This window comes from Crocodylus siamensis, chromosome 6, assembly GCF_052110815.1.
Source record: "Crocodylus siamensis isolate JL-2025a chromosome 6, ASM5211081v1, whole genome shotgun sequence".
NCBI lineage: Eukaryota > Metazoa > Chordata > Crocodylia > Crocodylidae > Crocodylus > Crocodylus siamensis.
Window position 1 is genome coordinate 90,574,407 of NC_143400.1, and position 72,089 is coordinate 90,646,495.

Genomic DNA, 72,089 nt, shown 5'->3' on the forward strand with positions numbered 1-72,089 from the left:
CAGCGGGGGGAAAGCGGCCCAGGCGGCGCTGCCTTTTGCGGGGACGCTGGGACCGCAGGCAGGGCTGACCACCAGGTCGGCGGAGCTGCTCACAACGGGGCCGGCGGCGCGGGGCTGCGCAGGGGCGGCGCCCCCCGCGCAAAGCGCCCCGAGGAGCCCGCCGGAGGCTGCCCGGCTCGGGCAGTGCCCCCGGCGAGCGGGATTTCCGCTCGTGCTGGCGAGCTCCTGGGGCGAGCCCCGGCTCGGCGTCTCGTCCAAACGCGGCGTCTCACCGGGGCTAGCTCGGACCCAGACCCCGGCGGGTCGGCACCGGAGCCCCCGCTGCCCCGCGCCACTCCCGGTCCGGGGGCAGGGCGATCCGGAGGAGCTTTGCGGAGCTGTGACAGGTCCTGCGCCGGCCAGCCCGAGCCTCCCTTCTCCTCCCAGGGGCGGCGACCTGCCTCTGCGCGGGGTTGCTCCCGCTGGCGGGGTCTTGCGGCCCGTCGGGGATTCAGCCCCGCATTCACAGACACCTGTTGGGCCCGGGACTCCCCAGCAAGGCCGGGGGGAGGAAGAGCAGCAACGGAGGTTTTGCCACCTGGCGACCTGGCAGTGGGCGGGGGGGGCAGGGGATGGCGACTGACCCTCCGCAGGCCTCCCCAAACGCGCCGCGAGCCCGCTGCCCCGGCGCCGCGCCCAGCCTCCAGCCTCCGCGCGGAGGGAGCGGGGAAGATTTCAGATCGATAACCAAATTATAACCTAGGAACTTTATGCTTGTCATGCTAATTTAATGACTTTTATAGTAAGTGTAGACTTTCTGTCTTTGGAAATTAGCTCTTCAAATCGCTTTGTGTAATGACAGACACTAGACATCAGAGACAAATGTACAAGCAATAGCAGGATAATAATCTGGCAAACACACGGTGCCGTTTCATAGGAAAATGGAGACCCAAGCGGAGGGGTAGGTAGCTCCCCGCCCGGGGACACTGCTCTGCAGCCCTGCGTCCGGGCTGAGCTGGAAATAGAAAACCCTGTTGGTTTTTTTAAAAAAAAGAAAAACCCACAAGAAACCCCCTTGGTTGAATCTACCCGAGAACAGGGTGTTTTCTAAAAAAAAAAAAAAATCTAAATAAAGCAGAGGTGTTATTTCAGCAAGGCAGCTGACGGATGCTTTCTGGTGTGACTGACACTAGACAGCGCTGCAAATGCGGCCGTGCTCGGAGCCGGCCGGCTCTGGCCAGCGCGGCGCGGCACGCGGCCGGCCCCGCGCGCCTGTGCGGAGCGACCGCCCGGCTCCGCGGCCCGCGGGCGGCCCGGGCGCCGGCGCGGGAGACGCTCCACAACAAAGGGGCAAAGCCCGCTGGAGGCGGGCGGCAGGGGGAGGGCGGGAGCGGTCGCTCCGCGCCGGTGCTCGTAAATAAGGTGAGTTCACACGACGATCGAGTGACGGCCGAACAAGGGGCCCATTTTAATCAGGCGGTTATCTCCCCGCGCCGGAGATCAGAGCTGCATGGCTGCTGGCCTGGTCACTGTGTGCCCCCTGCGGGAAAGGACAGCTGCCCGGAGCCCGCCGCCCGGCCGGGATCCCACCCCCGCGCCGCGCACCTGCCTGCGCGCCGGGGGAGACGCCGGCGGCGCGCAGGCGGGGCTCCCGGGCCGACCCCCGCCCCGGGTTGTAATGTTGCAAACGCGGCAATTCCCGGTGCCAGATCAGCCCGCCGCAGCCCCGCGCCGCCCCGCCCCGTCCCGCCGGCGGAGCTCGCCGCATCGCGGATCTGCGCCCGCCGCGCGCTCCGGCCCGCGAGACGGGGCTGTGCGTGGGCATTGCCCGGGCCTGTGGCTAGCCCCCAGGCTGCCACCGCCGAGCCTGTGCGGGCAGGGCCTTCGCGGGAATACCCCCGGGCTGCCCCGGCACGCGGGCGGTCGCTGCGGCGTGGCCGCGCTGGCCCGAGGGCTGGGACCCCGCGCTGCAGCCGCGGCCCCAGGCTGGGTGCGGGCGGCCTCGACGTGCGGCTGGCGGCGACTGCGGGTCGGGGCCGTGCGGAGCGGGGCGCTCGGGGGGGATGCCTCCCGGGGCCCGGGCCGGAGCGCTCACAGCCGGCCCTTACCGGCTTGGAGACCTCGGAGGCTGCCAGTGGGTGGCTGGAGAAGTCAGGACCTGGCGGGCGCTTGAGCGTCCGGTGGCTGGCGGCGAGGACAGGTGGCCTGGCTCGGGGGCCTGGAGGGAAAGGGCCTGGGTGCAGAGACGTAGGGTCCGGCCTCGGCCTGGGAGCGCCGGCTGCAGCTGGACGCGCGGGCTCCCCTACCCCCAGGGGGTCTGCCCCCTGCCAGCACGTGGGGCAGCTCACTGGCACCTTCCTGGGCCCTGCTGGTCCGCCCCAAGCAGAGGCCTGCCATGGCGCTGCACACCCCTATCCCAGCCTAGGTGTGCCACTGCACTGCACACCTGTCCAGCCAGAGAGATACCACTGCAGTGCACTGCACACCTACATCCCAGCTGAGGTATATCACTGCACTGCACATCTGTGTCCAAGCAAAGGTATATCACCATACTGTGTATATCCAAGCCTAGGCATACCACTGCATTGCACACCGGTATCCAAGACAAGGTATGCCACTGTGCTGTACGTATCCAAGCAGAGGTATACCACTGCACTGCACTCTGGTATCCAAGACGGGGTACACCATTGTGCTGTATATATCTAAGCCAAGGTAGATCACTGCACTGCACCTATGCAAGCCAAGGACACTGCATCGCAGTATCCACACGGAGGTCTACCATTGCGCTGTCCGCCCGGATCCAAGCTGGGGTGTACCGCTGCACTGCACGTCTCAAGCCAGGGGCTACCGCTGCACTGTATGCAAGTATCCAAGCCGAGGTCTCACCCTGCACTGCCCGCGCCCGCGGAGGTACCGACCCTTGAGGACGCAGGCAGGATCCTGGCCATGTGCTGCACAGACTTGCACTGGATTTGATCTCATTCCCCAGCCTGCTGCGAAGCCAGAGCAACCGGAGGCTTATTTGCCTCAGTAAATAACCTCCCTCCTCCAGTTTCTCAGAGCAATGATCTCAGCCCCCAATGATCCAGGTTGTGTTTGTCCATCTCCCGGCAGGGACTTGCCATGGGAGAGTCATCCCTTTGGGGTGCCACCCTCCCAGCACAGGGGTTTCAGTAGCCCATGAGGCCAAATGCTGCGGACGGCCCGAAATACCCGTGCCATGTCAGGAAGGGCCAGTGCAGCTGCCCACTGGGGCTCAGAGACTGGCTGATTTCCAGGGACTCAGAGGTGACAGGGTCTGAAGAAGAAAGCCTGCACAAAGGGCTCCCCAAGCTGCAGAGATGGGTGTTTGGTGCAACACAGTTAGCAGACCTAGAATGCAAAGTATAGGAAATTGCATGCGAGGGAGCAGGGGAAGCCTTCCCCAGCTGGCAAGGTGGTGAGCACAAAGCCAGGGAGCAGAGGTTCTTGGATGGGAAAAAGCCCCCTGGCTTTCCATCCTGTAAAGAAAAGATTTCCCTTATTCTCCCCGACTCAAAGTGATCTCCAGTGAGGTCAGGGGGAGATCGGGGTGGGGGGCCAAGGGGATGCCGGGTGCTGGCCCAGATCCCCCTGAGAACTGCAAGGTGCCCTGTAGCGAAAAACTTAGTGAGTCAGGAGATCCTGGCCTCGCTTACAGCTCTCTGTACCTCCAGTCATCTCTGAGCTAAACCGGAGAGGACCTCATTTCCTGCTCAGCGCTCTGCCAACCACAACGTCTTTTAATAAGGCTGCCAGGGGTGCCTGGCTGCAGGAAGGACAGTCAGTGTTTATCACCAGGGAATGAGTTGGCATCATAGTTCCAGTCTGAGCCACCCGCCGGGCTAGGTCAGAGCATGACTTCATAAACCATGCTATCTAATTGAGAGACACATGTTTATATGGACAGTGCTAGTCCGAAGAATGCAATAAATAAAATGTACCAAACACTAGTGTCCTTTCTTCTCTCCGGCCAGTTAATCAGTTGCTCCGTTGTTTCAGCTTGCAGGCACGTCGCAAAAAATAAGGCCCAAACCCAAATGAAACCGCTCCGCACCAAAAACTACAGTCCATACATTGCGTCACTCCCCCGGTCATTTCTATAACAAATCCTCTCAGGCAAGAAATCCTGACGGGGTTTGTTTTCTTAATTATGAATTACAAAAATTACCCCGCGCTAGAAAAATTGTTAAATGTGTTTTTATGGTATTCTAGGTGTGACTATTTTCAAGCAGTTGAATTAGGTTCGGAAAGAAAAGGGGATACGTTGAAAGCCAGCTTTTTAAAATTCTTGCCTTAATTTTTATGTCACCTGCCTATCTGCTGCTGCTTTTTTTTCTTTTTTAATCCAATGCAGATGAAAAATGGAATTGGGACAAAAGATATTCTAGTTTATTGTATAACTCGTGCTTTTCAGACACAAATCTCCTTCCTTTTTCACCCCTAGAGTCCAAAGGATATCCCGGCGTTGGAGAAACCTCTTCAGCTTTACACCCAGTGCCTTATCACCATCAGAAGTGGAAGAAGAACCTTAAATGAATGCATAACAGCGGTTAAGCAACAATTTGAATATTCATATTTTACTCTTCAAACAACGGCAACAAATATACTTCAAAACCATGTGCGAGACAAAACAACATTAAACTTGCAATCATTAAACCTCTGTTTAACCCTACTCCAGAAACGAGTCGTTCATAACAAACTAGGAATTTTGATTGACAGCTTGGCACTAGAAGCCTTTAAGTAGGATTTTTTTCTCCCCCTCTCCGATATGTGTGCCATTTTTTACTCCCTTGTGTACCTGATTCTGTGTCCGGTATTGAAGTTTAAAACACATTTACGTGTAAGCTTCATGGATAATGTGATACTGTTGAGACAACTGAATAACATCACTGTTTTTGCTTGTTCAGTGTTTTATAAATAATGAACACACTTTATTCTTCTGCTGCCCCGGCATACCCTAGTTAAACCATTCCCCCCCCTCCCATATTTTGCTAACGGGTAAATGTTATTTGTGACATGATTAGTGTGAAAGGTGCTTTAAAGACATACCAGTAACAAAGTCTGACCAGAACGCTTACCTTTCCCTAAGTAAAATTCATTATAAATTAAACAGATTACATGTTTTCTACATAAAAAGCATTGTCTAATATTTTCGAAACCTACTGATCCAAGCAAATCTAGCTACCTCCACTCTCCCCCCCCCCCCCCAGTTTGTACAGCAGGAATTAATATTGGTATTTTCTGGACAGATACAGAAAAAAAACCCAACAAATGTCATTCTTCCCAACAAAAACCCTTGATGCATCACTTTTGACCACTGACAGATGCTTAAAAAAATGCCATTTACTCAACATGTCTTGTATGCCATTCTTGTATACCAGATCAAACTTTTTTTTTTTTTTTTTTTTTTTAGCTTGACTGCCTTCTTGACGGTAGGGTTTGAATAAAATAGTTAATGCTGGAGTGGCCCAAGTAAGAAGCAAACAATTAAAACATTTACATGTTTGATTCTTGATAGGCATCTCTGCAAGGTAGGTTTTAACATTTTTTTTTCTTCTTAATTTTTTTTTTTCAGTAAGAAGGATAAGCTTGGAGTGCCCAGTCACCGTGGTAACTGCCAGAAAAATTCTCCTGAAGTTTGAAGAGGTCAGCAAACAGGGTCAACAACTCTGGCCTCTTTCCGAGATGGGCCTGGCAGGCCCCATCCTGCAGTTGGAGTGCTAGGCTGGGCCTAGCCCTGGGAGGTGGGCTATTCCAGCTCTGATATAAATTTTTTGAGTCAGTTCATGGCCTGGACTCTCCAGGTGGCCTCCAAAATCGATTGTGACCTCCTGACCTTGTCTAACGGAGGCATAGCATCCAACCTAAGTAAGGATTTAGCCAGGACTGACAGCTTTCCACTGAGTGTTATTGGGGACAGTACAAACAGTTTTGGAAGCAAAGAGGTAGGTATGAGGAATAGAGGTCATTAAAAGCATATTAAAAAACAATTTAAAAAAATCCTTGTTGGAGGGAAGTTTTTATTAGCACTAATCACTTCTATAAACCTCTTCAGCGAGGGGTATTTCTCCCTCCCTGGTGCTACTTGCATGAATTCTTCTGCATGTTAACACATTGAAACGAGCTTTTTTTTAATGTTTCAGACCTCAGGTAATATTTCCTCTGCATCTGGATATCCAGCATGTAACTAAGACGGGCTGGTAACCAAATAGATGCTTTCTCTGCAGCCTGGATATCTTCTTAGCATGCCAAAAACAGCAAGTTGTTTACTGAAGGAAGTGACTTATTTCATAGGCGCAGCATTCTTTAAATTCAAAATCATCTTAATAGACGTAATTTTTTATTTAAACAAGGAAATTAAGTAACATGCAAAACGAGTGTGGAATGAAGGTATACTGGTTTCACAGGCTGAGTCCACTGCTGATTTGTAAAACAAATAACAGAACTGCAAATTTGGTTACATATGGTAGAGGATCGTTCTAACCATTCTCGGATTGTATCTACGCAGAAGAAGTAGATTTTGTAGGATCATATTGACAAAGAAGAAATAATTTTTGTAGAGAGTTTAAGCAGCACCGAATATTGCAGAGAGAGGGGGTTGTCTTACTGATGCAGAGGTTTGACAGATCGCAAAGAATAGATTTTTGGGCTTCTCAGGAAGCAGATTTTTGCCCTGGGTTTTATTCTTTTTTATTACCATTCCTGCAAAAGCCCAGTTTTGCCCCCTTACTCATGCGGACAATCCTTCTCCACCTGAGTCAACGTGAAGAAGCAAAGTGCAGGTACCACAAGACTTAAAGCATATTTTGGACCTTTTATTTGTGACCTGAAAGCTGGTGCGAGGGAAGTAAATTATGTTAGTTCTCGATCCTGTTCTTAGGGGGGCAAAAAATTGAATGTACCTCAGCAGGAATGTTTTCCTCAATAGTTCTTGTTATGCTTAGTAACTAAGGGCCAGGCTCTGGGGCCAGGCTCTGAGACAGCCTCTGGAGGCACTGGGACTTCTCAAAGAATGAGATGCTGCATAGGCGTAAAAGTGTTGCAGAGGACGGCTCAAAAGGCTCAGTTCTGAAACCTTACTTGCAAAACACAGTGCTGCCTTCTTCAAGTGCTCCTCCTGACTGCAGCAGGCCAGACTCTGCAGCTTTTGCTTATCCCGAGCAGCACCTCGCTTTGCCAAAAGTCCTAAAGAAACACGTGTATTCTTGTGGACTCAAGTCTGCTTAAGAACGACTGCATCTGGCCTAAAGAGGTTGCCTCGTCAAAGGCAAGTGTTAATTTGAGCAAGGGTGGCAGAATTGGAGCTCCAGTCAGTTTGGGTCTGAATCTGCATGTGCTGAAGTTGATGGGGAGACAGACCGTGCATTTACTATTAAATACTCACCACTTCTTTTTTTTTTTATTATTAATAGGGCTTTGGTAAAATGTATTCACATGGAAAGGTCCATTGACTTCAGTGGGACTCCTTGTGTGGGTAAGACTGACAAGATCTACCTTGGAGATCTCAGTGAGGACTAGTCCCCTACCCCGGTTTAGAGAAAAGGCACTGAAATATAAGAATGAGTAATCAGAAAAGTCTATTATAGTTCTGTTATAAAAGTCTATTCTATTTCTCTTACAGTTTACCATACCTTTACCTCTTTTGTGGCCTGACTCTGTGTTTTCCCCGCCCCTCCCAAAAGGCACAGGGGCTGGACAATGAGAAATGTAAATATTGCATTGGAACATACAGGGCAAAATCCTTCCAACATTTGCACCAGCCTTATCATTAGAAATAGGAGAAAATCACTGGAACAGGGAATAAAGTGGATCTCCGGTTCCTTGCAATGTTACCTCAATTTACAACAGCCTGCAGATTTGGACATGTCTTTTTTATAAAAAAAATGCTTGGCTCTTCCTTCTCTTCTGGCTGCTGCTCTGTCAGATGGGTGCAACATTCACCGATGTAAATCACATGAGGTGCCAGGCTGGGAACAATCAGGTGGGGATATGACCACCGTGAGGTGGGCGACTCCTTGCAGCCATATCCGAGTAGCAGCAAAGCAGGGAATTTTAACCTCCTTTGGGCCATTCCCTTCACTGAGGTGTGTGCTGTAAGGAGTAGTTGGACCCATTAAAATACTTTAATAAACATTTCATGACAACAAGAAATGGAATTGGACCCACTCACTGGCTGAATGCAGTGTTATAGGATGAGCAACCAAAATCACCAAAGGCTACCAACTGTCTTATGGATTATTGGAGAGCTGAATATCCTCTGAGAATCACTAGAGGCAGGTCTCCTGGAGCCTGGAGGATGTGCTCAGGGACGGGTGCCACGTTTCCTTCTCTGCCCTTCCCCAAGCTCCCTTGCTATGAGGTTGGCATGTAGAGGAAGACCATGGTTCTGCCTATGCCAGCTCTTCCCCATCCAATTTTGGTTGATTTGTATCAGGGGAGAGCACTGGTACTGCCCTGTGCAGCACAGGCTGGCACTTCTGCAGCCAACAGTAGCTATGGGAGGGTCTTCATCTCTCTCTGTCCTCACCTGCTGTGTTGCCAGCTATAGGCCTGCTGTTGTTTAGTCCCTAGCAAGGAAATCCAGAAGTTCCAAGAGCACGGCCACATTTTGCATCTGTTTCTGTCAGTGATTTCATGACTGATCCCTGTTGTCAAATGTCTACCACCCAGTAACCAGGACTTACAACCTGTCTGAGCTGATGTTGCCCCTGAAACCCTAATTTCTGAATTTTTTGACCCTTTGTGATTTAGCTGTGCCTCTTGGTGCTGCATTACTTTAGTTCACGGCACTAAACACTGTAAAGGGCACGTTACTGCCTGCAATTAGTTGGATGTTTCAGCTTGGCTGTAGATCACATTAGTCACCTTCACTCTTGAGGGAAGTCGAGCTGTTACTTAGGCACGCTTGCAGAGGTAAAGGTTCTGCGTGCTGTTCTTCTGCAACACTTCATCCCCTTCATGCAGCAAATCTTTACAAAATCCATTATAATATAACACAAATCATGGCATGAACAGGAAGGTATGGAAGTGTGGGTTGTCTTAAACGGATCAAAGTTGTAGTTAACTTTAGGTGAACGGTAGCTCAATTCCAGGATTTTTTTTTTTATTGCGATTAAGACAGACAATCATTGTTTTCCCTGTTGATTTATCTCCAAGTCAGCCCTCTTCAGAACCCCTTTTCTGGCAATCTCAGCCATGTGTAGGTTTGGCAGGCACTTACAGCTATATTCCACCTTCCCGGCATCGATAACTCCTTTGTGTTGTAACAACAACTTTCACACCATGCCATTGGCTGGGACACTGCAGTGCCTCTTCTTCTAATCTGGAACCATTTTTTTTTTGGTTCCACCCCAGAAATAATGATGGTTTTAAAAAATAATGTTCTGTAGGGGTTAGATCACAAGTTAGTGCACTTGGAGACATTTTGCCACTTATTCCCAGTTTTGCCCACGGCCAACAGCTAATTACTTCATGCCTCAGTTTCCCTGTCTTAGCCACTAGAAGTACAGATGCCACTCTTTAGACAGTGCCTTGATATGATTGAAGGTAAAGTGCTATGCAAATAATGAGCTATCACCATCATGTTGTTAAAAATAACTGTCTAAATAAGTCACCACAGAGCTCCCACCTGCTTTGCTGTAGCTGCCACAGACACATTGTTTAAGCCTTTTAGGGTTAGGCACCACTTCACACACGAGAGATAGTATCACTTGGGCTTTTTGTTACCCTTGTCTTCATATCATACCCGGCAGTGCAGATATTCTCCCCTCCCCCATCACACCAGCTTTGTTCAAACAACACTACAAAGGGATTGATGATGCATGTTCTCAAGTGTCCAGTAACCTTTGTGTATGCTAGGCAGTGTGCTAGTTTTATAATGGTCGCTAGCAAGCCAATCCTCCTCCAAATTGTACGATTTATTTTCCTAGTGATCTAGAGTTACTTGTTGGTTTGCAGCTTCCTTTGCTGTTTAGTTGCTCCTGCACACTCTTGTCGTTTCTAGTTATGTAACCAAGCGCGTTTTTGTGAATATGGGAATTTAACAGCTGTCATTGTCAACAGAGGTTGTGTATGTAGGTTTTTTTTTTCTGGCAAGCTGGCATTACTCATCAGTCTCATGGTAGTTTTGTTTGAAAAATGCTTGTGTTAGAAAAAGTGGATTTATCAGCTCAGCACTGTATGGTGCTAGCATGCAGCACAACAAAAGACAAGTGCTCATTTCAGTTGTGCTTGCAGCATTTCATGGGGCCCCCAAATAGGCTGAACAAGGCTTCTCTGGCAACTAAAACCAAGTACAGTTGAAAACTGTTAAAGTGGCAGTGGCACTGCCTGGAAAATTGAGTCTGTTTCTCCTCCATTTGCTGTTGCTTTATCTTGTTAAAAAGAGTGATTATTGTTTAAGACATTAACTGGACAAGGGGAAAAAGAGGCATCGCTGAAAATTGCGTGCTCTTACACATGATTTGTCTCTGGATGCACACACGATAAAACTTTCCCTTGGAAAGTAGCTCTTTCCTAAGGGATGATGCTAGCTGTTCTTTACAGCGGTGTTGTTTCAAATGAGTTATGCTAGATGCTTTTGGGAAATCCTGTTCTTCTTTGTAAATTTAAAAGTTTTAAGCAGAATCATTTGTTGTAGCTGCATTTTCTTTTGTTAAGTGGCAATTCAGAACTATGATACAGTGTTTAGGCGTCTCAGTGAACTGCAGTGATTCAACTGAAAGTGTTATGCCGGAGGAAGCTACAGTCTCTCATGTTACAGATCTCTTAGATTATTAATAATGAATATTAAACATCACATTTCTTTTGCATTTTTCCTGATGTTCACTCACTTTTTTGCATGTCTCTCTTTTAGGATACACTGAACAGACCAGTGAGTTTCACTTTTGTTCATAGTAAATTTGTAGTCCATTTCATTTGCAGCCTTAATAGCACAAAGGTTTGTGTTATACGCCCTGCAAAAAAAAAGGATTTATTTAAAGAAAAGTGTTTTTATTGAATTTAAAGAGTAATTAGTTGCGATCAATTTTAAGTTTATAAGAACCTTCAGTTTTGCAAAGTGCAAGTTCAGGAGTAGGTTTGATCTTCCATTGTGTATTTAAAAGCCTGTGAGCTTTATGAGACAGGACAATCAATCTACTATCCTGGCTACACTTGAGAGATGCAGTAGAAGTCAGTAGTGCAATAGTAAGGCTCTTCCAGAGGCTTATAAACCAGCTAGAAGAAATGATTATTAACAAAAATGATGTCTAATTTGCAGTCTCCAAAACACGAACATTCATCTTGGCCCTCAGGTAAATGGACATGTGTATACACACATTAAGAATGAATGCCAGGTAAATGCATACCGATAGGGATTTTTATAAGTTATTCATTTTGGGTGCCTAATGGCTATACATGTGCAGGGAGGTTTCTCCAATGTGCTGTAATTACAGCTTATCGGAGCAGACTCGATTAATCGAGTCTGTTGAATACGGTGCTCCGGCAGACTCCAGCGTCGCGTGTATCAGCATCCCTGCGCTGAAAAATGGTGGTGGGGGCACTTTAGCTAAAGCTTGTCTGATAAGCTTTAGTTAGTTCCCCTGCTGCCATTTTTCAGCGTGGGGATGCTGATACACTTGATGCTTCGGGCACTTTAATTAGAACTGCTCTCAGAGCTACTCTGGTTATAACGCCCCCCCCACCACACACACACACACGCACGCACGCACGCACAGACTCGTGAAGCACAGCTATAAACGCCCTTTGTGTCCAGACCTATTTGTTTATTATATTATCAGTGTGCATTTACACACACAGGACTGAGTTATGGCTGCTCTTGCGTCCATGAGGTGGGGACAGGCAGACAATTCCCATCCCTTAGCATCTGAGGAAGTAGGCAGTTGCCTATGAAAGCGTATTCCTTTCCAAATGAGTTATTCTTTAAGGGTGCATACAGAAGTTGCTTTATTTCACCATTTAAAGCACGTTATTGCCATGACTTAACAGAAGTGCACAGCTTTACAGCACTTTAAAAATGGGTACAGCGCTTTGTATTAACCCTTGTTAAATGAGGTATTAAATCTGAAGTGCTGTATTTTACAGCACTTTAGCAACCTACAGCACTTCAAATAATTTCTGTATACTGGTCAAATTTCTGACCAGTGTAAAAGCCCCAGGAGGTTGCAGAGCGCCCCCTGCCGCCTAGCCTGGAAAGTTCAGGGAGGCTCAGAACCCTTCCCCTCCCCACCAAACACTGCACTTCTGTCATGTTTGAGAGTGCTGTAGCTTTTTAGTGCTATAAAAAGTCCTCTAAATTACAGCACTATAAAACATGCATGGAAGACTTCTGTACACACCCTGCCTTGCCTTCTGCCTGGCATCCTCTTGAAAGGAGAAATGGCTCATGGAGGTGGCTGTTGTCACCTGCTGCAACTGCTGTATATCCCAAACAGGACCAGAAAGGTTTGGCTCTGCCCCTTTCACGTGTGTGAGCACCAGCAGGACAATGCAAGGACAGTGCAGTACCATATCTTTTCAACAGGTTTGGGCTGCTGTTTTCCCAACATGCCATACTTGCTTACGTCGCCTGTCCTTAGCCCCCTGAAGCACCCATGGTCTTTAATTTGTGTTAAACACCTGGACAGTCAATGTTATTTGAGACTGTAGTGACTTATGAGCTGACAGGGGGCCCTTGGTCAGCTATCAGCTTAAGGCCATTAGCATGACAAAGACGCACTGTGAAGATTTCTACAGCACTGTTGTCTTGTAAAAATATGTTGCAAAAATGGTGGTTTGAGATTCGCTCTCCCATGGCTAGAAATAGATTGGCTAAATGTTGTGGGCGCAGACAGAAATGACATTTGGGGCATGATCAGCCCCTTGAAAGCACTCAAAAGCCATGCCCAAACAGAAGACTCTTACTGTATGGGGGTTCAAATAAGACACTCCAAAGTGGAGCACTTTCATTAATTTCTGTCTGCTCCAGTTGCAGTACAGCCCAGCCCTAGGTGCTGTCTCTGGATGGGAGGAGGAAAAGGCAGGGGAGGGAGGTCTGTTCTGGGGTTTTCTCAGCTCCACTGGAGTGGGGGGCAGAGGGATTGGAGCCCCCAGCAGGGCTGAGAAACCCCCAGAACAGATCTTCCTCCCCTGCCTTCTTCCCCCTCCTGTCCAGAGACAGCAGCAGAGCTGTGGGGGGGTGGAGCTAGGGGAAGAGGCTGCACAGCCACAGCCTCTTTCCCTGGATCAGCTCCAACTTGGAGCTGATCTTCCACCCTCCTGATCCAACAGCTAACTTCTGTTGGGTTGGGCGGTTTGGTCTAACTCATGGTGCTTTCTTTGAATTGCCATGAGTTAGACCTGGGAGCTTCAATTTTATCTGTGCCCTGTATTGCTTGTCTAGGATCTGAACACCAGCCTGGGAGCCAGATCTCCCAAGGTAACATTGCCTCTTTCTGCCCCTTCTGGAACTAGGGATAATATTCTTATCAACTCTTGCCTCACAGGGTTGTGGTGGTGATTAGTTAATATTTGCAGTTAATACTTGTAGTTAATTATTCTTGTAGTATCCCCTACTCCCATGCCAAAGCTCCCAGGCTGGATTATAATGCAATATAAGATACTGGAAACACATACGAGATCATCCTGTAAGAGCGTAATTAATTACAGCAGTCAAGAAAGGCTGAAAAACAGGAGTAAAAAGTAGGGGGATGGCTAGCTAATTGTGGAAAGTTACTAAAATCCATGGAGAAGCATTTGTTTGGGGCTTTCTACAGCAATGCTGTGATCCCTGACTGACTTGACTCATGGTGGGAAGCTGAAATTGTAGCTCCTCTATACAAATTTCCTGAAGCTGCGGGCTGGTGGTGGGATCTTCAACACAGTCAGGGTCTAGTTTATCAAAGCAACAGTTTAAAATCATCTCCCATCTCTACAGGCAGCCATCACAGGTCCAGTATGCTCACTAATGTGATGCAGATGACTCAAAGCAAGGAGGAAACATTCATCAGAGAAGCCCTACTAAAAATTACGCCAACTGTGCTTCATGAGGAGCTGGATGTGTTGGTACCGAAGGAGCCACTTTAAAAAACGGACAGTCCTACATAAGTGTGAATTGCTCTTATTACATCCCCTGCACACAGGAAGATTTGGGTCTACAAATGTCCTTTCCTTAACATGTCTGCCGGGATAATCCAGCTGGGCCTGACCGCTGGGTGCGGATGTGAGTCCCCTGGGTTCTCCTGGGAGGGAGCAGGCTGTCCCGCTGCTCCTTGTAGCTCTGCTGGTCAGACAAGTCAGTAGCATTTAATGCTGGCCCCAAAGCAAACTGTTTGCTTGCCTTCCCATACAGTTGTGAGCTGTTTCTCCTGTGAGTAATGTCAAGTTGGGGGAGGAGGAGCTTCACTGGCTAGAGGAAGCCGCTTTGGAGGCTTAGCTACTTTTTCTCCTTCAGTTTTTTTTTAAACCTTACAAATGTGAACATACCCCGTCAGGATGTGACTGTCCTCCTCTCTTCCCAGTCCCTTGGGGCCAGCTGCAAGAAGCTATCGTGTGTCACTGTCACATCAGCTTATCACACCCACAGTGACGGACTCCCAAGTTGTGTGAAGCGTATAGCAACACAGAGGTTTCTCTTTCTATTGTGGGTTGCAATGAAAATGAAACCCAGGTTTTGCAAAGTCAAAGGGGCTGTGTCTTCCAACCACTTGTTGCCAGGCATGGTGCTTATTACCATGGCACAGGGGTGGAGGAAAGGCAGACTCTTAAACATACCTCATTCCCTGGCTTTGAAGACCTGGGTCTTTGGGGCTCTCCAGCTTGGAGGTTGCAGGGACCAGCTTGGGTCTCATCACAGGCTAAACAAGCCTTATGTTTTACCCCGTGATGAGGCTGCCACCGGGGTGTACAGTTGCAAGGGAGCAGGCACTGCCACGTTGCCCCTGTGCCCTGATGGAGGAGCCAGCTCTGTGCAGGCTCTCCTTTTGAGGGGTAGCTGGGCATGGTTTATGCGTGATCTGTGTAAGAGGCCTTGACACAGCTGCGAATAAGCTCCTAAGTCTGATTGCTAGTGTTTTCAGGATCAGGCCCGCAGGTCCAACTCCAGAAACCCTTAGCATGTGTGACCCCATGCGTATGATCTGCCAGCTCCCAAAGCAGTAGCAGTCCAGGTCTCCCCAGCTCATTTCTGGGTACTGGCAAACCTCTTTAAACCTCCCTCCGGTGTGCGTCCTCCCCCCAGCCTCCTAGTCTTGTTCCCGAGTAGTTACGATAGCATCAAAGCAACTTCCCGAATTCTTATCAGAACAAGTTGAACACATTGCAAAGTTTAATTCTTCACAACAGCCCCCTCTCCCTGGGAACACCATCTCATAAATTAGGTTGGAGCAGGAGTTTTCAGCATTAGGTATTCCTTCTGCCACCCAGTCAGCCCTATAAAGTTGCACTTGTGGCCTTAATCCCACTTGGATGCGTGCCCTGCTGCCTCCACTTTCCGTCACTCGGACACTTTAGTATTCTTGAACAAGTGAACAATCTTTGTTTCTGTACCTTATTAGGCCAAAGACCATAGCAGCTAGCGATGGCATCAGCAGGCCCTGCAGGCAGGATTCTCTGCAAAGCCAGCCAACCTTCAACAAACCCCTTTTTATCCTCCTGTTTCTAGGAAGAATTATGATGGTGGTGCCCTGCTGTTGATCAGTCAATTCTGTGGTAGGCCTAGAGATAAGTCCTGTAAGTGTGGTGTACTGTAAAACAGCGGCTCCCATTCATTAGTAGCTTGTGTGTAATAAACCACCGAAGGGGGGGGGGAGGGGAAGAGCAGCTGCAGTGTGCAGGAACAAACAACACAACTCATTCTTGGGAGCCAAAACTTTCTAACTTGCTGCTGGGCAGCTCAGCACACTGAAATTCTTTCTGATAATATACTGGTGCCCTCAGTGTCTATCACGGCGGTTCCCCAGCTCTGCTTTCGCGCGGGTCCGAGGTCTGGGCTAGTTTCACTTTGAACATGTACACGCGCTCTGAATAGTAAAGAAAAGCAGGCACTCAGCCGCGTCTGCAGGCTCCAGGGGGAGAGCGCGGTGGGGTCTGAAACAAGCCGTCCAGCTGTGGAGTGGCCGTTGCACGTATCTAGTCAATCAGCGTGCAAACAAAGTGTCACATGGGCCAGGAGACAACGAGGGCTACATGGGAAGGATGTATTATGCAGGCACTTTGGCGTAATAAGTTCAAAATGCTGTGGGTGGACTCAAGAGCAGGTGGAGGATTTAGAAGTCTTTCCCCCCAAAGAGGAGAAGGGGGAAAAACCCCCCCAAAACCTTGAAGCAGAAAATGAAATTAGCAGATATTTGGATTTTTCCTCCCATTTTCCAATCAGCTCTAAGCAAGCGTGGTAGTCGCTGTTCTGCCTACAAGCTGCATGTGGGCTTCCCCGTTCAAACGTGGATCTGTTCTGTGGACATGGTAGTGTTGCACGTATTAGGAACGGGACTGTTAGCGGTGCAAACCGTATTTATAAAAATGTGGGTAACTGAGAAACTGAACCCTGGATTGTCACTGTTGACCCTGATAGATTTGCTTCTGTTCGTGCAGGTGTTTGATGGAAAATTTCAGGTCCGACACCACCATTATTATTATTTACTTGTAGCGCACAGCTCCAGTCTGCACTGTATCCTTTTGTGCTAAATGCTGTCGTGAAAAGAATGCAATTCATTTAAGGCAAAAGCCATCCCCAACCAACTAGTCACCACGGGACTGTTGTACCTTTGCAGGTAGTTACTGTGACGTGCCTCTAGTGGATCTGCTGGGTATGACAATATACAGACAGTCTCTGGCGTCTGTAGACCCTAAGGTCACGGGCGCGTGGGCACAGATGTTTGGTGCACCTGGGGGCAGCGAGCAGCAGGACACCTTGTGCACTGCTCCTTGTCCCCAGGGAACACCTGTGCCATGTGCCCTCTGGAGCATGGCAAGTTACCCTGGGTGGGGTAGTGGAGGTGGGAGCCAGCACTGGGAGGGCCTCAGCAGCCTTACCTGGGGTCCTGGGGACCTCCTGGCAGAGATCCTGCCGCTCGGAGCCTGGCTGGCAGCTGGAGTATGGCTCTGGCCAGCACTGACCTTGCGTGCACCACTCCACTTTTTTTTGGTGCAGGTTTTTTTGACCCAGGGGTCAACCCCCTCCCCCCGTCCACGCTGCACCCTTGCAGCACGGAGAACTGCTGAATGTGTAGTGTGTGGCACCCTCTGCGGTGCCACGGACTGCACGGCTGCTCTCGTCTGGACAGGGCCCAAGTGTCTTTTTTCACACAGCTCCTGTGCAAATTTCAGAGATTTCAAGCAGAAAGTAAAATTAACCTGAGTTTCTACTATTAGTGGCAAGAGCCTCAGCTTCCAGGCTCTTGGCTGCGCCCGAGTTCCTGACCAGCTTTATTTTCTCCTTCTGCCTGCACCTCTGCCTGCCGTTCCCAGGGCCTCTGGCTGCAGCCCCGCCAGAGAGGTATTGATGGGAAGCTGACGGCCCCTTTCCTCGCAAGAGCTATAAACACACGCGCACATGCAAGTACCGTGCATCTGCACCGGGTGAAACGGACTGTGCGTGTCACTGGGATGAACGGCGGCAGAGGACAGAAAGCTAGAGAGCAGCACATTCCAAAAGTGCTCTTCATATATTTCATACGCGATAACGGTGCATTTTGGACACTAATTAATAACAACAAAGCACGCTGGTGACTGAATTGATCCCCTGGCTAGACCTGTACTCGTTGACTACAGGCTGTAATTACTCATTTGGGACAACAATGGCAGTTATAAGTTACAGAACCTTTCAGACCACTATTTTGATTGAATAGATATGGCACCAATGGGAGTGACTGTGCTCTCCATGTTGGAGCCCTGGCACAAATCATTAAACGAGCTGGACGAAGTTATGAAGCTGTTCCCTTTACACTTAGAACTGCAAAATTAACCCCTGGCCGGAGGACTGATATAAGGTCAATTAAATAAAATAGACAAGACCTCCCTGGGTGGAAAAGTGAAATAATAAATGTCTTAAAAGTAACGGGCGGGTTCTCATGCAAATGAATTGTTATTTTAGTAAGTTTAAAGTGCTGTGTTCCAACGAGCATTTGACCGAAGGCAACTTTATGAACCTGATTCTCTTCTTACGGGTGAACTCTTGGCTCCTGCTGGACACAATGGATTTTTCAGTTCTGTGGCTGACCCCCCCCCCCCCGCCCCCCCAAAAAAAAGTCAGGAAAAAAATTGCTTGAGCTAAACCCACATAATTTTCGGGGTTTTTTGCAAAACAAAAAAGGAAAGCAATTTCATTTTAGATCACTCGCAATGCTTTACTCGAGCTAAAATGAAATGCTTTATTACATATTGGGTTATTTTATCTGACCACTCCTTTATTGTTTGTTTGTTTTACTTCAGGCCGTTTTTTCAAAGAGAAATGCCATTTTGAAATGAACTCGGAACTTTTCATTAAAAATGCCAATATGTTGTTTAGAAAATATCAGCACAAAATATTCTGACATTTTGTAGTTATCCTCATTTTTTTTTTTGCCTAAACTCAACCTGAATTTGCAAATAATTGTAGCCCTATCCCAAAGCTTCATTTATTTCAGTAAAAGGGCTTCATTTAGTTCTCTCTTGATTTACATAATTATAAATGAGAGGGGAATCCGGCCCTAAAGATACTTTTAACTCTTTGCTGGGCATTACAAATGACGTTGGTTCATAAAGAATGACTGCTGAAGACTGATTGACTGCAGCGAACTCTTTTGCATAACCTTTTGAAAAAAGAAACTCTCATCCGATACACGAGAACAAAACGATGCGTATAGTTACAATTATCACGTTACAAAAATGTGCAGCTACATTATTGGTGGTTATAGTTCCTTTTTGTTGAGGCGCTATGGGATAGTCTTTGGAAAATGTTATGAATAGTAAATTGCATTCTCTTCCCCATGCAGAAAGTCATTTGAGAATAAAAACAGCGCGATTGTGCGTGTGCGCACGCATGGAGTTGGCATCTTCGTTTTCAACGGGGCGTTTTAATGATGGATGGTTTAGCATTAACATAAACTTTGAGCACGTAATGAGGATTTTTTTCCTTTTTTTTTAGCATGGCCTATTGCTTATTTTGAGAATGCCCCTTTCACATCTTAAGCGAGCACAAGGCATTGTGGGACCAGCCCTCTCCTTATTCGCTGTCAGCACCCCACCGGCCTTCACGACAGGGATGGGATATTGTAAATTCCAGGAGCTATTTTCTCACTGCCGACTTCAGGCCCAGCTGACCCTAGTGGGAGAGGGGGTTGCACCGGGGATCGGGCTCTTTGTGTCGGGAGGGCGCGGAGGCACTAGGGTGGAAGGCATTCCAACGGCTCTGAAATTCCTGCAGGTGTTTAAAATGCAAAGGGCCCTTTCACAGCTTCACATCTGCATCCGTCATGTGCATTTGGGCATGTGACCGTAGTGTTTGTTTGTTTGTCCGGCTGACTGACATGGAGTGACCAGAGCCGCTGATAGAAGGCCTCCAACAAAACAGCTCCGCTCACCAGAGTTCCCTGGAATCTGACCAATCTGCACCGCCTGTGACATTTCTCTGGCCTTTGCAAAATGGGGCATAATGATAATAAGATGGCTTATAAATGTGCATTTAATTTGCCTTCCAACTTGACAGCCGCTTTTTAAAGGAAAACATTGACGTTGTGTCAAGGGCCCGTTTGACTCGCTCAAATAAATGCCGCCGCTGTGCAAAACTGGGACTTCATCCTGCAAGTTTTTTGCTCTCTTGAGACAGTGAGGGTAGGATTCCCCACAGGGATAAAGGCGAGCGGGATCAGGTCCTGTGTTTATAACCCTGCTCATTTTCTCTCTGGTGTTTCAAGCCCCTTCCAGAGCTTGGACTGTTTTAAATAGTAAAACCACAAGAAAAGGAAAGACTAAGGAACTCTACACTTGTTACTCGGTGGCTCACAGACTAATCATTGAAAGGAATGAAGAAGGGTACAAAAGCTAATTCAATCCACGTTTGCCTCCTGCGCATGTTTAAATCTATTCAACTCAGAAGCACGCAACTTTTCCAGATTTGTTTAGTCATAAAAATCAAATCCTCTTGCGGTAGAATCAAGGGTTTACAGAAAAATACAGCAGATCGGTGATGTTTCTAGAGCATTTTTAGGTGTAAATCAGTGTTTTATTTTTCAGGAGCCACAGTGCAAAGGGCTAATGTGGAGATCCTTTCAAAATGACTGTGGCATTTTGTAATCGCTGATGCGGCATTTCTGATCAAATCAGATTAAAACGATGTTTTGGGGCTCGTCTTTGTGTATTGTCATGAAAATGATAGATTTGCATTTGCTTGTTTGGGACCTGTCTTGTTCTCACTGTGAGTTTTTCTCGATTAATTAAGAAAAGCAGGTTCAGGACTTTTGATTTAATCTGTTGATCATGTTAAACCACTCTGTCCGCTCACTGCTAGCCCCAGCTCTCTTTGCACCACAGAGCCTGGCCTCGGAGGTGTCCTTGTCATTTTTCCAGGAGGTGTTTGGCTGTATGTTATACAAACCCTTAGCCAGAGAGTCTGACCCAAAACCTTTTATTGAATCGTGTCCAGGTCAATCTGTTTGCTTAGAGGACACATGTAAATGACCCCCTCCCCCCCAAAAAATGGTTGAAACGGAGTGAAAACTTTACTCCTGCTACTGAAATTCAGTACAATTACAGGCAGAGATTTAGAGAGTAACATTTTTTTGGGGGGCAAGAATTTTTTCCAAGTCCAACTTTTCACACCAGCAGAAAGAAGCTTACATTCGTCTTTGTGAACTGAGCAGGTATCCATGCAGCTTTGCGCACACAGCTGTATCTTATGTGCATATCTTCATTTCTGCCTGTACAAGATAGGTGCATATGAAATTACGGGAAAAAAAATTAAAGGCAACACTGAGAACCTTTCGAAAGTGTCTTCCCTTTGCCCGAAAGCCTGGAGCAGCACACAGAGAGGCATATCCTTAACTGGTATAAAAATCAATAGTGCAATGAAAATGTACATTCGCTGAAGATCAGCTGCCAGTGTCGTCTCTACCTCGGCCCTAGCCCTCTGCAAACACCGTTTGCGTTAAACCAGTTTCTAAGATGTTCTGCCTGGCTACTGTGAATGGAGCCAAACTGAATTAGAACCAGAGATGGTGGGAAAACATTTCCCATTTGACGGGAAATTCTGATATTGTAAAATTTGCTTTAACTCTGAATCAGAATTAAAAGCCAAAGTTTGGTTATTTCCTGCAGAATTTGAAGACAAATGCTTTGGGAACAATGAAATATTTTTGTTTCAATAATGCCACTCTCTCACTCTCTCTCTATATATAATACTCCCCCCCCAGATAACATCAAGTGAATATAAAAAAAAATGAAGTGTGTTGGGGGGGGGTCTAAGCAATGTTTTGACATTAATTAAATGAGAATGTCGCAACAATTCGTTTTGGAAAAATCCTGTTGCAAATGATTGCAATTGACACTGGCCTGCAAAAACATTTTGCTTGCAATGAAACTGCTTTTTTGATGAAAAACTGCTCCGCAGAAGAATTTTAGCCAGTGCTAGGTACAATTATTATTATTTTTTAAAAAATTGTTCAGCTTACATTTAAATTTAACCTCTGAATTCTCGTCTTGGGTGTTCTTAAAGGGATACAGACAACTTTTTCTTTTCTTTTTTTTAGTGACGTTCGATTATCTCCCGCTATGAATAACCTCTAAGCTCACAATAACTGAAAAGATGAAGGAAGAGTTATCTTTATTTGTCACGTTGCTTCCCTTGTGCATTTGGTATCAGGTTGGGCAAAGTCAGTTTTATTGTTACCTTTCTGCACCCTGTCAACTTCCTCTTTCAGTTTGCACCGTTTTCCACCCAGAAACATGGGAATAGAAAGACATTGCGGGGAGTGAGTGGCAGGAGGTGGGGGATAAAAAGCAATGCTGAAAAACAGCAATTCTAAGCTGCAAAAATTGGGAGGGTATTCGGAAAGCGGGAAGGGAAAGTGTGGTAGGTTTTTAGCTCTGTTTGTAAACCTGAGTGCATTTCAGATTGCTGGTGTCCTTTCAAAACCCTTCTAAAGCCATCCCCACCTGGCAGCAAAAGTGTGTGATAAACTGGTTTAGCAGAAACTGTCTTAAACACAGCTGCAAGATCAGTGTAGGCAGGTCCTCGGAGGTTTTTCCCTTAAATTGTTATAAGTAGAAATCAAGATTGCTCTCCCTGGTTTGGTAACTGTCAATCAGTCCTCAGTTACCGAGGAGAAATGTATTCACAATGTTATATATTTGCTTGGCTCCTTTTTTCAAGCCATTGACATGAGAAGCATTTGTAACGGGGGGCGGGGGGGGGGGTGGGGAGGGGGATGTGCTTTCCTTCTGTGCTTGTTCAAAGACTCATCTAATGGGATCCTGGTCCCTGACTTGGATTTCTAGGTGTTACTACAGTGCAAACATATAACAGATCTTGGGCAACAGTTGTGCACAAGGAGACTTGCTGTGTACCAACAGGCAGTCTCATTAGCATGGCCTGAGCCTGCCCTACAGCAAGGGTTACTTAGGCCCTGATCTTGCAAAGACTTGCACTCCCCTTAACTTACTGCAGCGTGGTTATGTCTAGTGTGAAAAGCTAGGCCGGCACGGGTAAGTCCTGGCAGGTCAGGCCCTCGGGTCACAGCCTCCTTTAGAGGTGTGCTCTTCTGTTAGTTCGGCAGTAACCTGAACAGGGAAGGGAAGGCTGAAACACCTGCCCGCTGCTTATGCCGGATCCTGATTAGCGCTGAGCTGTGTGATTAAACACCGGCAGCATCAGCCGTTGCAGCTTGCTTGTTTGTTTGCTGATCTCCCCCGGGGCTCCCGAGCGGCACAGATCACCGAATGCCTTTTCCCATGCTCTTCGCCCCAAGTCCCAACAAGAGCACACGTGCTTGGCCCCACCGGCACGCTGGAGGTGCCCCTTGGCAGGGCCGGAGGCTCCCTAGGGACCTGTAGGCAACACAGGTACGTTGTAGCAGCGCTTTGCAGTCCCGACAGTACAACTGTCTGAGATGCTGCGGCACAGGCAGCAGGGAAAAGCGCCTGTTGGAAAGGAAGAGGAAGAGTCAGTGGGCCCAAAAACTATCCAGACCCTTTTTGCTTCGGATAGGGGCCCGCACCTTTTTTTCATCCCTTTCCAGTCAGCCTCTCAGCAGACTTGACCCTCCTGTCCTGCACTAAAACACAAAGAAACAGCACAACGCGTCCCTCTGCCTACAGTAGGCGTCCAACAGGTTGATGCTCCGAGCCTCTGCAGTGCCCTTTGTTCCCGTTCCCGTTCCCGATACGAGCTAAGGGTGCTCGGCATCTCGTAGGCCCGACCGGCGGCCTTGAGCGTGGCAGGGCTCCAACGCCTGCCTGGAGCCACCGCTTGCTCTTTCCGAGCTGTTTAACCTTATGGACACCTCTGAGTTTGTTTCAGGGAACAGCTGCCCTGGGGACTTGAAAACTGTCGGGCGAGAAAAGGGTTAAAAGGATGAGTAAAGGCTATTTCCAATCCCAGTGAGTCCTCCCGGCGCAATTCAACCTGTACGGCAGAAATCCTAAATTGCAGTGCCCTGCACCCCACCGAAACTCTTCAGTCTGCTGTAAGTAAGCCTCAGCATGGGCAAGATTGGGGGTGAATGGTCAGAGGAGGGGCTCAAGCCTTGGGCCTTTGTAGCGGAGGGGAGAAACATTGGGATCCTGCAGAGCAGGAACACAGAAACCCTCAAGGCAGAGAGAAATAGACCCAGACAAAAGCCCATTACATGGTTGCAAATCACCCCACTGCTGTTAGTTTATTTACTGTGGCCGCAGGAGGATTGTTTTCTCTTGCAACATTTTAAAGTTTATTTTATTTTATTTTTTTGCTCCCTAACGGTGGTCACTTCTACCAGAGGGCCACAGGCAGGAAGCCCTCCCCACCAGTGGGAAATGAACCCTCGCTGTCTGCGTGCCATGGGGACACAAACCAAACCACCATGTGGCACCCACAGACCATGCCAGATGCTCTCTTGTTAAAAATTAAACCTGGACTGCTACTCACTTGCTGGCCCCTATGCATAGATTAGTTGTGGGCCCTGGTGAGGAGCCCCATCTAAGTGTGGAGAGGGAGACAGCCCATCCCCAGCTGCAGCTAAACTGCGTGCTGAAAATGGGGTCAGACCCTCAGCTTGGATAAATCAGTGCAGCTCCACTGATTATACCAGTTACAGCTGTGGCCAGAGAGCTTGAAAACTCTCCTCCCAAGGCTCCAGCATGTTACTGTTGATCATCTTCAGGGATTTACCTATAATCCCAAGAGTGTTTTTGAAAAGGAAAAAAAAAAAAGCTTCCCTCCCCCCCACCCCAGCATCAAAACTCTGCCTAATTATAGAGAAATTCTACCATCTCACCCTCCTTTGCAATGGGCATTTGCATTTTGGGAAGTGCTTTCTTGCTGGGTGGGTTAAAATCCTTCCTTCCAAGTACAAACCCAAGAGCCAAACTGTGTGTGCGTGATTTGTATGCCCCCCTTCTCGGGCCTTTCTCTGTTGAAAGGCAGGGAGGACCAGTTTTGGCCAGCGTTAGCTGGAGCTTCTTTCATATTCAGCTCTTGTATTTGCACAACGGGCCTTGGCGATCAGTCGCGGGGAGTGCGAAGATGTCAACAGTCCAAGTCTGGAAAGGAGAAGGAAGCTGCCCCCATCCTCTCTGTGAATAAATGGGGGTCCCCCACTTTTTTTTGGAAACTTTTTTTTTTTTTTTTTTTTGCAATCTGGCCAGTAGCAAACTAGCCCTGGAGGGGGAGGGTGATGGTGGGGGGAAGGGAGAGCCTGTCACTTCATAATAGCAAGGGGCCATGAGCTGAGTTATCTGTCTGAATTAAACACCAGGCACCAAGGAAGCCGAAGAGGGAATATGTAATAAGGGTGCAGCCTGGAAAGGTGAGTTCTCCCTCCTAAAACAGGTTTACAGAGGTATTTACAAGGTGTTTGAGCAGGTAATTAGCACCCAAACCAAGCTGCAGGAAATAGTTCTGGTCATCTCAGACAGGGAATACATAATGAGCTGGAGGGCTTGATTTTCAATGGATGATTTGCTCAGAACAATGGCCCCAAACAGAACGGGAGCGCAGGACTTAGGGATGGTAACTTTAGAGCCAATCGGCTCCTTCCCCATTGGTTTGAAACTGTGTTGTTTCTGAAGCTGATAACATTTGAAATGTTTTGTGAGACAGAGAGAAAAAAAAAAAAAAAGTTTTCCTAGGGGGTAACCCCCCTAAATTGGTTAGGGAAGCTGCTTCTGTGGTAGCCAAAGCCCAGATTGTGAACTCACCTGTTGCCAGCCAAGGAGAAATGTTTGGTGTTTTATTTCAATCTGGAATCCGGAGGAGATCTTGTATTTTAGCTAACCTCAGTCTTTTAAGTGTTGCACTCGACAGATCTCTCAGAACTAATCTTCTTTTTCTTGTGCCCCATTGTACTACATTTTTAATCTTTTGGAATGATGTTCTAATGGGGAATTAAAAATAGAGTGGGAAAATCAGAGGACAAAACTGAAACCTGGCTCTTAAGAATCTCAGATCTTTTTTTTTTTAAAGTCCTTTTTCCAAACATTTATGCCACTGAGACGAACTTTATTCTGTGAGTAAATCCTTTTAAAATGCATTACGCAGTGGAATCGGAACTTGAGGTAGAGGTGATTATCTCTTAATAGACCAACTAGATTTTTGCAAAAATAAATAAATTCTTGAATTGCAAGCATTTGGGCACGAGCACCTTTCTTGTGTAGTGGACAAATCTATGGCTATAAGACAACGTGCCGTGGTCCTGATCCTAAAGCTGGATCTACAAGTCTGTGCCCCTGCAGAGCTCTGGGACGTGTGCTCCCATGCTGAGTCCAGGACCAGGCCCAGAACTAGCAATCAATGGTAAGAGCTTGTCTCAAGTCACTAGTGCAACCCCCCTAATGCACACATTGTAGCCCTGGTACATTAGGGGCTTTCAGACATATGGGCATCTTTGGAAAAAGCAGGGAAGTATTACCAGAGGAAGCCATTTGCAGTGCCAAAGAAATTTTCAGTCTACCAGCACCTTTATTTAATTAATAAACCCATTGACTGCTCATAGTCCTAAGTATTAATGCATGCATAAAGGTTAGTAATGCCCATGCCCTGGCCAGGGTGTCCTCTGCCTTGGGATAGAAGTACTACAGTATCTGGAAGTAGCTAGTATTTTAGGTCAAGCCACACATGTAGCTCTAAACGTCCCCACTTCAGTTCTTGGTGTGATAGTGCAGGTGGTTATCACAGTGCTTGTGCATTTTATCATGGTGCTTGTGCATTTTCTAACCAATAAAGGCTTCTAGCTAAAGAAGCTGAGCAGTTCTCTCTGCTGCAGATCTGCTATCAGCAGAGCACCCTTTCTACCCGTAATGGTCTTTAGTTAGCCACAGCTGTGCTGATCCATGCCTAGCAGCTCAACAGAAGCTTCCACAACAGCCGTACGTTTCTTCTCCAGGTAAGGTGCTTTTCTATCATTGGGGTCTAGAGGTCTTTCCTTATGACTTGAACTGCTCTGCTGAAGCATTGCTGTTATATGTTTAAGAGGGCCGGTCTTCAAACAGAGGAAAAATAAGAAACATAAATCCCTTTCTACCTTAGGAGCAGGTTGGTGAGACAGCAAGGCTTACTAGATAGTGGTGAGCCTGCCCCTGTGTAACTGAACTGATGTTTCTTTGAGCTAATTGCATGGGGAGGAATATGCCTTTTCTAGATGGACTTAACATCCCCCCCTCCCCCATGTTGAAACTGTGCCTATTTAGTTAACATAATAAATTAATTTTAAAACTAATTTGAACTCAAATCAATTAATTCACCTACCCATGGAGGGCTGCAAAAATGAATTCCATCCTCAAAGAATGAGTGTTTTAGAGAATATGGTTATTGATACGTTGTGAATAAATACGACATGCAACAAAACCCTTTCCTCCTACTTGGCTCTGACATGTCTAATGATGATCTGACTTACTGTAGAAATACATCGAGGGGGTTTAGGAACAAGGTCTTCAACCATGAGTGCAGGGGTAATTTAGATATTTGTAGTCCAGTAGCACCAGGACAGTTCCTATTACAGAGAGGAACTTGGTTGTTTTTGGTTTTGTAAGAGACAGCCCCAGTGTTGCCAGTCCCAAGCCATGAAAACTGGGGAAGCTGTCTTAAAAACGGTGAGAGAGGGGTTTTTTTGGGGGGGGGTTAAGTTTTTTTTTTAAATTTTTTCTTTTTAAATAAAGGAATAGCACTTGGGTTATTTGCCTCCTGATCTGAGCCTTCACAAATCAAATTTCCAGATGAGCATGACAGTTAGTAACATGTATATTAAATGGAAGCTGCAAAGATCACGTTCTCATGTACCTGCAGAAGCAGGGTTTAAATGTAAAAAAAAAAAAAAAAAAAAAGGCCCAAAGTTGTGAGATTGTAGAGTGAATTGTGAGCTTGAATTCTCAATTGAAAATATGAATGACATGTGCCATACCTGACTTTGACATGCCTGTGGTCAGTGGCAGTCCTGAGAGAAGTATCCAGCCCACCGTCGCCTGGTCCACGTGTTTTTTTTTTCTTACGTCTCAGGAATATGTAACTCAGAATATCATCAGCTGAGGTGGACTTGAGCCGAGACCCTAGAAAGTATGGGACTACAAACAGACATGTTTTCTGTCTCTCAGAAGGCCGGTTTTTTGGATGTCTCCTCAAACTCTGCTTTCCGGGCCCATGCTGGGGCAGTGGTTCATATGGCATGCCATCTTCTGAGTCGCCCACATTACTTCCTAGGCTATCCTGGGTTTCCCAAAGTATCCCACTGGAGCAATGACAGCACCCGTTGTGCACTGATAGACGTGAAGATCACTGCATCCACCTTCTCTGTAAAACCGAACTGCAGGAGTGATGGACTTTAATATTTGGGTAATTTAAAAGTACAGACACCTGCATCCACCTAATCCGCAGTGATGTCTGTGGCAATATAAGACCCTTGAGGTCTTAGGTTGGAAGAGTTGAGGACCAAATTTTCTTCACACATTAACCTGTCAGGCCACTGTTGCCCCCTAGGGTCTTGTAAAGCCAGGAATGTATTTATATCTCAAAGAGTTCAACATTGCTTGTATCTCTGCTCCAACAACAGCCCAAGAGAAACGGAAGAAAAAACACAAAAGGTAAGTTCCATGTATTGCTGGCGTTTTATCTGGGCATAGCATAACCTTATTAATCTGGGTAATGCTGTTGATAAAGACACTATAAGGAAACATGCTGATTTACTGTGCAAAGAGTGCAAGAATTAAAGGAGGAAAACAACATTTAACTCGCACAAAGGTTTTAAATCTATTTCTGAGCTCTGACAGATTCAGGTTCCCAGATTTCTTTCTGCGGAGTGCACTTTCACTTTGGACATACCTTTAAAGACTTTAAACAGCTTGAGACTTGCAGTTTGCCACAGGAGCTTAGAGCAAATTCGTGTTTCCAGGTTTTAAGCCATGAGCCGGAGTACAAGAGCCCTGCTCAAGAAGTCACAGGTGGTGAGAAAAGGTGTAGCAAGGTCATTTTGAGCCATATACATTAAGGTTGTACCTTTTATAGTTGATTCTAAATTTAATTGAAAGCCAAGGGCAAGGGAGCTAGGATAGGAGCAATGCACTGATTTATTTTGAAGCATGTAAGAAGTCGTGTAGTTGAATGCTAGATGAGCTGCAGTTTTAATAAAATGGCATTGGGTGAGCCAGCAGGAAGAATGAGGGTTGGATTAGAGGAAGGATCACAGTATTGGAGAGTGTGTGTGTGTATGAGAGAGAGAGAGAGAGAACATGAACAGCATTTGTCAAAATTGGATTGCTGTTCTTGCAATGGTAGTAACAAATAAGTGCGTGTCAAATGAGAGATCTGGATCAAAACCTGCTTATTCAGCCAAGACCTTCAGCGCAGGTTTTGCATGGATTCTTATGCTGTTCAAGAAGCACTGCGTGAATCCAAATAAAAACTAACCAAATGCTGAAGCTGGTCTTGAGAAGGTGACAGTGTTGTTGTGCAGCAATTGTGAGATATAACTCTTATGTGCCACTTTTCATCAGGAGATCTCAAAACACCTTAACAGATGAGTCCATACTGTCAGCACCTCCCTACCGTTGGAGAAGCTGAGGTCTGAAGGGGGCTGGCCCCAAATCACCCGAAAGACCAATCCAGGTCTTCTGAGTCCCAGTCGGTAGACCAGGACATGCTGCTTTAGCACTGTCTGAAGTGCTGTGGCCACCCGTACACCACTGCTCCTGACTAAATTAATTATGACTTTTTGCTCTTAGTGATTCGACAGAAGGTTCCTTTAGTTTTGCAAAGTGTTTCACATACCACATGGACAACAGTGACGTACTATGGGTAACAACATGAAAGGGGCCAGGCTTGCAAAACTAACCCAGTTCTTAATTAAAAGAACAATTTATAGAGATGCTATGACTGCAGCTTCTGTTTTGTCATGTGAATAGACTGGCTTCCTGGTGTTTCCGTTAGTTCTTCACTCCTGCTATTGGTGATCCTCTATCCAAGTCCCATGTAGGTGGCTACTCAAGGAGGGCTGTCTTCCAGTTACATTTGTCATTAGCTGGAGATTTTTTCCTATAATTGCATCTTTCCCTCTCTGCCTTGCTCTTTGTTCAGTTGAGAAGGGATGATGATATTCTTGGTGATATAATGATCTGTTGTTGTGGGATTAATACTTGTGTCACAAAAGGGACTGTTTGATACAATCTGTCTAGACGAGGAAGGGCAAATGTTATGATCCCTTGTACATGAATTTCTAGCAACCAATAACTTTTAATCACAGTTGACTTAGGGCTTGTTCCAATCTCTATGGCAGTCAAAAGGAGTGTCACTGCTTCTAAGGGCTCGAGATGACACCCACTGAAGTCAGTGGAAAGACTAGGTAGACATTGTATTATGCCCCAAGAGAGAGAACTTAAAATAAATGGGTGCCTATTTAACCCTTGTTGGCTCTAGCTGTTGACCATATATATATGGCATTCACAATTTCTTAATATGAACAATGTCAATACTCTTCTGCCATTATTCCAGTACCACTTTTTTTCTTTTCACTTTTTGCAAATGAGAACATAATTAAGTAGAACATAGGGAACGTCCTGTATTCTGTAGAGCAATTCAGATTCCTGTATTTTGCTCGCTACGCTATTGTGCATTGACTAGGCTCCTGGTTTTGATCTGAGGTGTTGCGAGACCCTTTCAAGGGTGACGTGGTGTGGGTGCCATGGCCAGGTAATAGTCTTTTGCACAGCCAGTCCAGGAAGGACTGTGGCACTATCATGAATGCTCCCTCCTGAGTCAGGCCTTTCTGCTAAGCCTAAATCAGGACAGAGCTCCAGCTCTTGCTTAAACCCTTGTCAGTCTGGGTGCTCTGAGCTCCTCCTGGAGACAGGTGTGTGGTACAGTTCCACCTGCCCCACATACCTTGGTTTCTCAGAGATGCTGTTCAGGGTCAGACTGGGAAAGCAGGTGCTTCTGCCTGCCTTTGGCTTATCAGATAGCCCTTATGACTATGAGGCAGAAGACTGCATAAAAACTGCAGCCTTTCCTGGTCTGGCTGTGCACGAAGCCTATGGGGCATTTTTACTTGGCAGAACGCTGGTTAAGAACCACTGAGATAAGCTGCAAGGTATTCATTTGAAAGCTTGCCTCTCCCTTATTTGTAGTTATTCATGTATAAACATGGAAAAAAACTGTTTTTCCTGAGGTTGAACCTGGCTCTTAGTGTTCAGTTATGGCATGATGGGATTTTGTTGTTTTCTTTATTTTTTATTTAAGGGAATAATCTGGAATAAAGCATCTTGATCTTGTCTGTAGCACTTCAGAGACTTGGATATTATTTAATATTCCCACTTGGCAAAGTCACCAGTCTAATATTAGTCATCCAGTTGCATGGTGTATTATTAGGTCAGCCTTTTCTGGAGACTGGCATGAGTATTACCTATTGTTCTGCTAAGCTCAGAGAACTAGATCTTGGGGTTAAGCCATCTAATTTAATAACAAATATTTCAGGGAGATATGTGGGTAGCATAAAGAGAGAGACCAAATACATATTTCTTGAAGCACACAAAGAGCTGCCCACTCAACCCAGTCTAGAGCTTTCTTTGCATGTGTAGAAACTATCAATACCTGTTCTTTTAACTAAGTCAAGACTAGACAACCTAAGGTTATCTGATGAATATCTACTGGAAATAAACCCATCTTAGGTCATGATCTTGCAAATACTTGTATGGTGCTTAACTTTAAGCATTTGAATAGTCCTATTGACTACCTAAAGAGGCCCAAGAAAGTGAAACGCCTAACTCCTGTGAAAGTTGAATGGGATCTAGATGTTTATTTCTCTTTAGTCTTTTCTCAGATCCCAAGCTGTGTTCTCATGGTGCTGGCCAAAAAAAAATCTTGGGGCCATATCCTAATATTTTATGAGCCATTGGTTGGAGTTGTTGGAGCTATTACAGTTCATATCAAATGAGAATCTAGCTCTTAATATCTATATTGTGGTGCACATGGGACACCATTTTGACCTGTGCATGGTGGCATGTCATGCAGTATCAGGAATTTTTTGTTTCCTGCCTTCTCCCCACCCTTCCTAACTCTTCTCTGCTGAAGCAGAGAGCCCAGCTGTAAAGCATGCAAGGATGCTGGGGGACTGATTTAACCTGAACCAGGAAGGGGTCTGGGACAGAAATTTCATAAAGCGGTTTGACCCAAATCAGTTGAGTCTGATATTACATTCAACCAGGTTTATCTTAAACCAGTTTCGGCCATTTTTAAACCGGTTTATGTGTACTGGGCTTCTGTTTTGTTACAGGTTTAAGCCAGTTTCTGCTGACTTAAATTGGTTTATGTGTAACTTCTGTCCCTAACCTAAAAGTGAGACGTGAACAGGGAGGAAGAAGGAGGGAGGAGTTTTGCTTAATAGGAGAGGACTTAGCCTATTAAATCATGTGATACCAAAAGATTTTATCTTGAACTGTGCATGTGGGTGTGATACACCAAAGCTCCATTTGAGATCACAAGAGATCTCATTTCATATGCCATTCAGTTTTCCATTTTATTTCTCCCACAGTTAGCACCACTTTGATTCATTTATGTAATCTATAAATTAAGTAATTTTTTCTTTGAATGCTGCATTAATTGGAAAGACTACCAAATGTGACTGTTTAGGATTGCCTTCCATAGTTTACCTGGGAATATTTCTGTCAATATGTAACTATTTTTTTCTGTAATAGGGTCTTTGTTTGAGTTGCCTTTCCATGGGTTTTATGATGTGACATCTTGTGATACCCTGCCCTATGCTCACATATATTTCGGAATTTCTTTCTTCCAATCCATCAGATGGGCTGTACTTATAAGCATCTTCTTAAACCTCTTAGCTCAGAAAGGAAGACCCAAATAACTTTAAATCTGCAAAACAATGTTAGGAAATGTACTCACTTAAATTTAATCCATTGCTCTTTGCTGGTAACACATCTAGCTGAAAGGGTCAGAGAATCATCGTGAGAGAGAAAAACAATTAATTTGGTATCAAAAGGTAATAGGATAAGACCTCACCAACCCCCTTCTATTGTTCTGCAGCATTAACTTCTGCAGGTCAGATGCCACTGGTTGCTGACCTCAAGCTAAACAGGGTCAGCATGGGCTGATTACAAAAGAAATGTTTGCCCTGATCCAAGTATGTCTTAAAAAAAAATCTAAAAAGGCATCTGTGTTGTTTCTGGGGAAGAACACACAGAGCGTAAACACTTTACACTTAGCTTTTTAAGGATTTTGCTCACTGCTTTATGATTTTAGCCCATTTCTGAATGATTTTGGCATACTTTACTTTCCTAGACCTCATGGCTGTTGTGACTCCTTAGCCCTGCTGATTGTTGGCTTTCTCACCCTGAAAACATGAAATTCTGCTCCTGAAGCAAATGGATGAAAAGTACCCATGCTCACCGCATGTTTCATTCCCCACCGGTAATAGTCTTGTAGAGTGTTGTCAAGATGGTTGCTGATGTGGTTAGAACAGCAGGTGGGGGGGAAATGGGCACGCTAGTGAATTATGAAATGAATTGTATTCTGCTCTTTGAAAAGAGACATCTATTTGCTATTCCAACACCTTGCTGAAGCTTTTTTACAGAGTTGGGCTAAAATTTGGCCTGTGCTGCACTTATTTCTTCTGGACTGTCTGTACAACATGACCATTAGGTGGGTGGGTTGAGCTGCCAGAAATGCTCTGTGCACAAGGGAATCGCTGGATAATGAAAGACCAGTCTTCTTTCAGTCCCTGGCTAATTTTGGGTGACCACAGCAGTTCCAGTCCTTTGGTGCTATGCACAGCTGGCACAACTTGGAGCACCCCTGAGACTGCTGAACTAGACAAACATGAATTAACAAAACCCAGTCCTCCTTCAGTTTAAATGACATGATATAAATCAGCATAGGTTCATTGAACCATGGGGCCATCCATTTGGCTCTCCATTGTTGCATCCTGCACTGAAACCCTTTAATGTGAGGCAAAGTCCACTCACCACCAAACCAGCAGTACATTGGTCTCATTTTTGTGCATCATGTCAGACTGTCCTTTCACTGTTTGCTTAAGATCCAACTTCTGGCTCTGGAGTGCTGACAATTTTAATAAATGGAAAGCTGTAAATATTCCAGCTGACAGATGTGGACTGTAATATTGCTGTATTGTAAAAACATTTGCAACTAAAGCTCCAGGCTAGAGACAGTTAGCTAATTGAAAAACTCCTACTTTCCTATGCCACTTACCTGGTTAAAGTTTAATAACATTTTCCCCCTAAAGACATTCATTTGCTGTATGTTTTAGACCTTTCAGAAAGTGCGTGAGCTCTCCTCACCTATTCTTCTAGGCCTGATTCTGCAAAGGTCTGAGCGCACTCAACTTCCATTGACACCAGGGGGAACTGATGGTGCTTAGGATCTCACAGGATCCAACTTATAATTGCAAGCTTTTTATGCAAGCACTGAAGATCATTAATCATGCAGCCATTTCTCTGTAAAGGGAGTTGGTGAAAACAGTCTTTTAAAAATTGCCAGCGAATCTATGCTGTTTAGCAGAGTCTCTGGAAGAAAACAATCCATTGAAGTAGTAGTCATGTATGGCTTCATAAAATACTTAAGTGCAACAATGCTCTAGGCACTGGATCATTTTGATTAAACGCATTAATTATAAACTTGTGCTGTATTCTTGACTACAGCCAGACATTGTGTTTCATGTTAACTAACAGCCCTTTGTACAGACGCACAATGCTTCAGCATTTGAACACACACAGGTCATGAAGATAATAGTTATAATCTTCCTGTTCACTGTGCCAGACACTTGAAAGGGCTCACCTGCTTCTGTGAAGGTACCCAGGTGCACAGGCAGGTATTCCCCCATCAGCAAAGGGCAAAGCACCCACACCCATACCTGTACCCACACACACACACTTGACTTGGGGGTTAGAAAATAAGTGAAAGAAAGAAAAAATGTATCGAACAGAAAACGTTGGATAAACTCAGGGGAAAAAAAGTGCCTTGTCTGATTGTGCAGAGAAGAGATTGGCCTGTAGAAACCCAATTGCACGGTCAACTGCAAAAGTATGGAAGCCTGTCAGCTTGCGATTTCTGGTTTAACAAATGTTAGCTAAAGGAAAATTATGCACTAAAATAAGTGCTAAACATCCATCAGCCTGAGTAATTAGTCAACAGTAGGAATCTTTTGAGAAATGCATGTTGTTTGCCATCAGATTAAGGAAAAGTTTGCTTCTATAGTCCTCCAGAAAGCTTAAATCTGCATGTGATGGGATCGGTTCAGCTCTGCTTGCTATAGCAATATAGTCATGAGCACACACAAGTCAACATTGGGATAACGTAAAAACCCAGGAAAAAATGGAAATGTTTTGTTAGGCAGAAGGCACGGTAGATATTCACCTTTTATAAACTAACTAAATATAGATGGAGAGTAGGGCTGTGCAAAACAGTACCATTTCATTTCCACTTCCCTTTCGATGGGACAGTGTTTCGTTTCATTTTGAAACTGCTGTTTCATTTCATTTTGTCGAAACTTTTGCTGTTTTGATGTTTCACCCATAGGCTATAATGGGGGAGCACAAAACTGCCTAAAACTTTGTCATTTCTTGCTTGATCTGGAGCAAACTTGCAGAGATGGTAGCCCCTTCTGAGGCCAGGAAGCCCACCAAGTTTCAAGGAGATAGGTGCAGGGACTTCTGGGAAACTGCACCTCAGGTTGCTGACAAGCAAAGCTGGTGACATGGGTGACACTGTGTGTTAAGGCGCACCTCCGCTGGTGCTGGGGCGCCTACACGACACAGTAGTGTGCCTCGGTGAGGTGTCCTCCTCCCCTACAGCCTCAGCCTGGTCCACCACTTTAAATGACACCAGGTAATAAAATAACACAGTAAGCAGCGCAGTAGCATCATCAGCATCTCGGGCAGCCAGACTGTCACAGAGCCTTGCTTGCTTGAATTTCTAAAGCACTTTTCACAGCTGGGCCTATGAACTGCATTTCATCAGCCTTCTAGATAGTAGGTACAGAAACTCATGGACTCAATATACACCGTGGAGTTCTGGCACGCTGCGACCTGCCAGACGTCTGACTTTTTTACCTGTGCTGCTACATCCCCCTCCCCCTCCCCATCACCCCAGCCTGTCCCTCACCTCTTGATGCCTCCATTTCCATTTTCACTGACTGGCTTTCGTGCATGCGTTGCATGCCAGCCTCTGGCTTCTTTACTATTCCTTCCATCCAGGAACAGCGCGCGTGTACGCACATCCCTCCCCAACTGCAGGTGCTTCTTCAGCCTGACAAAGGGTTTTTCAACCCAAAAGCTGGCATCCCAGGCAGCTAAGCTGAGTTCACCTGGAGCCTCACAGCTCCACTGCAACCAGCAAGCCTCAGGCCTGTCAAAGATGTGACAGGTCTGGGCTTTCCCCATCCAGGACTGTGCATGCGTGTGGTAGTGGAGGTTATGGTGCCTCCTACCTGCCTTTCACCAGGGGGATCCTTGGTTTTGGCATTTCTTGGAGCTGCTGCACCGCAGTCCCACTAAGTCTCCCTGACCCTGGCAGAGTGCAGTTTTAGTGGTTGTGCCCAGGACCTAGGGCCTCCTCCTTCCCTGTGTCCCCCCCCCACTCCTCTACCTCCAAGTTCATCCTGGCATGGAAGCTCAGCAGGCACATGTTCTTCTCCTGCTGGCTGGTGATGCAGTGAGTGCCCCCTCCAGCTCTGAGAATGGGGTATTAAATGGCTTTTAAAGAATTAAAAAAGGAAATGGGTGCAGACAGAATGAGGAGGGTGGCATTTACTCCATCTGCACCTGGACTTTGGGGAACCCTGGCAGCAGGAAGTTCACCTTCAGGAACACCAGCTGCTCCACCAAACCAGGATCCAAGCAGGTGCGGTGGGGTGTCAGTACATCCCCAACAATGCTGAACACCCTCTCGCTTGGCACACTGGTCAGTGGACAGGACAGGTGTTCCTGGGCAACAGTGGCCAGATCTGGCTGCAGCTTGCCCAGTAGGCCAAGGGGTCGCACAGCAGTGGCTCCACGTCCTCGGTGAGATAGGCAGCCACCAAGGCCTGATTGCTACCTTGCTGATGGTGGGGTCTGGTGCCTCTGGACCCCACCATGGAAGCCATGCCCTTGGCCCACATAGGCAGCACCTGTGATGGAGGAGGAGACAGGCTGGTGGATGGCATGCTAGCATGGGACAGTGGATCTCCCTCTTCCATGTCCCCCTGCCTCTGCCATTCTGCCTCCCTGACTCTCTTTACCATCACCTCCATCCACTGATCCAGGGTTTGGCTGCTGCATATGCTGCCCTTTACCCTCAGGTCACACATGGCAACCAGCACATGGATCGTATTGGACTGCAAGGGATCAAGCCATTTCCTGATGCCCTGCTACACCCATCTCATCAGTGCCTGTTGTGGCAGCTGAAAAGTATGTCTGTGTGATAAAAGTGCTTGCTGAAGGCTCTATGAAGATTAGACTAAGTGTTTTCCTGTATTTGTTTAGATATTAAACTATAATTAGGCTTTTAGCAACAACTTATAGCTTAAGATGTAGTGAGGCCTTGTATAAAGTAAGGCCTAGTAAATTTAGCAAAGCCTAGAAGTAGTAAGGCTCTGTGGCGCAGTTACAATTACCTTTATCAAAGGAATGCAAGGCTTGTACTGCTATTGGTCAATCTAAGGACAGTTGAAGAAAAAGGACTCTAAGTGGTTGTACATTATCAGTGTACTTCAAAAGCTATAAATTAGCTGAAATACTTGAAAACCATTCAGAAGGAAGATGCAGCTCTGTGAAAAAGATTAGTTAGCTGTTGCCTGGATCAGTGGGCCCGTGGACCTCGAGGAGCCCAAGAACTGGCTTCTATCCTGGGGAAGATCCTAGAAAAGTTTATTAAGGAGGCCATCCTTGAGGGACTGGCCCAGGCTAACATTCTAAGGGACAGCCAGCATGGGTTTGTTGCGGGTAGGTCTTGTTTGACCAATCTCATTTCCTTCTATGACCAGGTGACCTATCACCTGGACAAGGGAGAAGAGATTGATGTCATATATCTTGACTTCAAAAAAGCTTTTGATCTAGTATCCCATGATCACCTCTTGGCCAAACTGGCCGGTTGTGGCTTTGGCTCCACCATGATCCGCTGGCTGGGAAATTGGCTTCGTGGTCGGACCCAGAGGGTTGTGATTGATGGCAGTCACTCATTGTGGTGCCCTGTCACCAGTGGGGTCCCTCAAGGCTCTGTCCTGGGACCCATACTGTTCAACATCTTCATTAACGATGTGGACATTGGAGTCAGGAGTGGACTGGCCAAGTTCGCCGATGACACCAAACTTTGGGGCAAAGCATCCACGCCAGAAGACAGGCAGGTGATCCAGGCTGACCTGGACAAGCTCAGCAAATGGGCAGACGAGAACCTCATGGTGTTTAACACCGAAAAATGCAAGGTTCTCCACCTTGGGAGGAAAAACCTGCAGCACCCTTATAGGCTCGGCAGTGCTACATTGGTTAGCACTACTGAAGAAAGAGACTTGGGGGTCATCATTGACCACAAGATGAACATGAGCCTGCAGTGCGATGCTGCGGCTAGTAAAGCGACCAAAAAGCAGGCGTGCATCCATAGATGCTTCTCGAGCAAATCCCAGGATGTCATTCTCCCCTTGTACTCGGCCTTGGTGAGGCCGCAGCTGGAGTACTGCGTCTGGTTTTGGGCTCCACAATTCAAAAAGGATGTGGAGAAGCTTGAGAGAGTCCAGAGGAGAGCCACGCGCATGATCAGAGGTCAGGAAAACAGATCTTACGATGACACGCTGAGAGCCGTGGGACTCTTTGGCCTGGAAAAGCGTAGGCTCAGGGGTGATCTGATGGCCACCTATAAGTTTATCGGGGTGACCACCAGGATCTGGGGGAACATCTGTTCACCAGAGCGCCCCAAGGGATGACGAGGTCGAACGGTCACAAACTCCTGCAAGACCGTTTCAGGCTGGACATAAGGAAGAATTTCTTTACTGTCCGAGCCCCCAAGGTCTGGAACAGTCTGCCAGCGAGGTGGTTCAAGCACCTACATTGAACACCTTCAAGAGTAAATTGGATGCTTATCTTGCTGGGATCCTATGACCCCAGCTGACTTCCTGCCTTTTGGGCGGGGGGCTGGACTCGATGATTTCCCGAGGTCCCTTCCAGCCCTAATGTCTATGAAATCTATGAACTGCATTCCAGGGTCCTTTCTGGCACCCCTCAGACAGTGTTGTTCGGGGACGCCTGACCTCCCTGAACTTTGTGGAAAGAGAAGCTTGCTGTGTGTCGGGCATCAGAGGGACTGCTGATAAGTTGCCGACGTGAATTGCTTTTGCCTGTCATTGTTTGTCTTGTTACTGTGCGTAGTTGTGTTTTTCTTAAGTCAATAAAACTTTCTTACCTTTCTACCCCCAACCACGCTCTCAGTCTAAGGCCTCCACAGATGGCTGAAATACCTGTATGTCTGGTGACAGTGGTTTGCCTCAGCTAGGAACATTGATCCCCTGGAAACTCTCTATTTGGCTCTGAAGTTCCCTCACTACAGGGATCACCTGGGTAAGGAGGGCATCACCAGCACTGAGGGTCTCGGTGGCCTCGAGGAAGGGCTTGAGGACCACCAAGATCTGGGAGATGGTATCCCACTCAGCTCTGTTAAGAGGGCCACTTATCCCAATCTGCCCAACAAGGCCATCTCATGGATGTCCTTCTGTTGCTCCACCAGCCTCTCGAGCATCAGATCTGTGGAGTTCCACCAAGTCTCCACATTCTGCATGAATTTGTGTTTTGGGATGTTCAGCTCTGCCTGTTTGTCCCAAAGCATCTTGGCCCCCTTGATGCTGTGTTGTAAGTATCCTGCCACCTTCCTGCATTTTCAAATGAGCTTGCTGGTGGTGTTGGAACCATCACCAGCAGCCCTGTCCCTCTCTAAGGCATCCCTGACTACAAGGTGGAACTTGTGTTCTCCACAGGGGATGCCAACAAAGTTGGCCTCATGGGCTGCCTTGACCATATTGGCCCCATTGTCAGTGACTATGAACCTGTGGGTGAGCTTGTCCTGCCCAATGAGCCACCCCTGCACCAAGCGATTCATGGCCTCCCCCCCCTATGATTTTGGTTGCCATGTGGGACTCATCTATCACCTTGGCTTGAAGGAGAGCCCACCAACAGCCTGACTGGTTGTACCAGTGCCCTGAGTGGGAGAGGTAGGTGTGATCTCCACCCCACGTGCTCCAGATGCTTGTGGTGAAGTGTAAGGCCACCTGCGGACCTGCCTTGTGTAGCTCCTCCCTCAAGTACTCCCTGCATGCCTCATACAGGGAGGGCACCACTGTCTTGCTGAAGGTGGTGCTTGCGGGCACTTGATAGGATGGAGCCATGAGCCACCTGATCTCTGGTCACTCAACTAAGGAGAAGGGGATGGCCATTGACAGCAAGCATCTCCCCAGTGGTCTGGGTGATCTTGCTTACCCTTGCAAGGTGCCTCCCTTTCTGTCCACCTTTCCCCCACTGTTCCAGGGCGGCCTGCCTTTGCTTTGGGGGGACAGGGGCTTTGGAGCAAGAAGGGGACTTACCTCTGGGGACGCTCCCACTGGTGACAGGCTGAGGAGGAGCAAGGGCAAGGGGATGGTACCTGTGGCGATGGATCAGCATCCCCGTGGTGCTCATGCGTTTTGTTCCCTTGTCCCGGCTGGTTCTGGCTCAGCAGTGCAGATAGATAGCATACGTGGGATCATCTGCCAGCTCAAATGATCCCAGACCACACTACCTGCTCGCTTCTGGGGTATGGGTATACATGTGGATGCTGCGGTTTCCCCCTCCTCAGCTGGCAGAGGCACAGCAACAGGAGGAGCAGACTCAGCTGAGCCACTTGCCTCCACAACCTCTACCTCGGCTTCCTCCGAAGTGCCTTCTGGGGAAGGAGACCTGGCTCTAGGAAAAACTTGAGGGGTGTGGAGCACAAACTCAGATGATTCCCCTTCCATCCCCAGAATTTCCCTTGCTAGGGCACTCAGATCCAGATCCAGCTCTTCCTCTGGCACTGGGAAGTGAAATGGGGGCTCAGGAGACTGCCGTGCTGGTGCTGCTACTTGTTGTCATGGTGGAGGAGGTAATGGGGGGAGGTTATGGCTGGTGCTTTTGGAGGGGATGCAGACTCGGGCACAGGCAGTGGCACTGGCACTGCTCCCTTCTTGCTGCTTCTGGAAGCCTCATCCCTGCTGTCAGAAAAAGGCTGTGTCTCTGTTTGGGTGGAGGTGGGACGGGACTAACACCTCTCCCTCTACCCTCTCTTCTGCTCCTCCCTGAAGGCTTGCCAACTGCCTTTCCACCATGCTTCATAGTGTGTTTCATAGTGTCCTGTTTTTATAAAAATATATAAATGTATCTGTGTTCCTATATAAATTCTATAATGTATGTAATATGCTGCAAGGTATAAATGTATAGAAATAAAATATAAATGTTTCTCCCTTCCTATATAATTTCTATAGTGTAATATCCAATATAATTATAACATTGAAAATAATAAATCAATGAATATAATCTTATAATAAAGGAGTCTAGAAGAAAGCATAACTTATTGTGGAGTCCCACTTGCTAGGCTAGCAAGTAGGAAATCATTCAAATCAAGAGTAGTAGTAGCCTTCATTGTCTAATGCTCCTGAGCTGCTGGAAGATAATTCAATAGCTGTCAGACCCCAAGGCAGAAAGCAGGCCAGTTCAAACAATGCTGCCTTCTATGCTGTTTTTCCATCCCTCCCCCAGAGCTCTGGGATTGGCAGGGACCACAGGGAAGGATCACAGTCATTGGCCAGCTACACAGTCAATATGAGAGCAGTCCTTACCCGCTTCCCCCTCCCTCTCCTTACTTTTTGTTTCCCTGCAGGCAAACCCAGCTTGAGTTTTGAAACTCGAAATGTTTTGACTGCCCTTGTTTCATTTTGAGGCTGTTTCGAGGCCCTTTGTTTCATTTTGGCTTCGTTGTTTTGAGCTCGAAACGGGTTGAAACTGTGTCAAAATGAAACAGCTAGTGAAATTTTACACAGCCCTAATAGCATAAATTTTCATGAACTTGAGCTCACTTCATCAGACACTATGAAAGGACAAGCACAGAGTTTATTTTGTTAACCATTGTATTTGGAAAGTGGGGGAAAATTTTATACATTTTTAATGTGTGACTTGCTTTTATCACTTGATTTAAGTGAATAAACTTAGCGTAATTCAGACCATAACTCTTTCAGTAATATAGATATTAGATCATATCTCTAAGCGCTTTTACAATCACTGCAGTTAACATATATCGTTCTCCATACAGAACTTGACTACTACAAGAGCTGGAAAAATAATTCATAATTAACTGTTTGCCTTTTGTATTGCAGATAGTTGACACAATGCATGTGTGCACTCATTACTAGAGTTACTTGCAGTTCTGCAATAATCTTAAGGTCGCAGACAGTTGATCAATTGCAAATATTTAAAAACTTCCCTTGGGAAGTTTCAATCATGTGATCGTGTTTCTGTTCTCTGATTGGCTGATTTTATGTAGCCCACCAGTACAGAGGGAACTGCAGTTTCTACAATAAAAAATACCATTTGAAATGCTCTTTCTGTGAATATTAAAGCTTTTAGACGTCAAACTCACTTTTCACAGACATTTGTGCTAGTGAAACTTAAGGGCTTCTCTTTGCACACGGTGAGCACAAAAGGCTCACAAATACAGTTGACTTAAAATTTGCTTTTGAATTTGAACAAATATTTGTGAATAATTTTTCCTCTATTTGCATAGCTCCGAGGTGATAAGCATCTTGTATTTACCTTCCAAAGAAATTCACTGAGTGTATATATAACAGCACCACAGTCTGACAGCACCCCTTCTCTTGGAAAAGTGCCATGGGTCTTCTGTTTGACTCCTGGTGGTCAGGACTTCAGTTTTTCACTTCATCGACAAGACATCCCCTAGGCAGCATACAGTCTAAAAGCTGGGGCAAGGGGTGCTAGTCAGGAGAGAACACAAGCACACTTAGCTGAATTAAGGCTTTGGGTTTGTAAGGGTTTGGAGGAAAGAAGTTACAAACTTAGTCACCAACATTACTTGATGTTTTTCTGAGAGTGTCTCTCAGTTGCTAATTGATCAAGAATATCTCTGCTCAGTTACTGTGGCCAGCTACATTATGGATCATCAGGATGTGGACACTGGCCTTCCAGATAGCTCTGTAGTCCTACCTCTTACCTAAGGTGTACAACTCTACTTCTTGCATTAGCATCAAGCTACATGGGATTGCTGAGCGGCTTGCGGCACCACAGTGATTAGGTCAAGTTGTGAAGATTGATTATAAAGAATCATGAAGCAAGTAGAGTTAAGGACATACCACAGGTTGGTATCCACAAAACCCCCCCCAAACCTTTATAATTAATTAGAGCCTTGGTAAATAATGAAAGCCTTGGTGTTCAAAATGACCACTTGCATGTCAGTCATATTGCTCTGGATGAGCTGGAATTTGGCACCCAAGCAAATTATGTCTGCAGGAACAAATGTTGTCCCCAGCACTCAAATGTGTGGCCTTGCCTGTGGTTTTTCCTTGACCCTAAATCCCAAACACTAGAGTGGTGTGAACTGCACATGGCAATGGACAAGTATAAGAAAGGAGTTTTGTACTGTTCTCTTGGAAGGAAGTGCCGGGTGGCCATTGTATGGAAGAAAGGAAATGGACCAGGTGGCCAAGCAAATGAAGGACATCCTGGAGGTGGAGCCAGAGAGAAGTGAGATTTCTGGCCAGCACTAATGTCCAGTGCCTGGTCCTGTAGCTTGGAGACCATCTCCAGTCATTGGTTCAGTCACCAGGTGACGAAAGAGTTCCCTAGCGTGTATAGATGGGTCTTCTGCCAGAGGGCTGGAAAAGTTGTTTGCCCTTGCAAGTTGGATTTTCCAGTAGATTAAAGTTTTGCAATGCTACTGACACTTGAAATAAAGTTCAGACCATCCAAGTGTTGTTCCCCGGGTCTGACACTTCCTGCCTCACAGCCAGGCCCATAACTCTTTTTTTGAATTTTTAAAAAATAAGTATAAAAAGCTTTGCAGAGTCTCTGTGGACTGGTAATGTGGAATGCAGCTGCTTCTAAGCAGGTAAACGTATGTGGAGGAAGTAAAGGCACGCCAAATGGATGAAAGCATCATCTCCCATGGCATCCGATATTTCCTTTGGTGTCCCAGCGAATAGCATCGTCTTGAACCTGTGCCCAGCAAAAGCGCTCTTCCATTATCCTGGCAAAAGTTGTGTACATCCCAGTAATATGAATGACATTGGGCCCAGAGGCCCGCAGGCAAATACAAAGGCAGTGTTGTCTTGCCCTCAATTGGCCAAATGCACCTTCTGTCACCATTGTGGAGCTTCCTGTTGTATAATTTAACCTCCTTCTGCTGGGTGTTCCCGCACCACCGTACAGTTTCATGACACGCCTCGGAGCTGGACTGCAGTAAGGGACCATTTTCACACCAAGATCAGGCACATTAAATACAGCTGGTGAAATCTTGGCTTCACTAAAATCAAAGTCAATTGAACTTCAGTGGAATCAGAAATATGCCCAATATTCGTACAATAGTAACACCTTGTAGTTTCCTATTTCTTTGCACGCAACTGTTAATGTCATTTGGGAATAATAATTAAAAAAAACTTGATCTGCCATTTACTCTAGTTTTGACAGGTGAAAGGAAGGATCTTAAAGTGATCATATATGAATGGCAAATTGGATGACATGACAAGACACCAGCATTAAATTAAAAGAAAAGTCAATGTAATCAAGACCCTCCTCCCTTACTTTTGTTTAAAGCATTTTGCAGTCACGTTCCTGAACTTCGGTGTTCCTCCTCTGTACAATTTTCTTGTGAACTTACATTTGTCAGAAGAGCTGTTATACTTTTTATGGGTTTCTTTTATGGAGTTACCCCAGCTGAGACGTTAATATTGTATTATGTTTACAACTCCTGGCTGCCAAAATACTCTTCCTCATCTCTCTCCTGTCGCACTTGCTATATAACCTCAGGAAATCTGAGATGGAAAAGCCGAAGCTGTGTAAATGCAGACTAAACCCATGTTTCTCTGTGTTTGGGACGTTTCTTTTTCACTCCTAATTACATTCAATGTAAAGGATTAATTAGCACTAAGGAGTGCTAAATGAGATGATGTATGTAACTTCTTGTTAGGTCTGTCATGTCTGATTTATGTGGAAATCCCAGGCTGCTGCCAATAAAATCTTTGTACTGCAGCATCGTGTATTTTTCTTTCTCTTGACTCCTGTGTGATTGGTTATCTCTATGTTGTACGTACATGAAGGTCTGCACTTGCAGGGTTGCAAGATGAGGCTTTGTCATTCCTTATGCATCCAGGAATACTATAATTTTGATGGGACAGCCTCCTTTGGTGAGACTTCTGGCCTAACCTATAAAGCCGGAGAGATTTGGCTAGTCTACGGATGAATATCCGAACATTCAGGTATGTATGAAATGACTACAACCACTGAACCACCCGGAGAGAAAACCCTGTGCGGTTTTCTTGATTACAATAACTTCTTCACTTGGCCTTTGCTTAAGTCTATAGTACCATGTTGCACCATGAATCACATTTGCTGATGGGGGACAACCTATTAATCACTTGGGTCTGATCAGCAAACAGTAAGCCACTCTTTTGCGGTTATAGTGTGTCCCTAGCCTTTAAGATTAGTCACCAGAAAACATCCTACGGATCTCATTCATGACGTCCAGTTATGAGACGAGCAATGTCAGGAGCATACGGTTGAAGAGTGGGAGGCTAACAGAACAGTACATTGTGACTTTGTGAGAACAGCTATGCATTTCCTCTGGGGTTGTTTTCAGTTCTTTTGTCAGCTGATTACATGGTCTTTTATAATTTCTCATCTACAGAATAGAGCTATTTGCTTGTGGATTATGTGAAAGGCACAGGCTTATGCAAAAGAAAAACAAAATAATCTAAAAGTGGATCTTGTTGGCTAAAGTTTAACGGTATTTAGGTGATTTTTGTCTTAAAGGGAGATATAATTTAAAGCAGAGCTGAATCTGGATATGTGAGGGAAAGAACTGCTTTGTGATTCTTTTTGAAATTTCAGCTTTATGGCCTTAATTCAGCAAAGCACTTAAGTGCATGCTTACTTTTAAGCATGTTCTTTAAGTCTCTTCATATTCTGCAGACCTGTACGGGAGTTTGAAAAGTTTACTTAAGTGCTTTGCTGAATAGGAATGCAGTTAAATACATGCTCCAGGATGATACAAATATGGGCCGATAGGTAGTAAACATGCCAGTTATAGCTAACACTACACAGGAGATTATATCTACATTATAATGTCCTTTTTCTATTCATTTTAGGACGTGGTGGCTGAACCTCCTTCATAATGACAAACTAATGTCATAATTTAAACCGAGAGGCTTGTGCTAATGATACATGTTGGTCCCCATATTTGCTTAGGTGGTGTTTGGATTTGAAGTGTATCTGAAAAGTTGTCAGTGGCCTCTCTCATCCCAGAGGACCATAGAGGGGCTGCTCAGCAACAGAGAGAAAAAGGAGGATGTCAGCCCTTTTAAAACAGCCGTGACAGATAAAAAGTGAACGTTGCATGTGTAAGCCACCAGGTTCCCGAGCTGCTTAGGGTGGCTGAGAGCCAAAGGAGAGGCCTTGGAACAGGAGGTGGCTGGGGAAGACAAACCTCCCCCTGAACATGAGAGCTGCTCCTGGGCTCGCCCAGCATGACCCAAACTGCAGAGGGTGGTCCAGGAACTGAAAAGTTTGCACAGCTGTACTTAACCTCCCTCAGGTCCTCACGTAGCATCTGTGCAGGCTGCAGATGTGACCAGGTGTGTACAGATGGCAACTGTGACATGCTTAGTACTTACCAATTTGAACTTTGGGAGGCTGCTTAAACCCTTCTCCTCTGGACCTGTAATAGGCATTCTGCTGTGCTGCTTAGGCAGATGATACTAGTGAAGTACACTTTTTATATTCCTTGGAAAGAATATACAGTTTGTTGCTGCTCATTTTCATCAGGCCCCTTGTTAATGTGTGTCTGCTGGTGGGTGAGCAGCAACGTCGGACTAATGGGCTCCTTGATCCTTGAAGGAGTGCCAGCAATGCAGAGTTCTAGATAATTTATACCTTCTACCTATGCGGAGGTGCTGCCCAAAGGAGGAAACGACCTAGCGGAGAGCATGAGGAAATGAGGGGGAGACAAAATGCTCACAGGGACAGGATTCGTTCCCTCTGATGAAACGGAGCAATAGGAAAGGTCCAAGTGCCACGCCAAGGATCGGCGACCTTTTCTGACTTCAGGCTGGAATGACCTGGCTTATGTCAGAGTTGTCAAATACTAGGACCTGGATGGTGCTGCCACTGCTCCCCACCCCGCAGCGCAGGAGAAGCCCCTGCTGCTGAACCCCACCAAAGCTCCATGTCCGCAGGCCTGTTCTGTTGGGTTAGAAACAGTCTCTGAAGGTCTGGTTTTTTGGGGAATTGGCTTATAGGTATAGATATATGCATTATAAGGGGTCAGGATGGGTGGCAGGGGTTGCCTGCATATCTAAAGAGCTTGGGAGACACACACGTAGCTTCTCGTGGCCTTGGAAGTAGACGGGCTGTCTAGCACGACAAGGCCAATGGATGGACATAGCCTGAGAATTGAAGGGGGGGATGCCATAACACAAGATCACAGCCTTGAAAGCAGATGGGTTGTCTAATACAAGGACACACAGCCTGGGAACCATCCATACTGTCCCATAACACAAGATAAGTGACACCAGCTACAAGGCCCCAGGGAGCAGGGAGGCCTAAGTCCTGGTTTTGGGGGAACAGAGCAAATTAGGAGAAGGCCTGGAAGGCTACGTGACGTGTGACCACAGAGAAACAGCCAACCAGAGATGACCACGGATGAAGAGTCATCAGGAGTCATCAAGGGGGAAGGAAAATACAAAAAGCAGAGACTTGAGATTACCAAAGGGTCCCTCCCCTTGTCTCGTCCCTCCACGTTTTGCAAATCCAGTGTCAACATGTTCTAGTTTCCTGTTCTAGGTCTAAGCAAATACCTTTTCAATGCAAATGGAAGTTCATTGCTAGTTCCAGTGCCTCCTGCTGGATATTCCCAAGGGTACTGAATGATGCTTAAATTGCTCTTGGATGAGTGCAAAGCTTTTTCAAGGTATTGGAAATCATGCTTCCAAGGGGCAAAGCATAATGCCGAGAAGCTTCAGTGCGAGTGATTTATTAGAGCTGCTTATTCTGAGAGTGAGGGAAGGAAAGTACAGTTTTCACAGACTTCTCTGTGATTTTTTTGGAGGGAAGTTAAAAGCAGGAGAGAAGCTCCCTATTTTAACACACTTAAAATCTGGTGGATTGGGTCCTGGTTCTGCATGTTACAGTCAAGATCCTGCCTCTGTCACAGGACAAAGCTAGTTCCTTAGTTTGGCCCACACCAGCTCTGACCTTTAGGGAAGCAGGTCCAAAATGGTATGGCTTTGCCCAACTTTGCCACAGGCCCTGTCTCTCGTACCTTTAAATCCAGGTTACCTTTGGATAAAGCCAGCGATGGAAAATTTGGGGTACAAAGCTGCTGATATAATGACACCGGTAGACGTTGGTCTTGGTTTGTGCTGCTCTTATCAGTAAGCGTCGGTGCCCCTTCAGACTGTGAACTTCCAGCTCTTCCTTACAGCTCAGGGTATGCTGGGTGTTCACATTGACCGTGCCTACTAGGTAGCTCAAGCTTTCTCATGTTGATCCATACCTACTTTCCTTTGGCAGCATCTATGGCATCCTATCCTTCATTGTGTGTCTGCAGATGGTCCTGGTCCTTCCTTTGCCTCTCCTTGCTGTAGAAAGGAAAATGTTGTGCTACCTGTAAAACGCTTTCATTTGGCCTTGCCCTGAAGCCTGAAGCGACCTCAGAAGTTTTGCTCATAGGATGCCATTTCTGTGGCTTGTATTGGAATGAAATGAGGACATCCCTATAGTTCAGAGACTGTGCTTCAAATCCTGTTCTGGCCTACGCACTAATAGGGACCTGACCATTTGAACTATAAAGGATAAATTGACTTGTACATAAGTCTGTGATATCCCCTGAAGTACGATGGAACGAAAGAGGGTGACAATTACAGCCCTGGACACTCTTTTATGAGATTAAAATAATTCGGCATAGAAAAAGTGGAATAGAGATGGGCAATTATGGGACAACATTGCTATGGAAAAAACTTTCAAAATCGATAAATGGTTTATCCGGGCTGCCACTGGGTTTGATTGCCCAGGCTACCCCGAGCGCCCTTAAGCACCAAAGAAACAATAACGCAGGTTTCGGTGGGGACATGGACTAGGCATCTGAGTTGGTACCCGTGGTCTGGTATTGGTTCACATTGTCTTAATGGAAGCTGATGCTTCTGTACCTAAACTAGCTAGGAGCCAGCCAGATTAGCTTGGTTACACATCTCTACAGACAGCATTTTCAAAAGTTGCCTAAGTACAAGGGGCCTGAAGCTTGTGTTTCTAAGTTACTTTTGAAAAAAAAAACCTTAGGTGCTATAGATCTTACCCCAGATCTACTGGATCTGATAGTTTGTGCTCTTGGCCGGCTTTTGTCATGGAGAATGGTAAGTTAATGACATTTACAGATTCATTTTTGAACATATTGGCTTATTTCCTGTGTTTTTATCCAGGTGTATGTTTAGCCCAGAGGTGTGGGAAATGCTCGTAATGAAATGCAAAATGAATGTGAGGGCGAATGTGTTAATTGGTTTGCGTTTGCATTTTACTCTGAACACCCCCGGGACTTGTCTCCTGGGAAATTTTGCAAAGACACTTGAATTTCAAGCAAAAGGTGTGTTTCTGATTTTGAATTTTCTATGTGAAAGTGGCCTTTAAATAGGCAATGCAACAACGTGGAATTTTGCAGGTTTTCAGCACGAAACCAGCAATTTGACTGAAACTGAATGAAGTGAAACTTGACAAGGGGAAATAATACATCTGTGAGGAATAGTCGGATTTCTCAATACATGTAAAGGAAAGGGTTTAGCAGTAAAAGCACATGCCGGCTGCGTGAGGTGGCATCACTGAAAACCATTCCAGGGAGATTTACCATCTGGTTGCAACACTGTGTGCATGAAGTGACTATGAAAGAGAAGACAGGGTTGGGCCTGGATGACCAAGTGGGACTCTTCTCTCGCTAGGTCTTGTACACTTGTGGGTTCATTCTCCATCTGTGACCTTGGGACAGTCATTTAATCCTTGCTCACCCATAAATTGGCAGAACGATGCTTTGGTGCCTCATAGGTGCATAAGGAGGATCCATTCGGAGGCGATTGCAAAGCCCTCGGCATCCAGTGTCCTGAAGTGCGGTCGTTCCAAGATATTCCAGCTAGTTTGGGTTCAGCAAATCTTACTTTTTTGTGCAGCCTATAACCACATGAAAAACAAATAAAGAAACCTGCTTTTACTACAAACAGAAATCCAGCTGAGTAAAATAGCTCCAGTGTCCTAATCCCATTTCAGTCAGTTTGCAGAGAAAATCTACCCCGGCCAGATATTGACAACACACTCGACTAATGAAATGCAAGACTGTAGGATTACATCGCAAGAACAACTCTCATCAGCTAAATATGCCCTAAGGGCAGGATATAGATACCTCGCTACTCCTGAGAGCTCATTAACCTTCTTGCTAGGGCCCCATGCATGCTATATCCTTGACAATATTTGTTTCCAGTCATTGAAGCCTCTTTGTTTTGCTGTCATTAGAAAGTGACATAACTTACCGATTGGGCCCGATTTCTGTTCTCAAGTATGTGTTTGTAGCTTCTAGGGCTTGGGGGAATATGTGTACTGGTATGGGGTGAAGGAGGAATGCGGTATCTAAAGTGCCAGTGTCTGTCGTCTTTATTTTGAGCTCTGCTGTCCTAAGCTGGAATAGAAATACATATTAATATTCGAGTTCTCCAGACGAAGCCGATGTCGTGACAACATACGGCCCTGACAACATGGCTTCCTTGATGGAAAACCCTTCAGTTAGACTTTTTGTTCTTCCGACTGGTTCTTTCTGGCGGTGATAGAGGTGGTTGAGAGAAAACTCTTCCACTAGAGTAGGTTTGCAAGATCAATTTATCAAGTGTTGTGCATGTATGTAAACACATGCACATGGACTGTTTTCTAGAACTGTAAATGTAGCCTCTATAAAACATCGGTATTTATATATAAAATATATTCTCTATAACACATTTCCGTAGTATTTGGTTGCTAATCTTTTTCTCTCGGGTGATCTTTTTTTTTTTTTTCAGAATGAATGTTTCATTATGTAACCTGGCCTCCTAACCTGCTTGCTGCACCTATCTGCTCATCTTTATTGATCACAAAGGAAGAATAATTTATTTACTCAAGATAAGGAAGTGGTTGGTTGTTGATTTATGCCATCAGCTCCTTAGCACAAGTGATAAGCATCATCCTCTACCTCTTTTCTGGTCATGCCTTCATCTAGTAAACAGTACTACCTGTCATATGTGATATGCCAAATTATTGGTATTCACTTGTATCCCTAATTTGCTGCCAGCAAGAATGTGTACATTATTTCTATTGCGGTGACATTTACAGGCTCCAAATGAGGTCAGGCTCCTATTCTAATTCACAGTGCAGCTGCATATAGCTAGAGAGTATCCCTGCCCTAAACAATTAATGGCTGGGATTTTCAAAGAAGTCAGCCTTTGGGTGCTTAATCCCTTTTTGTCCCTTGGAAAGTCTTCCTCTAGACAAGAGAATGGAGGCATAGAGGAATGATGTCACTTGTCCCAAATTACAAAGCAAATGAGCAAGTTTAAATTCAGATCTCCTGATTGCCGGACCATGCTGCTTCTCCTACAGGTGTATTGTCCTTTTAATGTGCTGAGTATAAAGCAGGTTCAGATACAGATCAGCACCCTACACTGAGGCCAAACCTCAATCAGTATCCTGCTGCCCTGAGAGCACATCTAGGGTTTATTTGATTTAAAGTCAAAGGCTGATTCTCAATTTTTTCCAAGTGCTTAAGAGCGAGAGGGACCCATGGGCTGACCAGTAGGACATGCAGCCCAGAGTTCTGTCTCTGACTGGGACAGAGCAGATGCTAAGGCAGGGGTGGGCAATTATTTCGGGCGGAGGGCCACTTACTGAGTTTTGGCAAGCCTTCAAGAGCCACATGACAGGCAGCCTGGGGCAGATATAAATATTCATTTTCTAAATTTTTTAGGGGCCTCGTGAGCTGGATGGAATGGCCTGGCAGGCCGCATCTGGCCCACGGGCCGCATTTCGCCCACCCTATTAAGGGAAAGAATAGTCATGTAGGGCCCATCCAGACTGATCAAGTCCTGTCCTACTTCCTTTCCAACTTCCAGCATTTAGAAGTCTAGGGAGTCTTCAGTTGAAGGTTGCAGCCATTCTTTTGGGTTTAATACCCACCCTTACTTTGCCTAGTCCTCTCCTGAACCTAGTTAAATTGTCAGCCCTCTACAGCAACGTGTAGCAAGAAGTTCCACAAGTGAGTTACGCATCGTAGGGGGGGAAACAATCTTCCTTTTGTCGGTTGTAAACCTGCTTCCTAATGATTCCTCATATGGCCTTTAGTAGTAGTATTTTCTAAGATTGACTTACCTACCCATGCTTCTCATTGCTGCTTAGTTTGACTGAAGAGAGAAGGCAAGGAAACAGTGGTTGGATCTGGGTTAAATTTAGGTTAGAAGGATTTAGTCTTTCACAAGACAGGTGATGAACTTTATCGAACTCATTGTTGAGCACAGAAATTTTGCAGGACTCAAGAAAAGAGTGAGCATTTAAACGGATGACAAGAATATCCATAGAGCTAGTTCTAGCAAATGTTGAGGGGAGAGATTAAACCTCACACTTAACTTCTAACTGCAAGGGACTGCGGAAAGCCCATACAGTGGGGATAAGTTACCACACCTTTGCCTGATACAGTGGTTTTTGCCCTTTCCTTTGAAGCCTTTGGTGTTGGGGATTAGCTGTAGCAATTCCCATGTTACCATGACTGATAGGCTTATGATGCAGGATGCTGGCTTCCAAATGACACTCCTCTGAAATCTGCCATATTCAGTAATGGCAAAAATGCACAGGGCAGACACGCTGTTCCCAAATTCCCAAAAGCATACTGAACAATTGCAAAAGGTAGCTGGAAAATACTGGGTGTTCAGTTATTTATCTACCCATTTACACTTTTTGGTGCTACCAGAACAAATCCACGTGTCCGGAGTGTAGTTGGCCGAGATCATGAAGAACTCGCCTTCTAGACACGTTGGCTCTCATCCTACATTGCCCCGTCTTGTGCATGGTTGTCAATGCCTAAGCACCATGGGCGGAAAATGGCAATGTACCCTATTTGATGCACTCAAGCAAGTAACTTCCCTGACACGGGGAAATGGAGAGCCTGGGTAGCGACTGGTGTGAATGCCTCTTGTTTCCTGTTGCTTATCTAGTTGGCTTGGGGATTTTCTTCGTTTTAGCTGAGATCTGTGAAAGTATTTTCAGCTAGAGCTCTCAGGTGAGCACTAACTGTGCAAGCAAGCCAACAGAGGGGTGGGGATCTCCACTATTTGCATTTGCCAATTTTATTGGCCCGAGGCGTATCAGACTGCAGGCTTCCTTAAGTACAAAATGTTTGTTAAAGTCTGGTGGAGCCTTTTGTGGACTAGTCTAGCCAAGAGTTATTTTATCTGGGGGAGGGAGGGAGGGAAGGGAAGGGAAGCAGGCATCTGCTAAGGCTGCAGCAACTGTTACTAAGGCCTGGGCTTTGGATCTGCCTATACCTGTCAAACAGCAAACAAAGCCCCCTGGGAGGACTCTGGGTGAGCTGCGCACCTTGGGCACACACTAAGCAAACTCTCACCAGGTGTGCTTGCAGAACAGACTCTCCATCAGCGTCCTGTCATGCATAAAATGTTTATCCAATTTGTCAAGATAATCTTTCTTCAAATAAGCTCAGGTCCCAGGCCTCAGCAGCCTGCATTCGGGCAGTATAAAGTAACTCTCTTTTTTTTTTGCGCGCGCTCTCTCTCTGCACTCATTTTTTTTTTGTCTCCCTTTTTAATCGCTGTGTCAACTTTTCCTTGGCTTTAAGCAAACTGAAAGTAATTATATCATTCTCAAGTGAGTTATCTTTTCCCTGGGTTAGCTGATTCACGGGTTGCTTCAAAATGCTTCTGCCGTGTGATATCCTTTTCCAAACACACATCCTTCCATGTTTCACAAAGTTGAGCTCATCAATGACCCACCAATGTGTTTATCCTGGCACATTTAATAGCTGTTTGATGGCTAAATTGGGGCGTTTGTAAAGAAATGGAGCGTAGCATTATTATTTTCTTTCTTTCTTTTATTTTCCAATGGCGGCTTTTCCTGTAGCTCTGGATTTCCCTCGGCAAATTATAATAGCATTTGCAATGTCATTGACTGACAGCTCCAAGCAGAAAATACATTTGAATTCTGTTCTGAATTATTGAGTAAGAACAGATGAGGTGTGACTGAGTATGACAATGTTCACTTTTTCTATTGACAGACAACATAGTTTCCCAGCTGTCTTGCGTCCACCGTATTATTTCTGTGATCATTCAGAACTGTCACATTGAGGCTTAGCTGTGGATTTTTACTGGGTTGTCTTGCTGCAAGGACCCTCATGAAGAGCAAGTATATTGGTAGATACAAAGTAAAAGAATCTGTATTTGATTCTGTATTTTTCAAGTTTCATTCACTGAATTTTTCAAGGCAGTGCTATAGTAGCTGTCATTTCTGTTCTGTTTAAAGCATGGCTCTACAGTTGTTTTACATCTGTGTGTGTGTGTGTCTGTGTGTATTGCCTTTTCTTTCTATCTAGATTTCAGTTCTGCAAAGATCGAAAGATGGGCTTAACCTGAAGTGCTAAGAGTAAAACCCTGCCCTCCCTGAAGTCAGTGGCGAAATATCCATCAATTTAAACTGGGCCAGAGGTGATTAAAAAGAACCAGGAGTATGAGTCTGTGTAGCATTGTGCTCTAAATTCTTATATTTCCTCCATCAGAGTAATGCCTGGCTGGTACGTTAGAGCTGTTTGATCTTTACATTAGGAAAGCTTGTATTTAAGCCCTGTGTGACCTCCGGGCTTCGAATAGACGCTCTCGGGCGGCCTTCGGTCTGTTGTTAGACGTTGAGTGCCTTACGGACTCATGTCATCACTTAAGTTGATGTCTTCCCCCTGGGTCGCCAACCCCGTTCTCGTCTGCCACAACTTGTTGTTCCTTCAGTAGGTGGGGTTGGTCGTCGAGTGTAATCGGTGGCCCGTGGTTCACCTGGCGGTCATTCATGGGGCTCCACCACCCCTACACTCTGGCCTCATGTCTCCTTTGGGGCGCCACCCGTCCGTTGGCCTCGTCCCCTCTGTGGGGTAACGCCTTCCGACTTTGCCTCTAGGTGCCCGTGGCCTGTAGCCACATTCACCCACAGGGGCCCGCCCATCGGCCCTCCTCACATTCACCCCTTTCTTCAGGGGGAAATGCACCAAAAAAAAGGTAAACCTTCCGAGGCTTCTCTTCAGCCTTACTCCCTGGGGTATGTGCCTCCTTCCCCTATGCCCCTTCCCCTATTCCCCTTTGTATTTGTAACTAAATACAAAGGAACAACAAAATACTGAGTAACAGGCCACTCCCTGCCCTCTTACTAGCCTTTCCAGGACTCTCCCTGGGGGTTTCTGGTTCACTCCGGACCCATCACCTCCAGCATTACTCTCATCTGCCCGTCACTCCATCGGGGACTGGCGGTGATGCCCGCCCCGGTTGTAAAACCCCTCGGCCTCTCCCGAGGTCTTCTCCCCCTGGCATGGCTTCCTCCGTGTCCCTTGTCCCACCTGTGGTCAGCACTCCCGGCACTCCCACCTGTGGTCAGCGCTGTTCCCGGGTGCCGCTCCAGCTACGTCTCCGGCCAGCATGCCTACCGCTCCCTCATTGTCCTGTGTGGGCTCCTGTCGGGGTGCTCTATTTCGTGCCATCAGCATCTGTCTCAGCTTGCCAGGCTCTGTGGGTCCCATGGGAAGAGTCCCTCTCACTGCCAGCGGTGGCTGCAGCTCCTCACCTGTGCTGTCTGCCCCATCCTTGTCATCGGCCGCCATTTTTATCTCTGCCACCCGGCGTCTGACGCTGACGTCATTGGCCTACTGTAATTGAATAAAAAGCCGGCTGACGAGCTGTGTGGGCTCTTCATTCTGCCCCTTGTGTGCTACGTCACGAGCTGCCGGTAAGTATTTCCCCTTACTTTGTTTCCTGGGACACCCAGTTTTTCCCTTTTCCATTTTTTGTTTCATTTCGTTTCTTTGTTAAGGCTATTGCAAAAAGCCAATACTACTGTTAAAGGCCAGTTACATCAGTAAGGGTCACACGGACTGGGGATATATGTAACTTATATTAGAGGAATATAACTGATAACATGATCCTGTGCATGGCGACTATGGCACAAACAGATATTTTGATCTAATAACAATCATGTCTAGTTGTCTTCAAAGAGAATTCTGCTTTTTACAGTGGCCCAAATTCTTATTAACATTAACGCCTTTTTATGCTGATCTGGCAATGGAAATGCATATGCAAATATAATGCTGTATTGTTCTTTTAATGAACCTAGTCCCTGTCCTAGTGACTGTGGACAAGCAATTCAATTTATTGTATGCACTCAATAACAAATGCATAGACTGAAATCTTGAGCAGAAAAAGTTAAAATTAAAAAATAGCTGCATCTAAAGCAGCTCTGTAAATGATTGATAAGCACACAAGTAGAGGCGAGATGTGATAGGCAGTAAATAGAACTTAATTAAGATTGCCATTTTGCAGCTGTGGACCTTAAAGCCCTGTACAGTTAATTAAGCCTCACGACATGGGTGTGATATCGATAAATGTTGTTTTTATGATGGTGTACCTATGTGACAATAGACAGCTTGAAGCCTTATGCCCTTAAGTGCATTTTTTTTCAAGGTCATATAATGACTTGGTGAGAGAAGTAAGGATACATTTCTTGAAATAATCACCTGAGTCTGGTGCTTCACAAGGATTTTTTGGAATAAGAAAATTCATATTAGTACCAGCAAAACTCATTCATCTGAGTTTTTTCTATTTCCATTGCTCTATTTGGCTTTTCTTGAATGCCCTGAGTATCTTTTTTTCTTGCCCTCTACCAATTCATTAATTACTTTCTGTGCAGCATCTTAGAACTGTTCTCAGCCTGTTCCCATTGTTGTGTATGCATGCGTGCTGTTTTATGCCTTTATTTGTGTAACATGGTCTGCACGTTTTACAGCCCTCGTCAACCTCACTTGCCAAGAAATGCATGAGAAATTGCACTCCCTCTCATTCAGCCAGCAAAAAAGAGAGATTAGATTCACGCGGACAACTTACCAGGGTGAGCACTGCTGTGACTTTTTTGCTACTGACTTCGGAATTACACATAGGAGCATTTCTGTGCATGTATGTGCACGTGCATATGAAACACCACCTACGGAGAAATGAAAGAACAGTGCGACAAATACGATACGTGCCAATGGCACCTGAGCTAATTACACTTAGTTCTGTTAATAGATACAGTGCAGTAGGATATTATTTCCATTTTGGTAGGATTCCTCTAACTGTTCAGTAGATGAGTCTGCTTAGCAGACCCATGCACAGATGCCCATGGAAGTCCCTACTTAGGCTCTGATGAACGTTAGTTGGTGCTAGGTCATGGGCTGTCAGCTGAGTATCCTGGTGGTTGCTGACAGAGGAAAGCAGTGGTGAGGTCTATGGTCAGAGGAACAGTGTATGGTGGGGTGAGGTGTTGCCAGCTCTGGTGTTTAAAAACATGAGTTGGGTACCCACAAGATGAGAAACTTAACAACCAGGCGTTTTTCTATATCATTGAGAAGGAGGAACTTACTTTGTTTTTTGTTTTTTTTTAATGAAAGTTGAGACTCTCTTAAGCAACTGCTGAATTTCAGAAGTTGGGTATTATTAATACAGCCAGATTTTAAGAGTTGTGGTAAAATTACAAGTGTTGGCAACCCCGGGAGCTCCATGTGAATCTATGTGCTGCACCAGTTTGCAATGGCAGGATGGGTCTTGGACTGAAGGGTTAATATATGTCTGTGTGTGGGGGGGGCTGTATACATAGAGAATATCAAGTTGTTTCATCATCTTGTAAAAATGTAATGTGACAAATATCTTTTGAAAACTGATTATGCTCTGAACTTACACGCTAAACATACCAATGCTTGATTATCACAAGATGTGCTTAGTTATCATGAGTTCTTAAACTCCCGAGCCCATTGTTATCTAGTGCTTCGGGTATTTATGTACTAGCCCATCCTTTCTGGCTGGAAGTAATGGATGGCAACAACTCTGTGGTCACTGAAAACCTCACGTGCTGTATGATGTGGCATAATCGAACTTAATAGTAATAGCAAAGCTGGAACTGGAAACCTCCTGCTACAGAAAGACAGGCTCCTCTCACTTCTGCAGAAGAAACATCTCCAGGAGCTCTTAGGAGCGGAGGAGATTTGACACACTTGTCTATAAGGCTTGTAGACATCAGCCAATAGACATCAGCCAATCCAGGGGGGGAGGCAACTGTTCTGCCAGGTGTGCCACAAAGTCAGTCTGCACCCTCCCCAAGTGCTGCTGTATATATAGCATAGGCTCTCTATATAGTGCTGCTCTCTATATAGTGCCGCTCTCTATAGTATAAGCTATACCAAGTGAAAACCCCTCTCACTTGCGCACGTGTACATGAATTCTTGTATGTGCCTTTAAATTACAGAAAAGCAAGTGCAGTTGTGAGGATTTAGAGAAGAAACCTGCCCTGCTGAAACCACTTCTGGGATGTTTGGTTTCCACAATTTCCTCACTTTTTTCATACTGGCTGTCCTGGGAACAGCTATGCATTGAGCTCAAAATCTGAGCCTAAGCAAGCTATCCCTGAGGAGTTTGCTCCCCTCCATCTTCACATTAGCTTTCATATTCATGTTTTTCCTCCTAGTTTCCTGCCTGCTTTGAGGAAAGAAATCTTTCAGAAGCATTTCTGGCCTTGCTGGAAGCAAGTCGTGCTACAATATAACCAGACAGCTGCTCTTAGAGAACAGCCTCCCTTTGCAGTTGCAAGCGGTCCGGGTGATTGTGCCAGCAGCTAAATTTTGGATGCTTAATCAGAGCCCGGCTCTTAACCTTTACGAGCATTTCTAGTGCTGGGCCGAATATCCGTTTCATAGCATGGCAGAAGAAAACGGCACCTGATCGTTCACAGCAGTGGCTGGCTATGGGCTGGGGAGTAGAGGGGAATCTTCTTTGTTTATTTTTCAGTACTCGGTGCACCAACACATCGCTAAAGGAGCTATAATAAAGATCTTGCTTCAAAAAAGGATGGTCATCAGACAAGTACAGAGACTTCAGAAAGACTTGACTAGACCTGCAGAGTCTTTTTGTCGTTCAGCTGCTCCATCTTAAAGCATGCTGTCCCCTACCAACACATCCTGTAATGGAAATTCCAGTGCTGCTGCAACTCCTGCTGCTCTAATATGCTTCAGCTGGGGCTTTGCACTGAATTCTGATTATTTGCTCAGTAGTGGCTCCCCAGGTACGTAATACATTGTATAGTACCTTGGGGAAGCACTGGGTAGCATAGGATCACAGCGTCTTAATGATAAATGTGACTGGGGCTAATTAGAACAGCAACTGGCCTCTGGACAGTTTCAAAGGGACGTGTCACAGGAAGCTCTGAATAGAGGAACAGGAGAGCTGCTGAGTTGAGCCATTTATTTAAACATCAACTTTTCAATTCACCTTTGAACGCATCTTCTCCACGGCACGAACCGTACTCCAGCATTTCCAACTTATACGCACAGATTTTGCTGGTGGCCTCCATGCCCCCCCAGTCCTCTTGCCATCATTTGCTTGTCATCCAGACTTTTCTAGCGAGCTGCTTTACACTCGTGTTTCCCCTGCAGACATTTGCATGTTGTGAGTTCACTTGCAAGAGCATCTTTTCCTTGTAGAGTGCCTGGCACTGGAGACTGACCCCGATGAAGGTGCCTGGTGCCAGGCTAATATAAGTAATGATTGCAAGATTGAAGCACATGCTAACGGAGAGGAGCCAGGTTTAAATGAACTCTTATGTGAATGACCCTGAATACTGCACATACTCCTAAAGATAGATGCTGAGTTGCTGGCTCAGACCCTAAGAAGCTGGCAAAAAGGTAGCCTATTTTACTGGGGGGAGGTGGGAAGTTCAATGTCTTTTAAAGCATATGTCAGCTGCTTAGTTGCTACAAATTCTTCTTTTATCTATGTTGGTGATATTTTGGAGACAGCTGACTCCAATGTTGGTCTTCTGGGCTGAGGTTTTCAAAGCTGCTTAGGGGGATCTGATTGCCTATATCAGCCCCAGAGTCTGTGAACCTGGAGATGACTGCAGGGGGGCTTAAGCTTGTTGGTTTCTCATGAGGACGTTTTGGCTCTTATGGTCCCTATTTACAGAAGATGCACTAATTGAAAGCCAGATGCCTTCCTGCAACTGTTTCCTTCATGCCTCTGCTTTGTTGATTGCCGCTTAGCCCAGCGCTCCATTCATGCTGCACGTGCTCTTTGTTAGCGGTTGGATTGGTCTTGATTTGCCATCCAGAAAGAACTTGGAATATTGACACCGAAAATCTTCAGAATGGTTATTTTTGGCATCATTAAACATTTTTAACTACCCACCGCCTCCGAAGAGTCCTGGGGCCTGAACTGAACTTCGACAACTACCACCAAAGGCAATAGAAGTCCTGGTCAGTAGGGGTGTTCATCACCTCTGCTAAATCAATCCCTAAGTGTACTAAGACTATTGATTTGGAAAGAAAATACTAGTTCCTAGTACCTATGTAGGAAAGGGTGAGTTCTAAACAATTAGAAACAAGTATCTAGTTTGGCACCAACAGGTAGAGTTTTGCCCGTAGAGGAAGTTATAACGTCGCCCCAAGTAGAAAAAAACCCACGCAGCTTTAAACAGATTAGATAATTGAGATTAGTCCTCTATGATCTTGCTGTGTTTTCATTTATTTCAAAACAGTACAACACAGAGCACATTGAGCAATCGGTTGAAAATCACGTGCAAACACTGCCTAAGTACTGATAAGAATCCTGAAGGTAAACAATGAATTCCTACTAATGGCTAAGTCACCAAGGTAAGATCAAGTCTAAATACACACCCTTAGTTAAATATGATTTCATTAACTCAGGTTACGTGGCTCTGGTAAAGTCCCCCCCACCTCCTTTCAGATGCCTGTCAAATGAATTGCATACAACCAATCAATCATTCTGTTTCTTTGTACCTGAGATGTGTTTTGCACTGGGCAATAGCTCAGGTTAGTTTTGAAAGTCTTAGTGCCATTAAACTTCTAGCAGTACAATGATGGTTGGGGGGAGGGGGTGATTTTGTCTGTTTGGTTTTTGTTCGCGGCAGTTTTACCCCGGCCCAAAGTCCTACTAAAGACTCGGCTTATCTAAAAAATGTGTTGCCAGCTATAGCCTATTTTGCTGGGGGGAGCTGATGTAAGGCAAACACTCCTTTGCTGTTATGAGTTGCATCTTCCCCAGAAGGATTTGCCAGCACCATTATACCACTACGGAGGGATCACAAAACCTTCTCTGGAGTAGGTGAGGCCTCATGGATTTCATCAGTTTGCAGGGTCAGAAGGGACCTCAGTAGGTTTTCGAGTCCGACCCCTTGCCCCGGGCAGGAAAGAGGGTTGGGTCAGAATACAAGGGGGTCAGGGTGAAAGGGATTTGGTAGTGTTATAGAGGATGATGGGGGAACTTGACTTCCTTCCCTGGATAATTCAGGGAAGATGTGGGCTTTGTTTTTAATATCACGTAGCATTGATCTTTAGAAGCATGGAACCGTCTTGTTGGGTTTTTTTCATTTAGGAGGTAATATTTAGCCATGTTCAAGGGCAGTACAAGGCCCCTGGCCACTGCTAAGACCTGTTTGAAGACCTGGGCCAGGCATGGGGGTCTTGGCAGTCCTGCCCTAGAATGAATTTGTATCCCAGAATGAATAAACCCAAGTGAGATGATTTTCACCTGGTTCTCCTCTGCTCTATTAAACATGAAGGCTCTGGGTATTTTTGTTCTCATCTTGAAACTTCCCTTTCCTCTGGTCGGTGGTTCTTTTGCACGTGTCTCTCATGCTTCCTTGTGCCTTCTTCCACGTTGCCATTTATACCTGAACCTTCCTCCTTCTTCACCTTCTCCAACACCCTTTCATAGTCAAATTCCTCCCTACTAAGTGCTTCTTCATGGAAGCTTTTCCTTAAGGCACTAAATGATGAAAAAAGGAGAGGCAAGCAAATTCTGATCCATTTTCCATAGACAAAGAGTGCTCCTTCAGAGCAGTATTCTCCTCCGATAGTTCCCTGTCATTCTTTCTGCTGTTTTCTACCTGACCTGTTCAGTTTTTGAGTGCGGTGACAATAGAGACATCAGATTCAATGAACGTGGAATTTACTGGTTTGTCTGCCAGGTCATACTGGCACCCGGAAATTCACTTACTGGATTAGTGGTCTACCTAATCTATTGTCTTGCCTGCCCATGGATGGGGCCAGATACTTCAAAATCAAATGCAGTGAAATTCATAATAAGCTTTATGGACAAACCTAGGTCAAAGGGAAAAAGTTTCTTCCTACTTCTCATTTTTTCATATCTCCTGAAGTATCCTCTTTAATGTCACTGAGGATATTCTCACTATTCATATAAAAATCTAACCTTTGTTTAATCCTTCTGAATGCCGTTGCAGTGAGATTATGTAGCAATGAGTTCCACAAATGATATTGTTAGCCCCTCATCTTGGACCAGGGTGCCTTTGTGTTTGTATGATGCCTAGCAAAAAACAAAATGACCATTGCAGACCTTGAGAGCTTGCCCTCTACGATGAGAGAACCACTGGATACACCAAGATGGGAGCGTATAAAGGAACAATGAAAATATATTGTGAGCAAAGGAGGCAGGAGTCTCAACGCATGAGCAGCCTAACTATATGTCAAGTTGCCTGCAAGCATCATGAAAGGAAATTTTAAGGAAGAATTTGAAGGAGGACTGAAGCGGTTTTGTACACATTTATGGAGAGCTCAAGCACAAGGGGAAGCATCAGAGAAAGCACGAAGGTACTTTTTGAAGACCAATACAACCAAAATTGAATTCTGGCGAAGGAGGCTGGCATCAGGGCCAATCATCATGCTAGAAGTAATATTTGCATAGTGAACGTGGTTGCTCCGGTCCCCTGGCTTTATCTGTGAAGGGTTAGGGTATCATGTCTTGTGTTGTGTCAAGGCTGTGAGAGCAGTTTTGCTAAGAGGTTAGACAGTGGATTTGTATGGGATGGTTTGCATAGGGATGATCCTATCTCAGAAGGAGGCTGGACTAGATAACCTATGGAGGTCCCTTCCAGCCCTACTTCTCCGTGATTTCTATGAAGTAAGGGAAGAGAGAGGCCAGGAAGGGCCTTGTGAATGAAGATGAATAGTTTGATTGTTGCAATGGAGAAGTGCAGAGAGACAAAGACAGGGAGAGCAAGGACTAGGAGACTGGTCTTTGCAGCAGCATTCGGGATGAATCTGAGTAGGGAACGATCACACTTATCAAACCAGAGGAAGTTGCAAGAGTTTGGGTGGGAGCATCAGCTGTGTGCATGGGTAGGACTGGATTTTAGAGATAGAATCGGAGTGTGAGACTACAAAGAGGTCTGAGCTGAAGATGATGCCCATGTTAGGGGACGCAGGATGGCAATAGACCCCACCGTGATTGGAAAAAGGAGGAAAGTGGAAGGGACTTGGACAGGGGAAATTAAAAACCATTTGTCAACCATGACAAGCTTGTCCTATTGGTTAGACATCCCCAAGGAGATATCAGCAAACCACAGAGAGACACCTGAGCTTGTTCTCAACACACTAGCTCAGGTTCAGTTGTGCTAGCATGGCACTATGCCCAGGCTGATTAGCCCTGCTAAAATGGGTTAATTGATTACTGCGTGGGATTCCTACATAATGGCTCCAGTGCAGCAGTGCACATCTTGGGCATTAGGACATGCTTAAGTGCTTTACTGAACTGGGGCTTGCATGAGTTAAGAAAAGTGACCCCCAACAACCTTCTTCAACCACTTTCCTTTGCCCCCATACAAAAAAACAAACCAATGCAAACAGATTGTCATCTAAGACCTATCTTAGTGACTGGGGACATAAAGAACCTGCTAGATTTAGCAGGTGACCCAGAAAAGAAACAAAGTCTTAGCAGGATGATCCAGATGTGTTGCTCCATGTCTTCACAGCTTTCCTTGGATTTACCATCTTGCAGCCTGGAACAAGGTGCTTTTAAAGGGAACTGCTCACAAGTTCACGCTGACTCCACCTTCTGCAATCTGCACTGGAAAGTGAAGGGAAGACTTCAGCGTATGGTTATTTATAATGTATTCCAGCAAAAGTGGAAATATTTTAAATCCTTGCATTTCTTTGAGAAGTAAATCTCTGCCTTGAGAAGTAAAACAGTGGCTTTCGCTAAGCCCCGGGCTTCAGATCTAGTTATAATGAATCTTTATACAAACCGTGCAAACAATTAGGAGTTCAGAAGCAAGTGGCATGGCAAACCCTGTCCATTTGGATGAAAGCATGTTCAGCAAGTGAACAAAGCTGTGTCTTGCTGAGGCCGTCATCAGGAAAACGTCAGTCAACGGTGTGTACTGAAAGCAATGCGAAGTTCATGTGATGTTATATCCTAAATTGCACCTTACCAACCTTAGGGAACAGGTTTGTTGTACCAACAGGTTTGTTGTACCGTATAGGAGCCAAGCAGGTGGTGGATGAATATAGCTCTGGAGCTATAATCTGGCTGAGGTCTGAATTTTAGCTTTGAGGCTGGTTCTGGGTTGGAGCGTGGACTCCGCAGTGCTCCGTGAGCTCACAGGTCGGGGGTTTGGCACCCGAACGGTTTTAAAAGTGCAGCTTCTCCCATGTGAAACGTTATAGCAGTGTGTGTGTGTGTGAGAGAGAGTGTGAGTGGAGTTAAGGGGCTGCTCCAGATTTGAAAATGTTAATTGTTGCCTTTAGCTGAATCTGTCCCAAAATCAGAGGATCAGAGCCTTGGATTTCAGACTGCATCCCATCCTTAGTATGAAAAAGCTTGACCTTCCCTGCAGGTCTCTTGTAGTGAACTGCATACAGCGTGATGCCCAGCACTTCCTAAGCATCAGAGAAAAGGGACAAGTGAAGTGAAAGTGGTCCCTACACCTCCCTAGTCACGTGACACTTCAGCATCCATTGGCCAGGTAAAATCAATATTGTATCTGTGAGTGATTCCAAGAATACATGTGAGATGTGCAAATGAGGTTGTGGTACAGTAAGGGAAACTTAAACACAGAACTGGCATTAGAGCCAGGTGCTGTTAACAAACATTTCCCCAGAATAACTGGATTGGCTCTGGCGGGCACTCGGTGAGGCCACGTAGCGTGGGAGAGCCGGTCCCGTCTCAGCTGAGGGAGAGCAATGCACTCCTGGAGTATAAATATCACTAACTACAAGATTTCCCTTTTTAATGTTATCTTTTTGGCAACACTGGCGGTTTTCTTATTTTCTTGAAAGTATTTTCAACATTGCACAGCTGTTTATTTAATATGTCTCTAGTGCCTTGGTAGATGATAGTCAATCCAAGTGAATATTTACCTTATTTCTCAAGCACTTTTCCATTCTGGATTTCTAGTACTCCATTCTGGTTTCAAGGGAGCAGTGTGTCCCTTTTAATTTCTCTTTACTTTGGGTGTTCATTCAGTTTGGGAGGTGGGGGGGAGACGAGAACGCATGTTCTTTCTTTTACCTCCTCTTCGCGCTCATTCAACTGTAAATACCTCTGTTACCTCTTTTCGCTGGCTGACTTTCAAATTTTTGTTTGACAGGTTCTACTAACCACATAAAAATATCACCAAGCGCACCCACAGAAGGGGTTACAGAGCGCTCGGTAAGGCGTAGGAAAGTATTTACTGTACCTCAGAGTATTGTCGCAACATTTTTATTCCCATGCTTTCAATTTTAGTTCTCAGGTTCTTTCTTCCCTTCCCAGCGATGCCTATCGTCCAAACAGTGGGCCGCCCCCTTTTAACATGGACAGAGACGTAGAACGCTGCTATGTCGACCTTAAAGCACGATATGGCCATGTTATAAGCCACACTTATTCTCCTGTCCCTTAGGGTGGTGTTTTATGGTGAGGTTCTCAGAAGTGCTTGGCTTCCTGCAAGTGAATAGTAAAACTTTCTGGTTGCAGTGGAAACGGTTAGACCAATGTTAAGCAGCTTTGACAATTCCCTTCTTAATAAAAGTGCATGTAATATATTGCCTCCTTGACTTGCTTTCACATGAACTGAGACGAGAGAGCAACTGCCATAGGTTACAGCTGTACAGTATAGACCTTGGCATGGTACACGGCCTCTGCTCTTCTTTGCGGTGCACCAGAAAATTGGAGTAGATAGCCGTCCAACAGACCTGAAAGGACGATACCTTTTTTCTTATGAAAATATTATTTGCTTTGGAAGACTTTTCATAATAGGCCATATTTCTGATGGGAATCAGTCTCCAACTCAGTGGTTTGGTCTCCAACAGAACGGTCCTTAAGTTTTTGGGGAGGTTTGCACACACGGTCAAGTCAGTCTGCTTTATAACTGTCTGCATATACTTTAAAGGAGGGTGTGGATCGGCATTTCAGCAAAATTTAAGAGTGTTTGGATATGGGGTTTGGATTCTCGTTTCTAAAGCAGGCCGTTTTATTAATTTGGGATAAGAATCCATTTAAATTGGAGACCTGTAAATACAAGATGAAGTACATGGAGCTACCACTGCACATATACCTGATGCTTAGTTGAAACTGGGAAATACAAACCCTGAAGAAAGTAAGCTAGCCAGCTCTATTCTTTGCTCCTTTAGAGAGATGCTCTTGGCAAGCTGAACAGCGCGCTTAATTTATAAATATGTATTTTTGTCCCTCTCTTGGTTTCATTTTGATTATTCCATATTGGAAGCACACTGCACCTTTGAAGTGTGGGATGAGGGTATAACATGCTTTGAATGCTAAAACTCTGGGTTGCAAATTTTGGTGGGTTTTTCTCTGGCTAATACATATATTTTTTAATGTTACTGATGGGAAATAAAACACATTGTACAGGTGCTGACAACAAAAGTCATTAATTCGGAAGAAATGAGAAACGTTTTTTTCCCTGGAAATACTTTTTCTGAACTGAAAAGAACCCGTGGTTCGTCCTGTGGTCGGAACTGGGTTCAGTTGCTTAACGCTATCCGTTTTCCCTGCAGGGCGACTGTATTGCTTTGACAACAACTTAGTTTTAGATTGAATGCACTGCTGTAGGAGTTTAGATCTGTTATGCGTCTCTTCAGGGCCCGAGGTGCACTCCTCGTGTGTGAGCGTCTTGCGATTGGTGTCAAATCAAGAGCTCGGTGATTGAGTCTTGGAAAATTTGGGTGGGGGAAGAAATGTTCTTCAAATTACAAGGCATATTTTTTGCGGTGTTTTGAAAGTACACATTACATCAGTTGGAGCACCTCTGTCATGTCTGCCAAGTCCTAGGTTTTCAATAATCCCACTTCCTGCTCTTAAAATTGAAAAGGTAGCGACTCCCCTGGGAATGTGTGTCATTTCAGCCTTCCCGTTGGCTGTGGATTCTGAAATGCTGCAGCCTGTTTGCTTAGTAATCTCCTTGTCTGTGTAAGTTGTTAGGGGTAACCAAAGGCAGCTGATTACTTAATTGTTTAAGGCAGGAAATCAGGTTCTTTCATTAGTTCCCATAATGTTCTTGAGAGCAACCAGCATTCTGCCTGAGTGAGTTTTCGATCCTTTAATTCAAAAGATATACTTTCCCTTGGCACATTCAGTGACCCTTTCTCCCGGTACGCTATTTTCTGAATAAACTGCATATCTGAGTTAGAAAAAACGAGCCTAAACTTTACCGTCTCTTTCAAAACATGCAGAAAGGAAACGTCGTCCTGCGATTGTAAGGCAACGCTGATGTCATTTCTTGTTGCCTGAGTGCGGCGTCAAAATGTTTCACGCTATGGGGTTTGTGTTTTTTTTTTTGCTTTTAACTGGAGCTCGGGTTTTGCTGTGCTTTGAGCTGCTTGTCCCGAACAGAAAACAACGTTTTCCTTGATGCAACATTACAGGTGCTTGCGTCATTTCTTCTTTCAAGCTCGCAGGGCTCCTTTCCATAGTAACGGACCTGCTTTCCCGCGGCTTCGTGGAGCGGTTTAGGGATAGGTTGAGTTCCTTTTACATCCGATGGCGAACAGTTACTCGCATGTGAATAACAGCTCGCCAGTAAGTCAGGTGGCCACGGTGTGACCTTTTCTGAACGGTAGTTGATTATCTTTTAACAAAAGGATTGGGCAGCTTTCCTTGTTCATCTGGTTTCTATTATCCGCTCTATCTCCCCCTTTTTGACATCTGCTCTTCATGAGTAAAGGCGCAGGGCTTCTTGGCAGCCCTACGGTTCTTCACACAACCTCCATCTCCATCCCTGGACATTTTGGAGCGTCGGTTAGATTTGGCTGTGATAGTTCAGACGGGGATGATACTGCTTGAAGCAGGGGGCCGTGCTAGATGACCTTGTGAGGTCGCATCCAGCCCTGCTTGCCTATGTGGCTTTGATCTGAAGGTGCAGAAATGAATTGGCTAATGGTATGGGCTGCTTCTGAATGTGCTTATGGTAAAAAAAAAAAAAAAGTCTCCCTTTTGTAGTCTCTTTAATGTTATAAAGCATTAATTTCCATCAGTCAGGTCCACGGTCTGACCACAGGAACCAATGGGAGTTTTGCCACTGACTTCAGTGGGCTCAGGCTTCATCCCTGATGGAAAGTCAAAGGCAAGGAAACCCATTTTAGTCACAACGGGCCCTCACAGACTCTCTCCAGTGCAAAATTAGCTCAGTCGGTTAGAGCGTGGCGTTGGTAACACCATGGCTGCAGATTCAGTCCCTGGTTGGACTAGGTGATCTGCCGAGGTCCCTTCTAACATTACTTCTCTATGATGAAGTTACCTGCAGCTTCCCAGGCTGTAGCCATTCAAGACCACCACACTTTGGGGATAGATGAACTTAAGGAGGTTTAGAGGTTGAATGAAGGGAAGAACAGCTAAAAGTTCAGATGCATACAGTCTTCTTTGGGCAAGATGCTGTTCTTGAAACCCCAAGGGATGAAGCGTTTCCAGTAGGTGCCTAGCACTTCTGCTTCACAGGAGTTTAGCACGGGTAACGTCATGGCTGCTTGCAGAAGCTATTGACTAGTATTCCTTCATACGTAAAAGGGTGAGGCAGGCACGACAAGCAACCTTCTTAGCAGATGTAAGCTGTACTATATGGGGTGTGCCCTACTACACAGTTCTTCCTGACATTTCTGCAAAACACTTCCAGGTAGTCCGCATAAATGCATTGCTTCTGACTGCAAAAATCTAGAACTCTTGGTTCAGAAATGACACCTTTTTGTTAGACCAAATCACAAAAAATTCTCTTTTCCCACAAGCTTTCAGGCTCAAAGGCCCTTCATCAGACTCTGGGGAAAATTAAAGACGGTGAAAAGTCTCTGTAGGTAGGAAATAAACTTCATTTTTGCACAGAGGGAGCTGGAGATGGAAAAGCTGTCCCTCCGGGTCCAGGAGAGCGTCTCTGAGTTGTGCTGAGTTGCTCTTTGTTGTGTAGATCAGGTAGGATTCCTTCCCCGGAGGTGTCCGACGGCAAGCAGGGAGGTTTAAAAATCTTTCTTGTTGTTCTGCAGTGAAGCTTAAAATCCCAAACCGGCTACAATTCAGCCTCTTCCACGTTTCAGGGATGCATTTGGTCGCCGTGCTGATCTGAGACAAAAAGACTTCTGACTGTCATTCCAGGGGAGACCTCAATTTGCTCCGAAATACAGAGATGCTAACTTACCTTAGATAACAGCAAAAGTCCCGTGCACCCACATGTAACATTCACAATTCAGTGATAAAATGCTGCCCAGAGTTTTACATAGTGAACCAGAAAACTAATACGGGCAATAGCAATCTCTTTGTGTCCACTGCACCACTGATGGCAACAACACCGTGGTTGCAGCTCCTGATTCCTGCACCACTAAAAGGCACTTCAGTGCCTAAGTGCAATTGTGCCACCCGGCCTGAGTCCCTGCAGAATCGATGCGACTCGCTTAAGATTGCACAGAGTAAGGAGCTGAACTTGGGTTTCTGATTCCCAGAGAAGGGACCTAATAAATGGGACTAGCCTTCTAGGCTCATTTCAATGACTGATTGTTACCGTACTATTATTTTCAGCTGGATCCTGATTTTGGCAGGCAGCGGAATCCATGTGTGACTTGCTGTGGGAGTATGAAGAGGCCATAAAGCAGACATACCTGCCAGAATGGGTACTCGCGGGCGTCGTAGAAATGAGCACGGGAACCCAGGTATTGCAGAATGAATCGGCAGTGCCTGTCATCTACAGTAATTTATTCTGTTAATCGGTTGTTTCTCTGCTGCGAGAGACGCTGTGCATATGGCATTCCCCTAAGACAGCCGAAGGAAACCTAATATGGGTTTCAATATGGAGCGTACACATTCATTACATGTTTAACATCTTGACGTGCAGATGAATTCTGTGCAATAAAAGTGAGCAGCTTCTTCATCTGTATCCCTGCGGTCAGACTTCTCACCTCCCTTCGACTTGAGGCTCCCTCCCTTTTGACTTTGTTTATCAAATCTGGTCGCTGCATGAGAAGCTCTTGTAAGTATGACACTTTTGAGAGCGGGCTTGGGTTTTACCTACAAGTCGCGCAAGTTAAAGCGCAGGATTGGCACAAGAACCAATGGATATAAAATGATGGTTACGAATGGGAAATGAGGAGGCTGTTTTTAACTATCAGAGGAGGACATTTCTGGCATCAGCTTCTGATCGGAGTAGTGGGGGAGAGTGGGGTGCAAAAACCTCATCAGGTCTAAGGGATGCTTATAGGCAAGATTTTCGGATGTGGTTTCCTGAGACAGCAGGCGGCTACGCTCACTGGTCTAGATCTAATGACCCAGGAGGCTGCTTCTGTCCTGCATTCTTCGGACAACCGCCTCTTTTTGTATCGAGGCATGAGCGCAAAGTTTTCATGCAAGTTTTAAATGCAATGGTGAGGCATTGCACCTTGCCTGTGGATGAGTACAAATCAACTCTAGCACCTTAGAAGTGCACCCATCCCATCATGTTCTGTATACTTAGGAAAGGAGCATTGCAGTCAGTATTACAACAATATGAATTAATGCAGTTATAATGCTATCTCTGGTAGCATCTGCGTAATGGCTAAGCAGGGAGGAGAGCTGGGTATATCAGGAGAAGGTGGTACTGTGGAGCTACTGTCTTTTTGCATAGGGCTGGTTGAAATTTTTCTGACGAGAGCTGGCTTTTGCCCCAAAGTTTTGGTGGAAAACGGCCCGCTCTCTGTGAGAAAATTGATTTTGCTTTTGGTACAAAAAACCTGCAGTTGCCTCAAAAGCCATATATGTTTTTTAAAATGCCCACGACCCACAATACATGTTGAAATGGTGTCTCGCCAGGACTGCAGCTCAGGTGCCCCAGGCTCCACCTCCCTTGTCTTGGCAAGCTCTGCTGCTAGGACTTCCTTCCCCGCGACGAACGGCAGCTGTCTTTTGTAGTGAAGACCTCCTTTGGCATGCTTTCTCCCAGGTGACAGCCCCTTTATTAAAGGCAATAATCCAGTGTCTAAAAGCAATTCTTAATGAGCTGAGAGTTAGGATGGTTTTGTGTCAGAACTTGAAGCCTCCACAAAATTCCCGTGAAACTCTAGCTAGGGTAAAATCAAAGCTCGGGGAAGACTTGGGGTCGGGTCCTGCTCTCTCTTGCACATGCATATAGTAATTAGGTGCCTTTTCCTCCCTGCTTTAATCTCCTCAAATTATTTATCTTGGGTGATGAGTGGGCCTTCCTCTGCCTTGCTGGTTTTTCTGACTTAGTCTTTTAAGTCTAGGGTGGACACAAACAGATGTCTTAATGGATTTTTAGGGATGCACGCAAGGTAAAAAGAGGATTTGCCTTTTCTCAAGACCAGTATGACCCTATTGTAGGTGCTGCTGTATGGGGTGTGACTGAAGCAGGGTCTGGACTCCAAGGACGGAGAGAGAGCTGCCTCATCTATTCTTGCCTACTGCCATGTGTCCTCAAACCAGAAATGAATTAAAGAGCCATTTAGTTACATAAGCAGCTGAAAAGTTTTCAGGAGACACTACTGGAAATAACTTGCAGGGATGGGTGGCTTGCCACTCGCATCATTCAGCAGCTGGTCAGACTATAACCATATAAACCAGGGGTGTGCAAAATGTGGCCCGTGGGGCAGATGCAGCCCACCTGGCCACTTT